Source organism: Lampetra fluviatilis, chromosome 45, assembly GCF_964198595.1.
Source record: "Lampetra fluviatilis chromosome 45, kcLamFluv1.1, whole genome shotgun sequence".
NCBI classification, from domain to species: domain Eukaryota; kingdom Metazoa; phylum Chordata; class Hyperoartia; order Petromyzontiformes; family Petromyzontidae; genus Lampetra; species Lampetra fluviatilis.
The window spans coordinates 6,669,798-6,732,183 of record NC_136319.1 but is presented as its reverse complement, the minus strand read 5'-3'; the positions used below and the strand labels follow the sequence as shown (position 1 = coordinate 6,732,183).

At 47.4% G+C, this 62,386-nt stretch overlaps 2 protein-coding genes across 2 annotated transcripts in view; both read left to right on the top strand.

Moving 5' to 3' along the window:
* Window positions 1-17,715: 17,715 nt before the first annotated feature.
* On the top strand, window positions 17,716-41,390 carry LOC144947495 (E3 ubiquitin-protein ligase TRIM11-like). Its single transcript, XM_078876720.1, has 6 exons — window positions 17,716-18,365; window positions 22,155-22,250; window positions 27,524-27,757; window positions 28,640-28,662; window positions 29,410-29,510; window positions 40,812-41,390. The coding sequence occupies exons 1-6, from the start codon at window positions 17,790-17,792 to the stop codon at window positions 41,360-41,362; spliced, it is 1,581 nt and encodes a 526-aa protein (XP_078732846.1). The 5' UTR covers window positions 17,716-17,789; the 3' UTR covers window positions 41,363-41,390.
* Window positions 41,391-53,385: 11,995 nt separating this feature from the next.
* Window positions 53,386-62,386, top strand: part of LOC144947494 (zinc-binding protein A33-like) — an 11,994-nt gene continuing 2,993 nt past the window's right edge. The window contains exons 1-5 of the mRNA XM_078876719.1: window positions 53,386-54,174; window positions 54,462-54,557; window positions 58,270-58,503; window positions 59,272-59,294; window positions 61,335-61,438. Coding sequence (XP_078732845.1) covers window positions 53,617-54,174; window positions 54,462-54,557; window positions 58,270-58,503; window positions 59,272-59,294; window positions 61,335-61,438 — 1,015 coding nt within the window. The 5' untranslated portion in view covers window positions 53,386-53,616. The remainder of the gene's footprint in view (window positions 54,175-54,461; window positions 54,558-58,269; window positions 58,504-59,271; window positions 59,295-61,334; window positions 61,439-62,386) is intronic.

Here is a 62,386-nt window from a genome sequence, read left to right as displayed (position 1 = left end):
CCCGCGCACAGCGAATGGACCCATTCAAGGTCCTCCCTCGGTTCAATGTTCTTCGTGGGGCTCGGATCAACGTGCGCAACCAGCCGCTCATCCGCAGGGACCCGCGCCGCGTGAGCCAGCACGGTGCCCTGCTGAATGACGGCTGGCCGCGACCCAGCGTTTAAAACCATCACAAACGGATCCTTGTCAGCCCGAACCAAAGTGTGAGCCACCGACAAATCGACCCCCCCGACAGCCCTGTTAGAAGGACCCAAAAGCATGCCTTGTTCCGAAGTCCCCCCCACCCATGGTTTCCGCAACCGGAGGGGAATTAACATCTGTGAACCCGGGGGCACGTGCACGGTCTGTGTCGCCAACGCTTGTATCGTAGCGCACGCCGTCCGAATCTCAGTAGGGTTCGTCAAAAATGAAATACGACGACCCGATGGTAGTTCAATGCAACGCTGATCGATGAGAATTTTAATGGGCATCTTAGCCAAAAAATCAGTGCCCAATAGACAAGGAACCGCCAAAGAAGACGAAACGAAAACGGGTCCCGACAATTTGATATCTCCAATGCAAATGGACGCCCTAATCTGACCGATAATGCCCAACGATCCCCCATTAGCAGCGTAAAATGGCACATCCACTGGGAGCAGCGGACGGCATTGGACGGGGAGAATGTTGTAAATGAGGTCCGATATAATAGTCGCCGACGCCCCCGTGTCCACCAATACCCTGACCTCGACCCCATCAATAGATCCCGTAACGACGGATGAACCCGCTGAAGCAGCCACAATTCTGTGCCCCAACTCCGACCATTCAATGTCTCCCCAGTCCCGGCCGAACCCCCCTCGCTGAACCGAATCCCCGAACCCTAACCGGCCCTCCTCCGTCGCCCCGCGACGGCCCATGCGTGTCGAGTGTGTGGGCCGAGCATGTGAGGTGCCGCGACTTGTCGGGGTTTGTAGGGATGACTTGGGGCCTTGGTCGTCGTCCAGCCGAGATCCCATGGCGCGCTGACGTGGAGCGCGGCAACCGGACGCCACGTGGCCCCGGAGGCCGCAGTTATAACACGTGATGAGGGTCGTCGGTGATCTCGGTTGCTCCAGCTTGCGGGCCGATCGTAGAGGCGACCGACCCCCCGACCTCCAGTCCCCTGGTCGTCCCGCGGTGAACGCCTCCTCTCGTGGACTGACGACTTGGGGTTCGGTGATCACCGGACCCGGAGCTGAGGCCACGGCAGCGTTGCAGACGACCCCCTGTTTGCGTTGAAGGACCTCGTGCGCTTGTATACTCGTAGCGACCCGCAAGGAAGAAATATCGATCTCGTCGGCAGTGTTGATGGGGACCCCCAGGTCCTGCGCCAACTTAAGCAGCTGCTCCAAAACCATCGCATCCTGGCCCTCCTCGTCCATACGAGGGAATGCAGCATTGGGGAGAGCCAGCAACGCCGTGCGATAGGCGAGCGCGGTCTCCGTGTCCGCCTTCCGCCTTGCATAAAAATGATGGCGACACGCCGAGGGAGGTCCGTAGACCTTGGCCATGAGACCCAGCGCTGCCTTAAGCGTGGAGCGGTCCGACCTCCGTGCTGACATGAAGGCCGCGAGCGCGTTGTCGTCCAACATGGCAGGCAGTGCCCGCAGCGCCGTAGCATCGGACCAGGCGGACATCTCCTGATGCGCCAAAAACCTGCGCTGAAATTGGCCCCAGTCCCCGCCTTCCGCCTTGAAGGCTGACAATGCGGGAAGGCGCTGTTGAAAAATGAAGTCGTCCTCTGCCTCGTGGTTCCTTCCCGCCGCCCCGTCGGTGTGTAAGATGGCGGCCCCAGTGGCGGGTGTCTGATGGCGGTCCGCAGCGCGCGTTGATGACGTAAGAGCGCGCGCTTGGAGAACCGCCGCCACGTGGCGGTCGCCGTTCCCGCCAAAAGTCGACGCAGATGAAATGGCGGGAATCTGCGGGGCGACCCTGTAGAATGTCCGCCGCCGTCCCCGCTCCAGCCGACGAGCTGATTTCCGCCAGGATGGACGCGGTGGCGAGCAGCAGCTCCGCCAGACGGGAGTGCGCCTCGCGGAGCACGGCCTCGGTCCCCAGTCGCTCATCCGGCGCCGTCGGCGGATCTTGCAGCGTGGGCCATTCTTCGTCCTCGCCCCCCGATGGCAGCTGGCCCGGGTCGTCAAGGTTGTCCTCGCGGTCAATCCCGTGGGTCCGACTGGTCTTCCTTGTATCCATGCTTGGAAGACAGTTTCACTTCTGACACCAGTTGAAGTATTGGAAATGACGGCAGGAAACTCCTTGACGGGTAACACACTTTTTATTAAATCTTGACTTGTCACAATACAACGTGTGGTCTCTATTCTTCCGACTGCACACTTCACTTAGCTCGTGTAGACTCTCTGCCTCTGGCTACACTCTTCACTTAGCTCGTGTAGACTCTCTGCCTCTGGCTACACTCTTCACTTAGCTCGTGTAGACTCTCTGCCTCTGGCTACATTCTTCACTTAGCTCGTGTAGACTCTCTGCCTCTGGCTACACTCTTCACTTAGCTCGTGTAGACTCTCTGCCTCTGGCTACACTCTTCACTCGTCTCGTGTAGACCCTATGCCTCTGGCTACACACACATCACTCGTCTCGTGTAGACCCTATGCCTCTGGCTACACACACATCACTCGTCTCGTGTAGACCCTATGCCTCTGGCTACACACTCTGCATGCTCACACTGCATGCTCACCCTACACTCCGCCTCTGGGTTACACAGAGTCCCGGTCCCCACAGGACAGCGGGACTGGGTACCGCAGGGCCCTATCTCTTCCTCTCCGTCTTCAGTCTTCGCTGGTTACACTCTCCCCGTACGCTTGTGTGCATCACCTTATATAGTCCCTCCTCCCGGGAGACGGAGCGGATGTGGACCTTGACGTGAGCATCGCTCCTTAGTGAACCAATCACGACGCGCTATCTCTACGATCCGTTTTCCCCCAGCGCGTGTTTCCACTCCCCAACCAATCACGCCGCGCTGCCACCCGATCACTCCCTCTCCAGCGCGTCACCGGCACACAGCCAATCAGCACCACACAACCCACGATCCCGCGCTGACCCCTGATCCCTCACCGTCAGCGCGCGTCACCACACACACAGCCAATCACGACGCGCTGGCACCCGATCGCTACCCCAGCGCGTATCACCACTACACATGCAATTAGAGTTTGCTTGTCTCTCTCCCCGTAATCGCGTGCATTTTTCTCCGGATCCTCCGATTATTCCCTTCACACTTAGAAAAGTGCGTTTAGAGTGTTTGGCTGCTAGAAATGTCCACGCAATAAGCCACGTCGTTGAGCTATCAATTGTGGCCAGGTCGCTTCTGAAAAGAGCTATAAACCTCAGTGGGCCTTACCTGGTAAAATATAATTAAATATGTTGATAGAATCGGCCAAACTCGGCGAGTCCAGGATGTAAAATATTAACATTAACAATAGGTGATGAATATACATTTGTTAGGTTATGAAGATATAAATCCTCGATTTTTACGCATAATAGGAAAATGGACGGTGAAATTCATACAGATAATGAGCTTAAATGAACCACGATGTTTGTTTAGCCAGGGGCTGTTCGCTGTGGAAATGCGTGAGGCCACCCACCCAGTGACCCAACCACTCAACCGCACGCCCCTCCCAGCCACCCTTCCTCCAGCCCTCCCTCACCGCCTGCTCGCCCACCCTTACGCCATCCTCCTGCTCGTCTGTCTCCCCTCTCACCAAATAACCCCCCCACTTACTCACTCAAACTCCACCACCCACTCACTCGCACCTTAGATGGCTACGTACGCTGCGAAATATGTTCAACATACATACTCACCCACACACCCACTCACCCAACCATCACCCACACACTAAATCACTCACTGACCTACACACTCACCCACACACCTTCGATTAGCACGGCTGACTACGTACGGTGAAAAAGAAGTTCAACATACATACAACCACCGTCCACTCAGCATAATACGGTGTAGTAAGAATAAAAAAACTAAACAAATATTGACAGATGAACAGAGGATGCATGAAGCCAGTAGTTAAAATATTAGTTGATAAAGGTGCAAGACGATTACAGACTGCGAACTTTAAAAAGGCCTTTCAAGAAAAAAATGGATAAAGACACAGATTGAAAAAAACAAGTTCACCTTTACATCAGAATTTTTGTACAAGGTGCGGTTCCATTGTGTAATGCACACAGCCTGACCCTAGCCGGTCAATCAGCCTGTGGGACAAACCATTATCGCTGTGTCCCGGGTGGCTGCTGCTGGGTTTTGTTTGTACAAATATGATATCACTTGAGACCGGTCAAAGCTATGTGTGTTGAACTTCTTCCACACCGCACGTAGCCAACAGTGCATATTAGAAGTGCAGGGGAAGGACAACAAACTTAACACAAAAGTCAGTTTTAGCTATTACACAGTGCGTGACTGTACCGCCACGTCTACACAGGTGAGCGCGGCCGCCGTGTGGAACATTCCAGGGCGTGTCTCGAGGAATTTATAACTTAACGAAAGCTTAAAATCAAAAGTCACATCGGCGATAAAATCACGCGTAGTGAATTGAAAGAGACATTGACGAGGCGTCAACCATTAATGTTGTACAACAACAACAGCAGCAGGTGCTGCTGTGCGTCAACGAGCTGCACCACCCGCACGCCGTTCGCCACAACGTGCTACAGACGCAGTCCATGGCGACACGGAGCCAAGGCGAAGTCGTCGCTGCACTCCGACAACAAAGAAAGCGGTGGATAAAGCAAAGCACTTTGTGGCAATCGCCCGCATGTCAACAAGACGCAGGGAACTACTAACTTTTATATTTATATATATACACTGTAGATGTCCATAATGCAGGTTGTTTGGGTTAGATGGTTAACCCCCAATAAAACTGTATAATGGTTATTGGTCGTGAACGCTTTACGTGTTAAACTACTGTTAGGTGTTCTAGATTTGAAACTTTCGTGACTGCAAGGATTCATATTCTTAGGTTTTTTCGATAAAGTCACCTAGGTAAAAAATTTAAATTAATAAAAGTAAAATAAAAAATAAAATAAAAATTACGACGTTTCGGAAGCAAGACGGAAGCTTGTGTTGCCTCCGAAACGTCGTGATTTTTATTTTATTTTACTTTTATTATTTTTTTTTTAGAATTTTTACCTACGTGACTTTACCGAAATAACCTAAGAATACTGTTAGGTGTGTTATGGTGATGCGTTAACTTTCCTTGTACTTGCGCAACTATAATGTTTGTGTACTGTTTGTTGTTGTAACGTTCTTACCCCGTGCTCCTACTGGACATCTGTTAACAAGAGCTTTACAGGTCATCGGATTCCTCCTGCAGTATAAATATTCCGATTCTGATGTACGTCGGTCCAAAGATGCCAAATTAACATGTGTGATAATAACAAATCGCTTTACCGTTATCTGCTTTGATCCACATTGCTCACCGTAGCTGTTTGGCTGTTCGGAATGTACCACTCACTCAGCGGGAAGGGGTGGGGGTAGCAACAATTTCGCATTAACTTTTACTTTAAAACATAAATACACGAAGCAAGTCACAGCATGATAAAATAATTGTAACCGATATTATACAATGATTAACAAATCACAATTTGAATCGATTGAATAGGGTAAAGTTGTATTCCTAACATTGTGAAATAATGGGATAGAATCACCCCTGTGGTTGATAATGGTTTCTCTCTCCGGGGGTCATCGCAAGACAAATTATTATATTAAATTGTAATCAAACTTTCAAGTATGTTTTAAACATGTTATTGTATTTAGACTTTTAAATACAGAAACACTTTTTTATCGTGTAAACATCCCCGATTGTAAATGTTGTCTTGGCCAATCAACAGGCGGGAAATAATGAGCGTTAGCGTGACACACGCTGGTACTTGTTAAAGCCAACGGCGCGAATCTACAGGTACATCTAGACAGGTTTGTATGTTTGTGTGATGCGGGCCTTGTTTTTACATTCCTTAAACATCTGAGCACATTCCATGGGGGTATCTCGTGAGGTTTTTAACCCCGTGTAAAGTAATTTTACATCCTTGTTTCTTGTCTGTCTGCGAGCCCTGATACAAATACTCACCACTCACCATCTACACACGACAAACCAGCCGATATCCACAAACATTACTCACCATCTCATATGCACACACACACTACTCACCACTCACCATACACACACATTACTCACCACTCACCATACACACACACTACTCACCATCAACACACACTATTCACCACTCACCATCCACACACACTACTCACCACTGACCCTACACACACACTACTCACCACTCACCATACACACACATTACTCACCACTCAACATACACACACCACTCACCATCCACACACCACTCACCATCCACACACACTACTCACCATCTCATAAGCACACACTACTCACCACTCAACATCCACACACTACTCACCACACACGCTACTCACCAGCCGCCATTAACCAGGAAGCAAATCTCCCCAGGAATAAACCCGTTTCGCAGATATTCTGATGGAGATAATGAGACCAAGAAAGAACTGCAAAGTGTAAAAACATCCTTGCAGAAGGAAGAGGCAATGACACAAACGAGAAAAAGGCAGCTCCAACCAACTCACCTTCGCATTAAATGGACTTGCTCCTTCCTACATTCACGACCTCCTTCAGCCACGAATATTGCATCAAGATCGTCAAGATCTTCAGCTTGTGCATTCCTCACTGGCTCACCGTCTCCAGGCTACACACGTGGAGGTGAATTGGCAATTATGGCACCTACACTCTGGAACTCGTTGCCCTTCGAGGTCAAGGGGACTTCCGAGACACTGCTCATCTTCACATCTCCACTAAAGCCATCTCTGTGTAAATTGACTTTCTCCCTTTAGTGATGTTCAAATGTCCTTCTCTCTTCTTTCCTTGGGTGATGTTCACTATTTTCTGATATACCATGCATAGCACCCCGAGAGCGATTGTTTAAGGGCGCTTTGGTAATGTTAATTATTATATTACCATTACTGAATGATTATGTAATCAGTAGAAATATATTATTTAAATATTAAAATACTATTCTTGCATTATTAGCGTCAAAGTATTATAGCACAACCATTTATTTATTATGTAATTATTGTTTAGGTGTCAGTATTAAACAGTTATTTAATTATAATTAAGTTAACAATACATACAAAATAGCTAAATCATTATTTTATTAGTATCCATTTCCAATTAAGTAATAATTGAATTATTATTATAACATTATACTAATGATAGTATTATTAATTGACGGTCACGCCAGCTGGTTCAGGGCACGGGGTCGACAATTTTCGGCTCCGTAGCGGAGTGCGGCTCTTTGAGGGACGGCTGCTTCGTGAGATGTTTTTATTTATCAAGGACCACCACCACCACGGTCTCTCGTACTCACACCACGTTGCATTGCGGCTCTTGAAATAACGAGTTGTTTGGTTTCTATTTTACTTACCGAATTGTAAAAAATAAGAAAAAATGTATCTCGTTGTTTTGGTTGGTGACCCTCTCGTTTAGGGGAATCTTTTTTTTGTTAAACCTTGAATACGAACTGACAGCTGTGTGGTTTGCTGGGCAAAAGGCACAGCCTCACCCTAGCGGGAATGTTTTTTTTATTATTGTTAGACGGTTTTATTTAACTCACTCTGTTGTTGTCGTATCCTCAAATCTTGTAACTCAATTTTAACCCACTTCCCAATGTGGTATCGACTGCAAACTTTGTATACTTACGTCATACTGATGACAATACTATACTCTATTAAAAAAATGAAACAAGTATTTTTAAACAATCTTTTTTATATGTTATGTTTCGGCTTGAGTCTAATTGTCCACGCTCAACTGACGTTGGCTGTAAATCGCCACGGTCCCTTACGTTGTGGCAAGCTTCGGGGCCACTTCCTGGAGTCGTCGAGTTCTGCCATTACGAGTATGGTACAATTTCGATGTAAAGCTTTCGTGACTGCAGGGATTCATCTTCTTGGTTCTTTCGGTAAAGTCACGTAGAAGAGAAATAATAAAATATTAAAAATAAAACATGACAAAATAATTATCACGACGTTTCGGCCACAACGCAAGCAGCCGAGGCGACAGCGACGTTTCGGCCACAACGCAAGCAGCCGAGGCGACAGCGTCTGACGCTGTCGCCTCGGCGTCTGACGCTGTCGCCTCGGCTGCTTGCGTTGTGGCCGAAACGTCGTGAGAATTATTTTGTTATGTTTAATTTTTATTATTTTATTACTTCCCTTCTACGTGACTTTACCGAAAGAACCAAGAAGAGTATGGTACATTTCATTAAAGCGTGTTAAAAAAAATATTTTTTAACATTACTTATTTTGTTTACGTGACAAACCTTACTCATTGGTTGTGTCGGGTGGTGGCGAGTTTTACAACACTTTTATATTTAAGCGATCTATCCCAAAAAGACGTTTTATGGATAATATTGATCGCGATAGCCTACTTATGATTTTAAATCTTTAATACAAATTTACACGGTGAGGTTTACAGTGGAAAACACAGCCTCACCCAAGCGGGTGTAACCAGCCTATCGGACAAACCATCACTGTTTTCATGGTTACCGTGGGGTTTTTGTAAAAATATATCATTGCGACTCTTTAACCTTGACACTATGTGTGTGTGAATGTGACGCCACGTCTACACAGGTGAGTACGGGCTGACGCGTGCAACATTCCAGGGCGCGTCTCGTGGTGTTTATAATTTAGCTGCAGGTGAAGTCAGGTCGTTTCTTTGTTCGTTGTCGCTGCTCTGTGATTTGTTTTACATCTCGCCGTGGTGGCTATGAGATGTTAACTACCTCGCCTGGTATACAGGAGGTCGTGGGATCGATCCCGGCTCTGACGCCTGTACATGTGAAGTATTGGAAATGATGGCAGGAAACTCCTTGACGGGTAACACACTTTATATTAAATCTTGACTTGTCACAATACAACGTGTGGTCTCTATTCTTCCGACTGCACACTTCACTTAGCTCGTGTAGACTCTCTGCCTCTGGCTACACTCTTCACTTAGCTCGTGTAGACTCTCTGCCTCTGGCTACACTCTTCACTTAGCTCGTGTAGACTCTCTGCCTCTGGCTACACTCTTCACTCGTCTCGTGTAGACCCTATGCCTCTGGCTACACACACATCACTCGTCTCGTGTAGACCCTATGCCTCTGGCTACACACACATCACTCGTCTCGTGTAGACCCTATGCCTCTGGCTACACACACATCACTCGTCTCGTGTAGACCCTATGCCTCTGGCTACACACTCTGCATGCTCACACTGCATGCTCACCCTACACTCCGCCTCTGGGTTACACAGAGTCCCGGTCCCCACAGGACAGCGGGACTGGGTACCGCAGGGCCCTATCTCTTCCTCTCCGTCTTCAGTCTTCGCTGGTTACACTCTCCCCGTACGCTTGTGTGCATCACCTTATATAGTCCCTCCTCCCGGGAGACGGAGCGGATGTGGACCTTGACGTGAGCATCGCTCCTTAGTGAACCAATCACGACGCGCTATCTCTACGATCCGTTTTCCCCCAGCGCGTGTTTCCACTCCCCAACCAATCACGCCGCGCTGCCACCCGATCACTCCCTCTCCAGCGCGTCACCGGCACACAGCCAATCAGCACCACACAACCCACGATCCCGCGCTGACCCCTGATCCCTCACCGTCAGCGCGCGTCACCACACACACAGCCAATCACGACGCGCTGGCACCCGATCGCTACCCCAGCGCGTATCACCACTACATCACCCCCTCCCACATAGCTCGCAGCCGGCCCGGCTGCTAACCAACAACATCACACAACGTTAACACAACAAAACCCCCACCCCCCAGTGTGCCCCGTAACACAACAACAACAACACAACAGCAACCTATGTACAATTTGACAACTAACACAAGAAAAGTCAACAATAACACACACAACACCTTATAAGAAGCTATATACAGCCCGACGAACAACATAATAAAAGCGATTTCCAGAAAATGAACGCGCCCAGCGTCTCCGTGACTAACGCAGTGACGAGGCGCTCCAGCTTCCTCGACTCCTCACATGGTAGGTCATGAAAAGTAGCGCGACCTGGCGCGAGTCCGACTGGCCGGTCCGTCATATGGGACGGGACGCTGATGACCGTCCGGTGGTTCCGGCTGCTCTAGACGGCGCGGATCGGGCCTGAAAGGACCGGCCCCGCCGCGAAGATCCGGCCGCCGGTGGTCGGCAGCTGTCAGTTCCGAGACACCTGGGAGGAGATCAGGCGGAAACATGTGAGGATCAGGCAGAGACATTTTCCCCTTTGGGTCGTCGGTCACGTCACATGCTCGGCCCTCACGACACAAGGGGAGGCCATATGGAGGCGAGAACGGTTTCAGTCGGGAGGGGTGGACGTACCACCGTCGCTTTCCCCATTTTATCTGAACGCACTGGGGGCGTGCAACACGCACGACCTCCACGGGTCCCCGTCATGGCTTCAACAATTTAGGCGACGTAGCCAAAGGTGCCTGAGGGCAATGCAGCCAGGCCCTGTCACCTGGTTTCCAGTCGTGCACGGACACCTTTCGTGCACGCAACCGCTCGTTAGCAATTTGGCGAGCCCGCGAAATAAGCCGTGCGGCCTCCCTTGCCTCTGTCAGCTTATGAATATTAAATTTAATATGTTCTGCCAATTTAGAATTAGTTCGTGGTGCGGACAGGCCAAGCTGCGTTTCCATGGGCGGGTCGGCTTCCCGACCGTACATCAGATAGAATGGGGAAAACCCCGTCGCTGCATGGGGGGCCATTCTATATGCGGCGAGGACCCCCGGGACCTGCAGGTCCCAATCAACATGTGCCTCACACACCCGCTGGCACAGCATAGAATTCAAGGTCTTGTGGAGTCTCTCCACCATCCCGTCCGTCTGCGGGTGGTACGGGGAGGTACGCACCTTCTTAGTACCCAACAGATCGCACACCTCTTGCAGCAATTTACTTGCAAAATTTTTCCCTTGGTCGGTCAGCAAGCGTTCGGGAGCCCCCTTGTCCAGGACGTAGCCCTGGACAAAGGCGTCCGTCACAGCCGCCGCCGACTGGTTGGCGAGTGGCCACGCCATAGGCCACCGGGTAAAATATTCGACCCCCACCAACAGGTACTTATTACCCCTAGGCGTGACTGGAAAGGGCCCCAGAATATCGAGCGCAACGAACTCGTTAGTGCGCGAGACTTGAATAGATTGCAGCGGTGGATTAGCTGCCACGGGCGGTGGTTTTCGCCTGGCGCACTCAACGCATCCCTTCAGAATATTTACCACGTCGCTCCCCATTCCCGGCCAATAATAGTCACGCTGAAGCAGGGCAAGCGTTTTGTTTACTCCCAAATGCAAGAGGCGTTCGTGTGCGGCCAAAACAACTTTCCCCCTCACAGCAGAAGGCACCACCAGTGCATGCCGCCGGGACAAACTGTCCCATCTCATTAACATGCCTTGTTTAAGTACGTAGGAGCCAGTTCGCTCCTGGTCCTCTTTAGGACCCCCCACCCTGCGGCGCAATGCTAGCAGGGAGCTGTCCGCCATTTGGAGGCGGCCCCACTCACTCAGCGACAGTGAGAGCAGCGAGTCCTGATCCTGAGAGGTAGCGGGGACATCCCCGATTGGTGCGCCCGCGGTCGCAGCCAATGCCCCCATATCTTCCACAACCGGCGGTTTACAGCGCGCCGATCCCGATAGACACGCACATTTCTGACAAGGCAACAATCGCGACAGGGCATCGGCATTTGTGTGTCGCAACCCCTTACGGTATGTGGTCGTGAACTGATAGTCTTGGAGGACTTCCAACCACCGTGACAATTGGCCCGAGGGTTGGGCGACCCTCAATGAATACTGTAGCGCCGCGTGGTCCGTCCGGACCGTAAAGTGACGACCATAGAGATACGGTCTGAACTGTTGTACAAAAAAAACAATGGCAAGCAGTTCGCGACGGGTGACGCAGTAGCGCTGCTCCGCCGGAGACAACACCCTGCTACCATAAGCGACCACCCTTTCGACTCCCCCAACGACCTGGGATAGTACCCCCCCAATGCCCGTGTTGCTAGCATCCGTATCTAGCAAGAAGGGACTCGCAAAATCCGGATAGCGCAAGGGTGGGGCACCCACCAAGGCGTCCCGGAGGGAGCAGAACGCGGCCTCCTCCTCCGGTCCCCATCGGAACTTCACTCCTTTCGCCGTTAGAGCGTGCAAGGGTTTTGCAATAGTGGCGAAGTGCTCAACAAATCGGCGGTAATATGAAGCAAAACCGATGAAACTGCGCACGTCTGAAACTGACGTGGGTGTCGGCCATGAACTGACACAGTCCGTCTTCGCGGGATCGGTAGAGATCCCCGAAGAGTCGACAATGTGACCCAAGTATCTAACGGACTTACGAAAAAGGTGGCATTTGGCCGGTTTAAATTTCAATTTAGCCGATCGCATTCGTAAGAACACCCCTCTCAATCGCTGGAGGTGTTCCTCAAATGTTTTACTGAAAACAATGACATCGTCAAGGTAAATCAAGCACGTATCCCATTGCAAGCCCGACAAAACCAACTCCATAAGGCGCTGAAACGTCGCTGGAGAGGAGTGAAGTCCCATGGGTAACCGGTTAAACTGGAACAGGCCCCCTGGAGTCCGAAATGCTGTCTTAGGTTGAGACTCTTCGTCGAGTGGCAACTGCCAGAATCCCGATAATAAATCAAGAGTCGAAAAATATCGCGCACCAGACAATGCATCGAGGGACTCGTCCATCCTGGGGAGCGGATACGCGTCAGCCACAGAGATCTTATTCAGGCGACGGAAATCTACGCAAAATCGCAAGGACCCGTCCTGCTTCTTAACCAGGACAATAGGTGCTCCCCAAGGACTGGAGGAAGGCGAAATAATGTCAGCTTCAAGCATATCGTTAACGGCCGACTGAACATGTTCCTTCTCAGCAGGACTCAGTCGGAAGGGATTTAGCCTGACCGGTGCCGCATCGCCCGTGTCAATGTGGTGGCGTAACAAATCCGTACACCCAATGTCATATTTATGTTTACTGAACACATCAGAAAATTCCATTAGTAACTCGCGCAGCGCACCCAACTGCACCGCTGACAAATCGTCCGAGCCCGCGCACAGCGAATGGACCCATTCAAGGTCCTCCCTCGGTTCAATGTTCTTCGTGGGGCTCGGATCAACGTGCGCAACCAGCCGCTCATCCGCAGGGACCCGCGCCGCGTGAGCCAGCACGGTGCCCTGCTGAATGACGGCTGGCCGCGACCCAGCGTTTAAAACCATCACAAACGGATCCTTGTCAGCCCGAACCAAAGTGTGAGCCACCGACAAATCGACCCCCCCGACAGCCCTGTTAGAAGGACCCAAAAGCATGCCTTGTTCCGAAGTCCCCCCCACCCATGGTTTCCGCAACCGGAGGGGAATTAACATCTGTGAACCCGGGGGCACGTGCACGGTCTGTGTCGCCAACGCTTGTATCGTAGCGCACGCCGTCCGAATCTCAGTAGGGTTCGTCAAAAATGAAATACGGCGACCCGATGGTAGTTCAATGCAACGCTGATCGATGAGAATTTTAATGGGCATCTTAGCCAAAAAATCAGTGCCCAATAGACAAGGAACCGCCAAAGAAGACGAAACGAAAACGGGTCCCGACAATTTGATATCTCCAATGCAAATGGACGCCCTAATCTGACCGATAATGCCCAACGATCCCCCATTAGCAGCGTAAAATGGCACATCCACTGGGAGCAGCGGACGGCATTGGACGGGGAGAATGTTGTAAATGAGGTCCGATATAATAGTCGCCGACGCCCCCGTGTCCACCAATACCCTGACCTCGACCCCATCAATAGATCCCGTAACGACGGATGAACCCGCTGAAGCAGCCACAATTCTGTGCCCCAACTCCGACCATTCAATGTCTCCCCAGTCCCGGCCGAACCCCCCTCGCTGAACCGAATCCCCGAACCCTAACCGGCCCTCCTCCGTCGCCCCGCGACGGCCCATGCGTGTCGAGTGTGTGGGCCGAGCATGTGAGGTGCCGCGACTTGTCGGGGTTTGTAGGGATGACTTGGGGCCTTGGTCGTCGTCCAGCCGAGATCCCATGGCGCGCTGACGTGGAGCGCGGCAACCGGACGCCACGTGGCCCCGGAGGCCGCAGTTATAACACGTGATGAGGGTCGTCGGTGATCTCGGTTGCTCCAGCTTGCGGGCCGATCGTAGAGGCGACCGACCCCCCGACCTCCAGTCCCCTGGTCGTCCCGCGGTGAACGCCTCCTCTCGTGGACTGACGACTTGGGGTTCGGTGATCACCGGACCCGGAGCTGAGGCCACGGCAGCGTTGCAGACGACCCCCTGTTTGCGTTGAAGGACCTCGTGCGCTTGTATACTCGTAGCGACCCGCAAGGAAGAAATATCGATCTCGTCGGCAGTGTTGATGGGGACCCCCAGGTCCTGCGCCAACTTAAGCAGCTGCTCCAAAACCATCGCATCCTGGCCCTCCTCGTCCATACGAGGGAATGCAGCATTGGGGAGAGCCAGCAACGCCGTGCGATAGGCGAGCGCGGTCTCCGTGTCCGCCTTCCGCCTTGCATAAAAATGATGGCGACACGCCGAGGGAGGTCCGTAGACCTTGGCCATGAGACCCAGCGCTGCCTTAAGCGTGGAGCGGTCCGACCTCCGTGCTGACATGAAGGCCGCGAGCGCGTTGTCGTCCAACATGGCAGGCAGTGCCCGCAGCGCCGTAGCATCGGACCAGGCGGACATCTCCTGATGCGCCAAAAACCTGCGCTGAAATTGGCCCCAGTCCCCGCCTTCCGCCTTGAAGGCTGACAATGCGGGAAGGCGCTGTTGAAAAATGAAGTCGTCCTCTGCCTCGTGGTTCCTTCCCGCCGCCCCGTCGGTGTGTAAGATGGCGGCCCCAGTGGCGGGTGTCTGATGGCGGTCCGCAGCGCGCGTTGATGACGTAAGAGCGCGCGCTTGGAGAACCGCCGCCACGTGGCGGTCGCCGTTCCCGCCAAAAGTCGACGCAGATGAAATGGCGGGAATCTGCGGGGCGACCCTGTAGAATGTCCGCCGCCGTCCCCGCTCCAGCCGACGAGCTGATTTCCGCCAGGATGGACGCGGTGGCGAGCAGCAGCTCCGCCAGACGGGAGTGCGCCTCGCGGAGCACGGCCTCGGTCCCCAGTCGCTCATCCGGCGCCGTCGGCGGATCTTGCAGCGTGGGCCATTCTTCGTCCTCGCCCCCCGATGGCAGCTGGCCCGGGTCGTCAAGGTTGTCCTCGCGGTCAATCCCGTGGGTCCGACTGGTCTTCCTTGTATCCATGCTTGGAAGACAGTTTCACTTCTGACACCAGTTGAAGTATTGGAAATGACGGCAGGAAACTCCTTGACGGGTAACACACTTTTTATTAAATCTTGACTTGTCACAATACAACGTGTGGTCTCTATTCTTCCGACTGCACACTTCACTTAGCTCGTGTAGACTCTCTGCCTCTGGCTACACTCTTCACTTAGCTCGTGTAGACTCTCTGCCTCTGGCTACACTCTTCACTTAGCTCGTGTAGACTCTCTGCCTCTGGCTACACTCTTCACTTAGCTCGTGTAGACTCTCTGCCTCTGGCTACACTCTTCACTTAGCTCGTGTAGACTCTCTGCCTCTGGCTACACTCTTCACTCGTCTCGTGTAGACCCTATGCCTCTGGCTACACACACATCACTCGTCTCGTGTAGACCCTATGCCTCTGGCTACACACACATCACTCGTCTCGTGTAGACCCTATGCCTCTGGCTACACACTCTGCATGCTCACACTGCATGCTCACCCTACACTCCGCCTCTGGGTTACACAGAGTCCCGGTCCCCACAGGACAGCGGGACTGGGTACCGCAGGGCCCTATCTCTTCCTCTCCGTCTTCAGTCTTCGCTGGTTACACTCTCCCCGTACGCTTGTGTGCATCACCTTATATAGTCCCTCCTCCCGGGAGACGGAGCGGATGTGGACCTTGACGTGAGCATCGCTCCTTAGTGAACCAATCACGACGCGCTATCTCTACGATCCGTTTTCCCCCAGCGCGTGTTTCCACTCCCCAACCAATCACGCCGCGCTGCCACCCGATCACTCCCTCTCCAGCGCGTCACCGGCACACAGCCAATCAGCACCACACAACCCACGATCCCGCGCTGACCCCTGATCCCTCACCGTCAGCGCGCGTCACCACACACACAGCCAATCACGACGCGCTGGCACCCGATCGCTACCCCAGCGCGTATCACCACTACACATGCAATTAGAGTTTGCTTGTCTCTCTCCCCGTAATCGCGTGCATTTTTCTCCGGATCCTCCGATTATTCCCTTCACACTTAGAAAAGTGCGTTTAGAGTGTTTGGCTGCTAGAAATGTCCACGCAATAAGCCACGTCGTTGAGCTATCAATTGTGGCCAGGTCGCTTCTGAAAAGAGCTATAAACCTCAGTGGGCCTTACCTGGTAAAATATAATTAAATATGTTGATAGAATCGGCCAAACTCGGCGAGTCCAGGATGTAAAATATTAACATTAACAATAGGTGATGAATATACATTTGTTAGGTTATGAAGATATAAATCCTCGATTTTTACGCATAATAGGAAAATGGACGGTGAAATTCATACAGATAATGAGCTTAAATGAACCACGATGTTTGTTTAGCCAGGGGCTGTTCGCTGTGGAAATGCGTGAGGCCACCCACCCAGTGACCCAACCACTCAACCGCACGCCCCTCCCAGCCACCCTTCCTCCAGCCCTCCCTCACCGCCTGCTCGCCCACCCTTACGCCATCCTCCTGCTCGTCTGTCTCCCCTCTCACCAAATAACCCCCCCACTTACTCACTCAAACTCCACCACCCACTCACTCGCACCTTAGATTAGTACGAGTGGCTACGTACGCTGCGAAATATGTTCAACATACATACTCACCCACACACCCACTCACCCAACCATCACCCACACACTAAATCACTCACTGACCTACACACTCACCCACACACCTTCGATTAGCACGGCTGACTACGTACGGTGAAAAAGAAGTTCAACATACATACAACCACCGTCCACTCAGCATAATACGGTGTAGTAAGAATAAAAAAACTAAACAAATATTGACAGATGAACAGAGGATGCATGAAGCCAGTAGTTAAAATATTAGTTGATAAAGGTGCAAGACGATTACAGACTGCGAACTTTAAAAAGGCCTTTCAAGAAAAAAATGGATAAAGACACAGATTGAAAAAAACAAGTTCACCTTTACATCAGAATTTTTGTACAAGGTGCGGTTCCATTGTGTAATGCACACAGCCTGACCCTAGCCGGTCAATCAGCCTGTGGGACAAACCATTATCGCTGTGTCCCGGGTGGCTGCTGCTGGGTTTTGTTTGTACAAATATGATATCACTTGAGACCGGTCAAAGCTATGTGTGTTGAACTTCTTCCACACCGCACGTAGCCAACAGTGCATATTAGAAGTGCAGGGGAAGGACAACAAACTTAACACAAAAGTCAGTTTTAGCTATTACACAGTGCGTGACTGTACCGCCACGTCTACACAGGTGAGCGCGGCCGCCGTGTGGAACATTCCAGGGCGTGTCTCGAGGAATTTATAACTTAACTGCAGGTGAAGTCAGTTCATTTCCTTGTTCGTCTCCGCTGTGTGAGCAGCTGCTGCTGTGATAGCTCCTCCGTGAGCCGCGGCGAGCGACTGAGTCCGAGTGAAGCCATGGGCCATGGCGAGCGCGTCTCCCAGTGATTGTGTCGACAGTGAGCTGAGCTGCCCCATCTGCCTGCGCACGTTTGACTGCCCCTACACGCTGAGCTGCGGACACTCGTTCTGCCTCCGGTGTCTGGACGGTGCCTGGGAGAGAGCGAGCAGCTTCAGCTGCCCGCAGTGCCGAGCGGCCTTCCCTGAGCGACCCCAGCTGAAGAGGAATGTGGCGCTCGCCAACCTGGTGGAACAGCTCAGAGTTGCAGAGAAGATGGCCTCCTCTGTTCTGTGTGACGTCTGTAATGACAGGAAGACTCCCGCAGTGAAGACCTGCCTGAAATGTGAGATGTCCTACTGTGTGATACACGTAAAGCCTCACGTGGAGAATCTCGGGTTGAAGGGCCACGACCTTGTGGCTCCCATTGTGAATCTGGAGGAACGAAGATGCAAGCAGCATGGGGACCCTTACAGGTTCTTCTGCAAGCAGGAAGTTGCAGACACTGCACACGAGAGGCTCGTGTGCAGGGACTGCACCATCGCAGGAGACCACATAGGACATCGGGTCATCACACTCAAGGTTGAACACGAGACACGGAAGGTGAGGCCCTCATGGAGTGAGAGCCACTCGGGTGCAGACAAACGATACCACAACAAGAGCCGATTAAAGCTGTCACTGGGCATAATAACATGGGATGTAAAGCATCAGTGTTACTGGGGATAATGTAAAAATCTCATGAAACAAATATCACCGTGGGTTGATTCTCTCTCCATGGTCCTTTGCCTTTTTCAATGGTTTTATTTAACTTCACTTGTGTTTGTCGTGGTCAAATCTTGTGATCACAAGTTAGTCTACTTCCTGTTGTCCAATAAATTCAAAATTTTTCACACGTACTCAGATCCGGAGACAATGCATGCCTGTATGAAAATCGGCACCAATTAATGAAATAATTGGCTCCGTTTAAGCCATTACAATTTTTGTTTGGACGGCTTATTATTTATATATTTATGTAAGATTAAAAAACGCCGCGGTCTCTAAACTGTCGAATCGCCTTGCACAAAAAGCAGGCGCCGCGTGTCTCAGGCGCACCTGCTCTGTGTGAACGGGTTATGGCCACCATCACGCCACACAAAAAAAAGTAGTACTGTACTTTGAAGATTCCTCTATGAAATAACCAATTATTTCAAGTAAGCGTTGATGTGGGAGCAGGCGTCGCATCATTGACGTACTTATCGACGGTGAGTTAAACAAAGTTGTGAAAAAAAAACTCCTTACATTTTTCTTTTTTAAACAACGTTTGTATTTAAAAGTGCACTAAAAAGTAAAAAAGGTGATTACACTTAATTCCTCTATTTGTATGTCCTGGTCAAATATTGTAATCAAAATGTTGTCCAGTTCCCGTTCTGAAATCGATCCCAAATTTTGCACACATATTCAATTCCAGAGACTATGCATTCCTCAATAAAAATCGGCATCAATTAATAAATTATTTGCCTCGTTTAAAGCAATTAATATTTTGTATGCAAGCCTTATTTGACGAGTGCTTTGCGAACAGGTTTTGTGAAAAATATATATTAATACCAACGTACGAGTCCAGAGTTGCTTGTATGTCGTGGTCAAATCTCATAAAAATGTCGTCCAGTTCCCATTGTCCAATCGATCCTAAATTTTGCACACACACTCAGATCCAAACACAATGCATGCCTGAATAAAATTCTCCATCAATTAATGAATTACTTGGTTCGTTTAAAGCTATACATTTTTGTATGAAAGCCTTTTCAACGAGTCGAGGATCCGTTGCATATTGGCAAACAGCGCTTAATGGATTGTTTGGACAAATACGTTCAATAGGACCACCGACATACTTCGGGACATTCAGTTGCAATGATTTGAATTGGCTTGATATGCGCAAGGCACTCGTAATAGCTGATGAAAGACCTGCCACACAACGATTGATTGAACAGTATCCTGTCATAGTCACTCGACACTTCATGATTCGATTAAACGCACTTATGAGATTCTTGACAAATAATCATGAAGTGTTTGGACAGTTTGCCATAAAGCTCTGCGAATCTATCCAACGAATAATCAAGTGAATGCTCATAATGAAGCAGTGCTTCAATACTTCAGAGCTCTTAACACCTATGTACACAATAACAGCACAAGATCAATTACTGGATGCCACGAGAAATATTGAAAATATCCAAATGACCACAATAATTCCACAGGACATAAATAAGACTGGAGGCTTGCCACGTGTATGTATAATATTTATAGGAGACAAAGTCATGTTAAGATCCAACATTGATGCTCTAAAGGACTTGTAACTGGTGCAATTGGATATATCACAAAAATAACTTGGCCTATTCCTAGTCGTGCACAATTGCACAAGTTGAAATAGACTTTGGCAAGGACGGCACACACGACATTAAGCCCAAATCAGTTCAGTTCCCTGCTAATCGTGGCTATGGTACAGCTGAACGAAGAATGCTGCCACTAATTCTATCATGGACATCGACAGTGCACAAAATGCAAGGATGTACAGTGCATCATGCAGTCGTGTACTTGGGATCAAAGCTCTTCGAAGCAGGTCAGGCATATGTGGCCTTAAGTCGTGTTTGCTCGCCGGATGGACTTTAAATTTAAGATTTGGACAACTGAAAACTGACCGGAAACACTTCATGCAATAATGAAGCGTTAGCAGAAATTAATAGAATGAAATTGTCTCTGTGTTTCAACCGAGAAGATGGATTCTGGCTTAGCAATCATTGGAAAGATGTGATAAACCATTTCGGGTCTTAATTGATTGTGTTCACGCTTACAGTGGCTTTCAGACCGCATTCAATTCTTCCTCTCTCTCCCCCTCCTCCTTTCCGAGCATAGATGGACTCGTCCGTCTGAACAACCGCTAGTTGCTGTCCGTGGTGCTACCGTTAGGAAAAAAACGCCACTTTTGTTCAAAATTTATTGCTGTGGTTTTCACACTTGATGATTGCTTGTGTTGCAATCGAAAAGTTGTGAGAATTTTATTGTTTTATTTTTATTATTTTATTATTTCCCTTCTATGTGACTTTACCGAAAGAACCAAGAATATGAATCCCTGCAGTCACGAAAGCTTTAAATCGAAATTTCTAATAATATAGCGCGGATATCTCTATCTACTATCAACAATGTCATGATGCTACATAGTTGCTTGAGATGGCTTTATGTGTTAGTAGTACGTTTGGAATCATATAACCAATTCCATGCTAAAATTCTAGTATTTAGGTTGTGAAGAGTTGGAAACAAGTATAATATGAACTAGCTTCTAGCATTCCTTTGTCAACTGAAGTCTCACAATATGAAGGGAGTGGTATCTGCTTTGACAATAACAAGGTGAGCTGTAAGGTCCGAGGCAATGTAGAATATGCATGATATGGAATATCACGTATCAATAATAAAAAGGCTAGTATGAAATTATAATAGAAAGTTCACCATTCATCTGCAAATCTTGACGAGCAATTTTTACTTATCAAAAGTTAGAACTTAACAACATAAGTAATTGAAGCAATTGAAACACACATGTCCACTTGATTATCATAGGGAAATAAAAAAATGCATAAATAATAGATACAATATTTACAATTTCAAACACTTGACAAATATCTTCGAAATATATTTTTTACAAATCTACTATGCTTTTATTATATTAGGGGATACCCAAAGATATATTTTATTATCTATATCCAGATATTAAATGTACATGTCATTTATGCACTTCTCTTCCCTTCCACTAATATACTGTCACCAAGAACAGAAGTTGCCATTGGAAGGTGAGAAAAAAACAATGGGTTTTGGTATGCTTTTAATCACTTTTCAGTCAACTACACTTGAAAAAACAGTTCAACACGGATACGAGCAGAAAGAGCTAGTAATACAGATTTAGTTATTATACTCAAAACACTTGCAAGTGTTCTACACTTCATGGCAAACTTAAATGACATTTTGCCTTCTACTACTAATGATTGACTATAATTTTGGCATACATTGTATCACACAAATAAACTTTGATCAAAATCCTAAATTTTAAAGCAGCTCATTATGCATAAAAAATATTCAAGGAGTGCCCCACGGTTTTATGTTTTAGTTACAAATGTCCAAAAATATTCCGATCAGCTGGTGATGGCTGAAAGAAAATAATTTGTTACTTTTTAGTGCACTTTAAAATAAAACCGTTGTCTTAAAAAAAAATTAAGGAGTTTATCTTATTTTCAGTCAGTCTGGGCTGACTGCCTGACCGCTTCTGGTGGGCATAATAGAGCGATCACTGTGGAGGGCTCCATGCCGAGTGAGGCTGAGAGGGGGCCGCTCAGGGATAGGAGTCTCCTCTGGTGCCTTCGTCTTTTGCAGAGTGGAGTCGTTGAGGAGACCCGAGCGGTGGAGGAGAAGAGGAGGGAGGCGGAGGCATTCGTGGGACGGATGAAGGCCACTCGCAAGGACGTGCAGGTGCCACGCATGGGCTCTGTGACCCTGTGACCTCCACCCTGCGTGGAGTCTGTGACTCCCTGTGAGGACAACTCCATAGATTCAAGTTAACTTTGCTAGTCTTGAGTCAATGTGTAGTAACTATGCAGGATATCTAATTAGTATGGCTATAGTTGCTTGAAATGCAACTAAAAATGCTAATTTATATAAAAACATTCATATATTGTGTGACTGCAAAGCATTTCACAGGATAACTCGAATGACTTGCAATGGGTGAGATAAAAAACTAAACTTTTTATTTTACCAGCTAAGGCCCACTGAGCTATTAGCTCTTTTTCAGAAGCGACCTGGCTACAAATGATAGCTCAATGAAGCGGTTTATCATCCATCATGTGAAAATGTATAGCAGCCAAATACTCTAAATGCATGTTGATTCTAAATGTGGAGGAAAACCGGAAGACCTGGAGGGGATCAAGAGACATGCAAACTCCAAAAATACAGGCATCAGGGTTTGGATCGGGATCGAACCCACGACCTCCTGTTTACCAGGCAAGGTAGTTAACATCTTGCCACTATAGCGCCCTATAAAATAAAACGATATGGAGCAACACTTGTATTAAATAAAAAAAACAAGGAATTAACGAAACAAATAAAGATTTGGATAAAAATATGAAATCAGCAGTTAAATTTGACAAACACCAGATGCGACCTGAAGAGATATGCCTGATCAACTTGTTGGATGAAATTGTGCAAGTCGCAGATTAGAGAAAGCGTCACCAACCTTTTTGCAGCTTCTTCACTCGTCAAGATGGGCTCTGATTCTGCCACAATGTGACCAGTCTGTTCAAGCTTATCAGAATCGCCTGTAACCAGAATGAGTGGCGACTCTTCATTAACAGCTCATCCAGGAGCCTCAAAGCCGTGCTGCTCCAAGTACCCATCTCTTCCCCTGGCTCACTCGGTGCACATCAAAGCGGATTACAACAGCATCAAGACCTTGCTGGACGCCTTGAAGTATGATGAGTAGGGCTGGGAGGTCATCGGAGACTTCAAAATGGTGGCATTCCTGATGCGTCTCCAAGGCGGTTTTACCAAGTTTCCCTGCTATCTTTGCCTTTGGGACAGCAAGGACACCAAGGCGCACTACCACAGGCGGGACTGGCCACAGTGGACCGAGTTCTCTGTGGGGAGGAACAACGTCAAGTGGGAGCCACTGGTGGACCCTTCAGAAGGTGCTGATGCCACCACTGCACATCAAATTGGGCCTTATGAAACAATTTGTCAGAGCTGTTGATAAGGAGTCGGCAGCCTTCAAGTACCTTCAAGACTTCTTCCCTAAGCTGTCTGAGACAAAGGTCAAAGCCGGTGACTTCGTCAGACCACAGATAAAGAAGATCCCGGAGTGCAATGAATTCCCCAAGAAGCTCACTAGTAAGGATAATGCAGCTTGGAACAAATTAATCGCAGTGGTTCGGGGCTTCCTGGACAATCACAAGGCTGAAAACTTTGTTGAGCTGGTTGAGACTCTGGTAAAAAAACTACAGCACCATGGGCTGTAGGATGTCCCTCAAAGTCCATATCCTTGATGCTCATCTTGATAAATTCAAGGAGAACATGGGAGCGTACTCGGAGGAGCAAGGCGAGTGCTTTCACCATGATATACTGGACTTTGAACGCCGCTACCATGGACAGTATAATGAGAACGTGATGGGAGACTACATTTGGGGGCTGATTCGTGAAAGCGATTTACAGTATAATCGTAAATCTCGAAAAACTTCTCACTTCTAAATCTTTAGTAGTATTTTTTGTATTACTTTAGTATAAATACATGTTAATTTTTATTCATATGTTGTTGTTGTTGTTTTCTTACTTTGTGAACAAAAAGACACAAATTCACCCGTTTTCTCATTGAAAATAGGTAATTTTCTAAATATCACTGTCCTGGTCACAAAAGCATAGTTTATGGGGAATAATAGCCATTTTCTATACTTTTTAGGCATAAGTAATTACTAAATAATACTTACTACCCAGGAACAAAAATTGTGTTACATAGTGTTATAAAAGCCCATCGTTCCGTTTGTCTGTCCATTTGTTTGTCAACAAAATTATAAGAGCCTTACAGAAGGCCTAAATAAAAATATAGTTGATCTAAAAGGTTTCAAAAAATTGTCCACCCCCCCTCCAAAAATAAGTTTACCCCCCCGCCACACAATTTTTATTTGTAGGCATATATACCTACACACCCTACATAAATAGTCAGTAGTATCTAGTGACTCTGCAGTGGTATCTATTGACTCTATTGTAGTATCTGATTCTATAGCAGTATCTAACTATAGAAGTATATTTTGACTCTCTACAGTAGTATCTACTGACTCCATAGTAGTATCTACTGACTCTATAGTGATATCTGACTCTATAGTATTGTCTACTGACTATAGAGGTATCTACTGACTTTATTGTAGTATCTGACTCTATAGTAGTGTCTACTGAATCTATAATAATATCTACTGACTATACAGTGGTAACTACAGACTCTATAGTAATAACTGTACACATGGAGGGAGGGGAGGTGCAAAGAGCCGAAAAGCCCTCTGCAGGAACTAAAACAGTGTTTTCTTAGCCCGTCCTGCAGCAGTAATTGTGTGCTCTCTAGCTGGTCTCCATGCACGCTGTTCAGGATTTTCCTCAGCCAACTGGGACCACTGACCCGGTCCCAGTGCCCGATCGTTACTCCCCTTTATCAGCTCCCCCCGTCCGTCGCACGCCCAACCCACGGAAGGTGATGGATTGCATGTGTGTCGTATGGGGGCCGAGAGTATGAGGTGCCGCGACTTGCCTGAGCCTGTCGCGGGGTCGAGGGTGGTCGCCGGTCCTGAGCCCGAGGTCCTGCGTTGCCGCGACGGGGAGCCCGGCAGTCGGAGGAGACCTGGCCCTGCAGGCCACAGTTGTAACAGACCACCGATGAGCTGTCCGAGGGCGGGGTCCCCCGTTCGGGGCGGCGCATGTCCTCGCGTGGTCGACTGCTGCTTGATCGCCAGCCACCCGTCGAGGCAGACGCAAAGGCCCGCGCAGGATGCTGGTCCTCCTCTGAGTCGCCAGTGTCGATGGCACCGGCACAGGCGGCGATGGTTGCATCCCGCTGCAGCAGGAGGTGCACGTGAATACTTCGCGCAGCTCGCAGGGAGGAGAAGTCGTCATCGTCAGGCGCTGGGAGGATGACACGGAGCTCACGAGCTAGGCACAGCAGCTTCTGCAGGACGAGGGAGTCGATGCCTTCCTGGTCCATGCGCGGGTATTCGGCCCGCGCCAGGGCCAGCAGCGCGCTGCGGTAGGCCAGGGCGAGCTCCGCGGTGGTATGGGTCCGAATGTCCAAATGGTGACGGGTGTCGGACGGTGGACCATAAATGGCCTGTGTGTGACAAAAGGCACCTTGTAAAGTGGAGCATTCCCGCAGCGGCAGCGTGATGAATGACGCCAAGGCGTCAGTGTCCAGCAAGGCCGGGAGGGCACGGAGCGCCTCTGCCTCCGACCACCCGGTCATCTCCCTGTGGGAGTCGAACCGACGCTGGACCGCAGCCCAGTCGCCACTGGCAGCTGAAAATACTTGTAGCGGCAGCAAGCGTTGCTGTACGGGCTGCAGCTGGCCGGCTAAGAGCTCCGCGGCCCCCGCTGCTGATGATGTCGCAGCAAGATGGAGGCCACGGGCAGCGGTCGCACTGGTGATGACGAGGCGGCCACAGATTGGTCGCCGCCCAACCCAGATGTGACGTCAGGTCCGGCTTTTATACACCTCTCCGGTGTGTCATCCTCTGTTTACGCCCCCTTGAGTTCCAGGAGGGTGGGGGTCCCGGGGGATCCTGGAACACCCCGTAGCCCCCTCCCTCCCGGGCTGTGGATCGTAACAGCTTTTCCCGCCAGTTCGCGGTACCCCCCTGATGGGCATTGTCCGCCATTGCGGATTAGTGCAGCCCATCCACAGCGCTACACACGCGCGTACACGATCCGACGCTACATATGGAGTGCCTGGCTCTGCACGTCTAAGCACCTCCCCCTGATCTATGTACTCTCTAACCGTAAGCTGATCTCTCTCACACTCATTAACTCTCTCCCAGAAAACAATAAAACACAATTATTAATGTCCACTGTCAATTTGTACACAACGTTCGTCACAACAGTGAATGCAGGAACCACTATGAAGCAAAAACAATGTATAAGTCATGCAGATTTAAAACCTGTTTTATTGCATTTAAGTTCGTATGAATGTATCATGTATTCGTGATTGAGTATCGGTGTCGTACATGTTAATGGTAAGGATAATTACCTAATTGCGTCTACATTTTACGTCTTCAACTCTATTGCTATACGCTTGTTATTTTTGTTGTCACCTGCATAGATTTCCAATGTAACGCAAATGCTGCTTTGAAAGAGGGCACCAAGTCACCTGATGGTATTAATAATTGACACAAAATAACCATGTTATGGAGAATATTAATACAACCGGATAAGCAGACATTACATCTTCATATATCTGTCTCTACGTAAAAATGATGCATGTAAGAAACTTAAAAAATCCCATCAGCCCCACTAACTGAGAGTACATGCATTAAGAAGTATTGATTCAGTACTGGAAACTAGAGAGGTTCATGCATCATATAATTTTGCATCTGATTAGGATCCATATGAAAATATGGTCATTGCATATCATTTTTGGCAGGTCAGCAGCATTGATTCATGCGAGCCTGACTCTGCTAATGAGACACTCCATGTCAAAACAGGTCCAGAGTTTGCTTCTACTGAAGCAATTCTGCTAAAATTATGCATTACCAAATAGCCATGGGGCTGACAGATTGTGCACAACATACTTGTATTGTTTAGGTGGAAAGACAGATCTATGAAGTAGGCGACTTGTGTGCTTATCGATTATATTAATAGTTTGCAGATAATGATCAAAACACCTGGATGAAGGCTTCCCAACATCGTGTTAATCATTGAGGCTAGTGTGGCCATACTTAGTTGCGCTGGTCAACTCCCTCCTCATTATGGTTGACAACTTCCCAGGTTTGACTTGCACAGCTTGGGAGTTGGCTTCGGTGTTCGGGTGGTAGGAATTGATTTGTAACAGAATGTGGCCGTATTGGGTTGCTCTTCATTACGCCATACTGCACGGTTTAGATAAACCTGGGCCGACTATTAAATATGCCTTGGTTTAGTTTGTGGACCTACCTCCACTATCCCACCTGGTAATAGGGCTCTGAAAAAGTAAATTGATAGAATTCATCACACACCCTTTGCAGAATTCCATGGCCCAGACCAAGGTTCGCATCGCAGGTGAGTTCACCCGCATGAGGGCGACGCTGAATGAGGACGAGAGGGCAGCTCTGGACCGTGTGGACGTGAAGGGGCGCGAGCTGCTGTCCCGGATCGAGGAGAACATCACTCATTACGAGCGCGAGATCAACGAGCTCCAGGCAGCAGCCACGCGCCTGCGCGCTCTGCAGGAGGAGAGGGACTCGCTCACGTTTCTGCAGGTAGAGCGCTTGTGGAGCCTGGGCGAGTGTCCCAGTTTGACAGAGCCCTCAGCAGTAGAGAAACTCCTGGCTAAAGGGTTAATGTATATGAACACATCTATGTGAGTTCAACAATGGTTGCCGAGCACAGGCCCCAAGACTTGGAACAAACAGTGACTGGCTACTGACAGCTTCGATAGTAGAGCAAATAAAAACGAACACACGGTTATAGGAACCTGGGAATAGAGACCAAGCAAGTATATTTCATGGACGTTTAGTGTGAGTAAATAAGAGAAATGTGGTGTCCTACAATACGGTGGTTAACCCTTTCCAATTCTCAGACATCTGCAAGTTGCAGCGTGGCTCCCATTCACCGTTGAATATTGGAACACGCTAGAATTTAGCGTAATATTTATTCAGAGAGGCATAGCGCATTGGTTTTTAAAACATTGTAGCCACCGCAGAGAACAGTAGCGACACGACCTCACTCTGCAATAGTGGGAGCCAAACTGTGCCAAATGCCCTCCTGCATAGCATTGTCGGAGCCTTGGTGCTGATAAAATGATATTATTTTAGGTCTAATGACAAACGAACACGTATCATTACACTTACAATACACGTACTGATAACAAAGGAAGTGACTAATCTACAAAGAGAGTCTGTGTGCATCTTCATCCCATAAACACATTTTGATTTTCATCAAATTGTTTCTTTTCCAAGATCTCTTTCACTACCCTCGCCATTTCCTTATTTTGGTCATCATCCCATGAATGCTCTTGCTCTGGTTCCTATTTTCATCGTGTTGTACATTAATACAATAATACACTCTGATCACTCCTGTCCATCTATGGTTAAATTTATCTTATATTATTGATCAATCTCTGTCCATTTTTTCTTTCACAGGGTCATATGAAGAAGACAGAGAGGTACCTTAGTTCACGAACACAGGCTGAGGCTGGGTTTGCTCACCATATGAATGCGTTAGTAGGAGAGGGATTTGAAGAATTCAGTAAAGAATCGGCGAGTGTTGCTGTGTCTATCTCCATGTCTGTCTCTCTCTCTCGAGGTCTTTGTGTGTCTCCTGTGTCCATGTCTTTGTTCCACCTCCTTTGTTGGTCTCTACTACTATTGGTTTCTGCTACTGTATATCTAACTTGTACCCTATGGTGGCACAGTCCGTTGTGTAGGATCTTTACTTTAAAATGTTTTTAGCACCTAAAGTCAAGGGGGTATTATTGCAGAGTTTAGCAACACAGTGGCTGAGCACAAGGGTTTCCGTGTCTTTTCTCTGTCTCCCCGTGTCTGTGAAAAATTATATTGTATGCTTCAATGCATCCATCTTCCTCTGTCCATAGTTGAGCAATATTTCTTAAGGACCCTGTACTCGTTCTCTGCAACATTGACGCTTTTGTTTCATTGTTGCTGTGCTCACGCACCACGGATCTCCTTCATAAGATAGCCGGGCAACTGGCTAAGCGGGACAACCTTGGTACAAATCAAAATAAGCTTAATATTGAACATTACCCTGCCCACCTCCTGCAGGATTCTACCCTAAAGTGATTTTATTCTACTCATCTACCCTGTGCTGTATCAGTGCTGTGTCTGCACTGTTTGTTGTCTACGTGTTGACACGTGATAGTGTCAAGTCCTCTCTCCCTCCCCCGTGTGCTTAGGACTGAGCACCCCTCACCACCTGCTCTTCCGAGTGACTTGACTGTGGGTGACGTGAGCTGGCTGAGTGGAGTCATTGAGAAGCTCAAGCTGTCTGCACCACGTGAGTTCACATTTACACGGCCAAGACACGTATGTATGTTCAACTTATTTTCCACCGTACATAGCCAACCGTGCTAATCAGAGGTCATAAACGGACATATAGAAGGAGACAACAACAATCGCCATTCACCACTAAGTGGCGGGTACGTCACCACGGCGCTAGTGCCAGGCTATGTGCACGTTAAGGCCACGTGAAGTGTCGAACGACCGCTGGCTGACAGGAGGTCACGGGACAAACCCAGGTGCCATGGGTCAACTGACTGAAATGACTGGCCGATGCACCCCTAGTCACAAGGAGACAGACCAAAGGATAGACACACACATACAAATAAATCCAGGAAGATTTAAATTAAATATATTTGTTTTTGTAGTGACAGATGATATCATATTCATCATCATCATTTCCCCAATGAGTTAATCAAACCTGTCTCAGTGCAAGGGGGAGGACTGTGCTTTTGAAACAGCCAAGTCCAAATAGCAGGTCCCTGGGTTCAATCTCCAATTCTAACTCCTATCTAGGATAGCCAATATCCTCAAGTGCAATGAGTCTAGCCTTAGCTTAGTCTCCAATTACTGAGCAACAAACCCAACATTCACCACTCATGACACTCAATTCACTCTCAAACAGGGGTGAGGGCATCGATATCAGTGGCGGAGGTAGAGTGTAGCTCAATAACGTAGAAAGCTCAGCTTCTGTCGCACGGGAGTAATGCCATCAACATTTTCATAATCATCCATGATCTCTCCACTGCTGGATGAATGCCTCCACAAGTGATGATGTAGTTACTCCTTATCTCATTTTACATTTCTAGAGTGCCCTAGCTTAATGCTCTCACATCGTCACTCCATCTCTCTGGCAAACCCTCACCATGGGCTGCTGCTCCCTCATTAGTGTCGACCACCAGACCTCGTCCCTTCTGGCGATGTGTCCCGCCTGAGCGCTCCTCACTATCGTCACCATGGGCACATAGTCCGTAGTAGGTGTCCAATGCAAATTTCGTAATTTGTATCCATTTTCCTCTGTCTTGTGCCACATTTTTCTGGCACCTATCTCTTTTTTCATTCTGTGTTAGATCTTGCTTTATGAGTCTGTATGAATCGCTATTGGTCTCTACGAGTCTCAAAGAGTATCTACGAGTCTCAATGAGTATCAACAGCTCTGCATATATTTCTGGATCTGTGAGTCTCTATGGATCACTAAGTCTTTGGGTCTCTACGAGTCAATCATCACTATCTATTGGCAGATAGCCCGAAGTAGGTATCCACTGCATATTCCGTAATCTGTTTCCACTTTCCTCTCTACTTTGTAGTGCCAATATGCTCAAGCAGTGACCACATCTTTCTGGCACCAATCTCTTGTGATGTCGGCATCAAGCCATTCTATAGCGCCCCTACTTTTTTTAACTTACCAAATGCTTTTATGATGCTGCCGCCGCATCGGCAACGGTGGACAATCACAAATAACAAAACAAGTCAACACATTATTCAGAGCACACGTATATTTATACACGTGAAGTGAAAAAGGGCCATTGCCCGAAACGTCCACTATTATATTTTTTATTTTAAGGCAGTCTTCTTAGTAGCTTATATTATGTTATATGATTTGCATGTGTTCCCTTATGCACGGGCTCCTCTTTCTGTCTTGTCAGTTTAATTACAAGTGTGTACTTCTCCATCCTTATCTGTGCACTTTTAAGCTTTTGTTAAATGTAATTTGTATGTATGTTGAACTTATGTTGCAACATACTGAGCCAACTGTGCTTATCGGAACATTTGTCAGAATGTGTCAGTGTTCATGCATCTGAGCAATTTATCACAATAGGTGCCACTGCACTGATTGAAAACTTTCCCTAATTAGACACACGCTCTGCTGCTTTTCATTGTCAAGTTCAAATGTCCAATAGCACCCCCACCTGCTCTCCCCCACACTCGCTCATATATAGTCAAGTTTGGCTGTTATATCACCCGTTATTACACGAGAAATGGATAAGGCATGAGGAGAGACTCTCAGTAAAATCGTGAAAATTCTGATTCATTTAACATTGATGAATAAGGAATGGGCGATGTGTCCATTCCATTGTAACAGATGAGTCCATTCGTAGCTTATCTGAGGCACAATTAGCATGCATAGTGTTCAGTAATCAACCTGAGTCTCATGACCACACTTCATGAGGATTATTGCGATTTGAGGTTGTTAGATCCAGACTGATGCACCTTTGATAATTCTTAGGGTTCAGCGTTCATACGCGAAGCTCACAGAGCCAGACTCAGATAAAACTGATTTTTAATAGACTGTATATGCATGACAGTAAATTACCACTGCCCATGTACACTACTGTATTGCTAAGACGTTAATAAATTAACCTTAAACGAGTTTAATTAACTATTAAATGAGCTCTATGAACACTACACGCGTATATTATTGAGTGACGTGCTGTTGCTATTTTGCGTGTATATGTTTAACACACAGATGCTATAGTTGTATTTCGATTTAAAGCTTTCGTGACTGCAGGGATTCATCTTCTTGGTTCTTTCGGTAAAGTCACGTAGAAGGGAAATAATAAAATAAAAATAATAAAACATAATAAAATTAAAATGCTCACGACGTTTCGACCACAACACAAGCAGCCGTCCTCAGGTGAAGAAACAGAGCTGTCGGAAAGACAGCGTCCCAATGAACACCGCCAAGCTTGGCAGCGTATATTTAAGCTGGGTCGGGGGGAGGAGAGCGCCTTGACAAAGGAGTTTACATATCAACACCGGAATTAAGCATATTGATGGAAAATGCAGATATGGGATTAGTCACTCCTTGTGGAATGTGTAGGTGGTGGGGAGTCTCAAAGTCATATTATGCTAGTGTATTATGTAGGATTAGCAGTGATAAAGGGAGGAAGTAGGATTACCAGTAATAAAGGGAGGGAAATTTTAATCAAGGACTGAATACTGAGGTACCCCCCGTGGTGAGACACTGCTTAAGCAATACATACTTCAGCTGGAATGGAACTTTCTACAAACAAACTGAGGGCACCCCAATGGGCTCCCCCCTATCTCCGGTTGTAACCAACGTTTTCATGGAGAAATTTGAGACTGACGCCATCCAGACTGCCACTCTACGCGCGACCTTATGGAAGAGGTACGTGGATGACACTTTTGTCATCTGGCCACATGGCCGGCTTGTTCTAAGTCTAAACCAATTCCTCGACCACATCAATTCCATACACCCAGCCATCAGATTCACCATGGAAGTCGAAAAAGATGGCAAGCTACCCTTTTTGGATGTCCTAATTAAAAGCAGACCTGATGGTTCAATGAGCCACTCTGTCTACAGGAAATCTACCCATATGGATGCTTACCTAAAACCGGATTCCCACCACTGTGCAAATCACTACGCAGGCAAAACGTTAATTACAATAAAATATGTAACATTATACCTATACATTAATATATAGCGCACACACAAATGAGTGTACATCACTCTTACATGGGCTCTATTAACAGCACACGTGTGCAGTGCCGGAATAAACTAGTGCAGGGCCTGTAGCATATGTTATTAAGGGGCCCTACATATAAAAAAAAAAACACGCATTTTTAACTTGCACAGTAAAGTCATTGCATTTTTCATTTGCTATACTACCAGATAATACGACAAATCGATAACCTTAAACACCCAGTCGTTCATAAAGTTGAAGGCAGTATAGTACTATAGCAATAGAGCAATTGCAGAATCACTGAAGCGGAATTGACAGCTTGAAAGCATTTAGGCCCTCGAAAGTGCACGGGCCCGTAGCATTTGTAGCTACTTTTGCTACTAGGATAATATGACACTGCACACACACGAGTGTACATCACTCTTACATGGGCTCTATTAACACCACACGTGTGTGTACGATCAAGTGAGGAAGCTGTTGCTATCCTGCTTGTGAGAGTGTTTTACACACATGCACGCGATTATGCCGAAGATTATTAGGATTTAATTATTAGTACTTGAGGCTGAGAGATCCAGACTCAGACACGTTTAAAATTCTTAGGGTTCAGTGTTACAGCCTGAAGCTTTCAGAATCGAATGAAACTTTAGTGTTTATTCGACAACCAGACCAAGGCATAATCTAAATTACTACACGGGCAACAACAAGTTAATTACAAAAGAACACGAATCAATACATACCGATACGTTGATATAGACAGAGATCCAGCGTGTAGCCTTAACAGACTGTTGGGGCAACTGCTGTAAGCGAGCTCCTATGAATGCCGGCACGGCACACGAGGGGTGGGTGGCCAGCACCACGCCCGACCGCCTGTGTCTCCCCAGTGGCGATGTTTACACACAGCAGTCATCACTACACTATCACACACACGAGTGTACATCACTACACTATCACACACACGAGTGTACATCACTACACAATCACACACACACGAGTGTACATCACTACACTATCACACACACACACGAGTGTACATCACTACACTATCACACACACACACAAGTGTACAACACTACACTATCACACACACACACACACACGAGTGTACATCACTACACTATCACACACACACACACGAGTGTACATCACTACACTATCACACACACACGAGTGTACATCACTACACTATCACACACACACACGAGTGTACATCACTACACTATCACACACACACACGAGTGTACATCACTACACTATCACACACACGAGTGTACATCACTACATTATCACACACGAGTGTACATCACTACACTATCACACACACGAGTGTACATCACTACACTATCACACACACACACACACACGAGTGTACATCACTACACTATCACACACACACAAGTGTACATCACAACACTATCACACACACACGAGTGTACATCACTACACTATCACACACACACACGAGTGTACATCACTACACTATCACACACACGCACACACCAGTGTACATCACTACACTATCACACACACACACGTGTGTACATCACTACATTATCCCACACACACGAGTGTACATCACTACACTATCACACACACACAAGTGTACATCACTACACTATCACACACACACGAGTGTACATCTCTACACTATCACACACACACACACGAGTGTACATCACTACACTATCACACACACACACGAGTGTACATCACAACACTATCACACACACACGAGTGTACATCACTACACTATCACACACACACGAGTGTACATCACTACACTATCTCACACACAAACGAGTGTACATCACTACACTAACACACACAGTGTACATCATTACACTATCACACACAGTGTACATCACTACACTATCACACACACGAGTGTACATCACTACACTATCACACACACACACACACGAGTGTACATCACTACACTATCACACACACACACGAGTGTACATGACTACACCATCACACACACACGAGTGTACATCACTACACTATCACACACACACGAATGTACATCACTACACTATCACACACAAAGTGTACATCACTACACTATCACACACACACACAGTGTACATCACTACACTATCACACACACACACGAGTGTACATCACTACACTATCACACACACACGAGTGTACATCACTACACTATCACACACACACACGAGTGTACATCACTACACTCTCACACACACACTCACGAGTGTACATCACTACACTATCACACACACACGCACGTGTGCATCACTACACTATCACACACACACACGAGTGTACATCAATACACTATCACACACACACGAGTGTACATCGCTACACTATCACACACACACACGAGTTTACATCACTACACTATCACACACACACACGAGTGTACATCACTACACTATCACACACACACACGAGTGTACATCACTACACTATCACACACACACACGAGTGTACATCACTACACTATCACACACACACGAGTGTACATCACTACACTATCACACACACACACATGAGTGTACATCACTACACTATCACACACACACATGAGTGTACATCACTACACTATCACACACACACACGAGTGTACATCACTACACTATCACACACACACACACGAGTGTACATCACTACACTATCACACACACACGAGTGTACATCACTACACTATCACACACGAGTGTACATCACTACACTATCACACATATACGAGTGTCCATCACTACACTATCACACACACACACGAGTGTACATCACTACACTATCACACACACACACACACGAGTGTACATCACTACACTATCACACACACACGAGTGTACATCTCTACACTATCACACACACACACACGAGTGTACATCACTACACTATCACACACGAGTGTACATCACTACACTATCACACATATACGATTGTACATCACTACACTATCACACACACACACGAGTGTACATCACTACACTATCACACACACACACACACGAGTGTACATCACTACACTATCACACACACACGAGTGTACATCACTACACTATCACACACACAGTGTACATCACTACACTATCACACACACACACACACGAGTGTACATCACTACACTATCACACACACACGAGTGTACATCACTACACTAACACACACACATGAGTGTACATCACTACACTATCACACACACACACGAGTGTACATCACTACACTATCACACACACACATGAGTGTACATTACTACACTATCACACACACACACACGAGTGTCCATCACTACACTATCACACACACACACGAGTGTACATCACTACACTATCACACACACACACGAGTGTCCATCACTACACTATCACACACACACACACACGAGTGTCCATCACAACACTATCACACACACACGAGTGTACATCACAACACTATCACACACACACAAACGAGTGTACATCACTACAACAACCGCCACCGCCATTCGCCACTAAGTGGCGGTGACGTTACCACGACGCTTGTGCCAGGCCAAGTGCACCTTGAGGCCACGTGAAGTGTCGAACGCCTGCTGGCAGGAGGTCACGGGGCAGACCCAGGTGCCACGGGTCGACTGACCGAGATGACCGAGATGACTGGCTGATGCACCATCTGTGCCCCCTACTGTACCAACTTGCTGTGCTTTAGCCACCCGGCGCTCCGCTCGTTGTTGTGAGCGTCGCTCCTCCGCCCTCCGTTGTTGTTGGAGGGCGACTGCCTCCAACTGCCCAGTAGCGTCCTTCACGAGCCTCCTGCACTGAGGCCGATCTTGACACCGCTGGTACCAGTCATCGGCAAGTCCACTCAGCTCCACGTCCTCCTTTACCACATCACTCCATCTCTTCTCTAGCCCGTGCCGCGCCCATTTAGCCCCCTCGATCCGGCCGAACAAAAGCTGTTTAGGCATGCGGTGGCTGGGCATGCGGGCTACATGACCCAGCCAACGCAGCCTTGCCTGCCGGAGGAGCTCACTGATGGGACTTTGCCCAGATCTTTCAAGGACTTGTGAGCTCCTCACACAATCCAGCCTGGTTAAACCCAGGATGGATCGTAGGCAGGCCAGCCTAAATGTTTCCAACCGGCGAAGATGCTCCATTAGGGGGGTCCACGTTTTGCAAGCGTAGAGAAGGGAGGAAATGACCGTAGCCGAGAAGACCTGAAGCTTCGTGCGGAGCGACAGACCAGGTAGCTTCCACACAGCGTTACGCAACCGATGAAAAGATATTGCCGCCCGACTGATTCGGAGTGAGACCTCTGCTGATAAACTGGAGCCGGTCATAAGCACACTGCCCAGATATGGGAAACTCTCCACTCTCTCCACAACTGCCCCATCACCGATTGGGAGTTGTGGGGGTGGAGTGTCCGATGGTACAAAATACCCAGGCAGGTGCTTAGTTTTGGTGGGGCTGATGGTAAGGCCCCACCTCTTAGTGGCACGGTCTAGTCTCAGCAGCAGCGTCTCCAACTCCTCTTCTGAATGAGCAGCTATTACCAAATCATCGGCATACATAACGTGGTTGACCAATAGGGAGCCATCCCTTGATCGCACCCGGGCGTCGATCAGCCTCCCATTATATCTGTACCAAATGGAAATTCCCCCGGTACAGCTATTGAAGGCTTCACGAACTACGCAGTCGAAATATATGTTACATAATGTGGGAGCCAGAGGACATCCCTGTCGCACCCCAAGGTGTACAGGGAAAGGCTCCGACTCCCGGCCACGTAGTTTTACCCGGGCCCGTTCACCATCATGAAGGTCCTTAATGATCGTGAGCAGAGGGTCAGGGACTCCGAAAGCACGAAGAACAACCCAGAGCCCAGTCCTACTGATGGTATCATAGGCCTTGACCAGGTCAATAAAGCAGAGATGTAGGTCTTTTTGGAATTCCCTACACCTCTGCTGTAGCAGACGGACAGAAAATATGGCATTTGTGCAGGACCGCCCTTTCCTGAAACCGCATTGGGGCTCCGCAAGCCTCTTCTCAGCGTGCCTAGCAAGGCGATGTTGAATAATCCTTGCCAGGACCTTACCCGGCACACTGAGGAGTGAGATGCCCCTGTAGTTGTCACAGTCGGTACGGTCCCCCTTCTTAAAGAGGGGGACCACCAGGGCATCCTTCCAGTCCTGCGGAACCCATCCAGTGGTCCAGACTGTTGTTATGATGTCATATAGGGCAGTCTGTGCACAAACGCCACCCTCCCTCAGCATTTCGCTTGGGAGATCATCTCTGCCCGGTGCCTTTCCTGGTCTCAGACTCCGGATCGCCCTCAGTACTTCCTCAACAGCTGGCACCTCAGCCAGCCACTCACAGGGGGTGACCTCTTCCAATATTTGAGGCACCGCAGCCTCAGCAGGGATATCCCCACTTTGTGCCATGATGTTTTCCTGGCTGAGAGATTTTCCCTCCCCCAGGACCTCACAGAAATGCTCAGCAAATCTGCAAACCTGTTCCTGGGGGTCGGAGATTGGATCACCGTTTTTTCCTCTAATGATGGTAATAGGTGTGGCGCTGCAGGTTACTTTTTTGATGGCGTTAAATAGTGATTTGTGATCGCGGGCCACTGAGGCAGACTCCATCTCCTCAGCAACCCGCGACCACCACCCATGCTTACAGCGCCTTACGGCTCTCAGAACCTCCGAGCGAAGGCTGCGGTAAACCTCCTCATTCTCTGACGTGGGATGCTGTATGCGATGAGAGTGGGCCTGTCGCTTTTTCTCAATTAACCTGAACACCTCCTCTGTCAGCCAGGGTTTCTGGGGAGGTCTGGACCGCGTACCCAAAGCAGCCATTGCAGCTGCATGAGTCACAGTCTTAAACCTCGCCCATTTACCCTCGACATCAGGTGGAGTGGGGGACGATGCCAACCATAGCTGCAAGCGATGATGAAATTCTCGCTTGCAACTTTCATCAGCTAACTGAGACAGTGTGCATCACTACACTATCACACACACACATGAGTGTACTTCACTACACTATCACACACACACGAGTGTACATCACTACACTATCACACACACACAAGTGTACATCACTACACTATCACACACACATGAGTGTACATCACTACACTATCACACACACATGAGTGTACATCACTACACTGTCACACACACACACGAGTGTACATCACTGCACTATCACACACACGAGTGTATATCACTACACTATCACACACACACGAGTGTACATCACTACACTATCACACACACATGAGTGTACATCACTACACTGTCACACACACACACGAGTGTACATCACTGCACTATCACACACACGAGTGTATATCACTACACTATCACACACACGAGTGTACATCACTACCCTATCACACACGAGTGTACATCACTACACTATCACACGAGTGAGCAGCTGGTGCGGTGTGTAAACGTCACCACAGGGGAGACAAAGGCGGCCGGGCGTTGGCCAACCCCAGCCACCTCGTGTGCCGTGTCGGCCTTCACAGCCACTCACCAAAAGCACTTGCTGCTACTTTTGTGAAAGGTTATACGGGAGATCGTTGTGTTTGTTGTACACACACGGACGCTACGGCGTGTTGATATCCACGCTGCTGATGCTGCTGCTGCGATCCACTGCACCACCTCCTGGCACCTCGCAAAGCCCCGCAGGGGCTGGGCCTGGGCAGGGCTCGCACGGGCAGCCACCACCACCACTCTGCCTAGCAGGTGCTACAGGCTGCGGGGCCACGTGGTGGGGCAGTTACCACCCTGCCTAGCAGGTGCTACAGGCTGCGGGGCCACGTGGCGGGGCAGCCACCACCCTGCCTAGCAGGTGCTACAGGCTGTGGGGCCACGTGGCGGGGCAGCCACCACCCTGCCTAGCAGGTGCTACAGGCTGCGGGGCCACGTGGTGGGGCAGTCAACACCCTGCCTAGCAGGTGCTACAGGCTGCGGGGCTACATGGCGGGGCAGCAGATGGCGGGGCAGCAGATGGCGGGGCAGCAGATGGCGGGGCAGCAGATGGCGGGGCAGCAGATGGCGGGGCAGCAGATGGCGGGGCAGCAGATGGCGGGGCAGCAGATGGCGGGGCAGCAGATGGCGGGGCAGCAGATGGCGGGGCAGCAGATGGCGGGGCAGCAGATGGCGGGGCAGCAGATGGCGGGGCAGCAGATGGCGGGGCAGCAGATGGCGGGGCAGCAGATGGCGGGGCAGCAGATGGCGGGGCAGCAGATGGCGGGGCAGCAGATGGCGGGGCAGCAGATGGCGGGGCAGCAGATGGCGGGGCAGCAGATGGCGGGGCAGCAGATGGCGGGGCAGCAGATGGCGGGGCAGCAGATGGCGGGGCAGCAGATGGCGGGGCAGCAGATGGCGGGGCAGCAGATGGCGGGGCAGCAGATGGCGGGGCAGCAGATGGCGGGGCAGCAGATGGCGGGGCAGCAGATGGCGGGGCAGCAGATGGCGGGGCAGCAGATGGCGGGGCAGCAGATGGCGGGGCAGCAGATGGCGGGGCAGCAGATGGCGGGGCAGCAGATGGCGGGGCAGCAGATGGCGGGGCAGCAGATGGCGGGGCAGCAGATGGCGGGGCAGACAAACGCACCGCTGTACTGTACTTCTGTGCTCTCGCCAGCTGCGCCGCCTGACTTCGCCAACGCGCGGTGACCGGCGTGGTGAAGTATGGTCAAATATCCCCCTCGACCCGCACGGTGTAGGGAGGCCCTCATCCAGCAGCGGATTGACAAAGTGCCCGTTACATATCATCACACCGAAAGCTACGCATTACAACGTTGCATAACAATGCTCATTATGAATTGCTCTACTGTAGTGTACGTGCGTGTTAGTGCACGAGTGCTATTGTTATAGTGGTGCTGTTGTTACACGGCTACTGTGATTATCGTTACTGCAGACGGACGCTCACCGACTGTGGACCCAAACTCGGCCTACAACAACCTCCAGATTTCCTCGGACCTCAGGACGGTGACGTGGACCGCTGTCTCCCAGGGTCGCCCCGATCACCCACACCGCTTTGATGGCTGTCTACAAGCCCTGTGCTCCGAGAGCTTCTCGTCGGGTCAGCACTACTGGGAGGTGGACGTGGGGGGTGCGGCGGGGAGCTGTGAGGTTGGAGTCGCGTACGGGACGATCGCACGGAAAGGGAGTGGTGACGAGTGCAGCCTGGGACTGAACGACTCATCCTGGGTTTTATATAAATATAACAACAGCTGCTACGTGCGTCATGGTGGTGTATCGACCTCGGTGCCGGTGAGGGATCCTCCCCGGAGAGTCGGGTGTCACCTGCACTGGGAGGCGGGGCTGCTGTCGTTTTACAGCGCCGACTCCATGGAGCTGCTGCACTCCGTCTACCACTCGTTTAGTCAACCGCTCTACCCCGCACTGAGTGTGTGGGGTGATGATGGTGACTCAGTGAGGATTCTGGATCTGAGTCGTGCGTCCTGAGAGCACGGAGTGTGAACAGCGCAGAGAAACGGGCACAACGCACAAAATCGCGCACACAAAGACACAGATCCCCCGTGTAGCCTTCACAGGCTGTTGGGGCAAGTGCTGCTAGCGAGCACCTTTGGGGCCGTCCATAAATGACGTCACGCACCTAGGGGGGAGGGTTACACATTTGTGACGGGGGGGTTGAGAAATGTGACGTCACGTCAAAATGCGCAACTTAAATAAATATAGACAACATGTTCTACTTAGTTAAATAGACTTTTTAATAAATGTTTTCTCCTACAACATCAGAGTGCAGCGCCACATTAAATATGCACTACAATGACAATAGTTTAAAGATATTTGAGGCATGTTTTATTTTCTTGGGGGGGGAGGGCATAGCTTTGTGACGTCATATTTGAAGGGGGGTCTGACTTTTTGTGACGCCGTGTGACGAAGGGGGGGGGATCAAAAATCGTGTGACGTCATTTATGGACGGCCCCTATGAAGGCCGGCACAGCACACTAGGTGGTGGGTGGCCAACACCACGCCCGGCCGCCTTTGTCTCCCCAGTGGTGATGTTTACACACCGTACCAAAAGCTCTTCAGGCTGAGTCGACCTAGGGGAGGACCATGCGCGGTTCACCAACACCAGTGACGATAATCGGTATCGGTCCAGGCTCTCCCCTAGGTCGACTCAGCCTCAAATGAGTACCTGCCGCGATGTGCAAACATCGCCACTGGGGAGACAAAGGCGGGTCGGGCGTGGTGCTGGTCACCGACCCTCTCGTGTGCTACAGTGCCGGACTTCATAGGTGCTACTAGCAAACAGCACTTGCCCCAACAGTCTGTTAAGACTACACAGATACACACACAGATAGACAAACACACACACATACAAACACACAGACACACAAACAGGTAGACACATGTACATACACACACAAATACACTCACAAACAGAAACATACACACACAGATACACACACATACAAAGAGAACTATCCCCCATATAGCCTTAACAGACTGTACGGGCAAGTGCTGTTAGTGAGCACCTATAAAGGCCGGCACTTCAACGAGGGTGCGGGTGGCCACCATCACGCCTGGCCGCCTTTGTTTCCTAAGTGGCGATATCTACACATTGTACCAGGTACTTATTTGAGGCTGAGACGACCTAGGGGAGGCCCATGACCGGTTTACCAACACCATTGATAACTATTATTTGAATCGGTCTTGGGTCTCCCCTAGGTCGACTCAGCCTAAAATGAGTACCTGGTGCGATGATAAAATATCGCCCCTGGGGATACAAAGGCGGGTCTCTCCCAGGCTGGCCTTCATAGGTGAAACTCACTAACAGCACTTAACTCAACAGTATTTTAAAGCTATACGGGGGATCTTTGTCTTCGAGTAAGTGGGTTGGTGTGTATGCCTTTGTTTGTCTTTGTTATTGTGTATGTGTCTTTGTTACTGTGTCTGTGCGTGCCTTTGTGTGTCTTTGTCTTTGTGTGTCTTTGTTATTGTGTTTGTGTCTTTGTTACTGTGTCTGTGCGTGTCTTTTTTATTGTGTTTGTGTCTTTGTTACTGTCTGTGCATGTCTTTGTGTGTTTTTGTTATCGTGGTTGTGTCTTTGTTACTGTGTCTGTGCGTGTCTTTGTGTGTCTTTGTTATTGTGTTTGTGTCTTTGTTACTGTGTCTGTGCGTGTATTTGTCTTTGTGTGTCTTTGTTATTGTGTTTGTGTCTTTGTTACTGTGTCTGTGCGTGTCTCCGTGTATTTCTGGGCGTGGTGCTGCCTACCCACTCCCTTTTGTGTCACAGTACCGGCCTTCATCGGTGCTACTCGCTACGAACAGCACTTGCCCCAACAGTCTGTTAAGGCTACACGGGGGATCTTTCTCTTTAGTGCATAGAGAGCCATGTGCGTAGTGTGGGGTGGAGCGGTGGTGCAGTGGTTAGCGCACTGGTGGGGGTGGGCGGGGGGAGCCAAGCTTCTCTCTGACGTCATCGTCCCTCGCGCCGCGTGGGGCTCAACGCCGAGAGGGCGGAGCTCCCTCGCGGGCGTGCTGGGAACACGCGTCACGTGACGCTACGGGGTGACGCGCGCCGTCCCCTCGTGGTCACTCGCTCGTTGGGCGATAAACCCGGGGTGGGAATGGGATGGCATCACTAGGGGGGGACTACCCGTGGTGTGTGTGCTGAGCGTCGCTGGGCTAAAACATTTTTGTTATAACCTCGGGTCGAGTGACTCCTCCACCCATCCAACGCAGTTTTATTTTACAGAGCATAGACAGAGAGAAGCCACACCTAGTAGGATGTTTTTCGCGACCAATATTATTCATATAAAGGTTTGTTTTTATTAATATTTTCATTATCTGCTTAGACTTTGAAGTGGGTTAAAGTATTTAAGTGCCTGATATATCTCTCGCATTACAACACGACTAATTTTGTCTCAACACGCATTAATACCACAGAGACACTGTGTGTTATTACAGGGAGAGAGACACCGCAAACCCCAAAAAATAGCAGCCGTCAGGGTCAGAATCCAACACACGACCTCCTGCATAGTAGGCGAGGGAGTTAACATCTAGCCACAACGGCGCCCCTCCTTAAAGTGAGACACCAATATGGTGTGAATCCAACCTCGAGTCTCAGGCTGTTTAGCAACGCGTAGATGATTTGAGACACATTGATTATATCGTACCAGTTGTGTACTTGTGTGAACGCTAATCGCATTGTGCTCTGGGCTGTGGGTGAGATTTATATTTGCTTCATTGCTGGCATGGGTTTGACTTGTTTTGCTTTTTTCATTTTTGTGACCCAGGTCACTCTTGTCAATGAGACTCATCCTGATCTCCTGAGTTCTCACCTCGTTAAATTTAAATTCAACTCGACTCGATCATCAGCATCAGCAGAAATATCATCAGCAGAAGAATTAGTAACAGGAGCAACAGCATCAACAGCAGTAGCTCCATCATTATCTTAATCAGCATCAGGAGTAGAACGAGCATCAATAATGATAGAATCATTATCAGCAGTAACAGAATCATCAACAGCAGCAGAAGCAGCATCATTATCATCACTCCGTGCAACCGAGACTCGTCCTGGTTTCTTGAGTTCTCACCTGGTTAAACAAATCGACTTTAACACGTAGGCTTTTGCGACCAATATTATCCATGATAAAGGTTTTTCGGGTTAGATCGCGTAAATTTACATAGACCTGATTGTGTGCTGGATTACCTCTAGATTGTAATCACATTGTATTGTGGGTCAAGGGTCAATGTGTTCTTGGTGAATAAAAAATAAAATCTGAAAATCTATTGTCAAGATTGTCATCCAGGCTGTGAATGTGACTCTCTCATAGCTGAGACTGATGTGTGTAAACATGTATTTTTGAGGGATTGTTGCTGTTGTTTTGTTTGTTTAGATGTCATATTAACGGACATTAAACCCTGGCACAGTTAGTAAATCTATAGCTTACGCCTTCACAGGTAAGTGCTGTCTGTAGCCTTGGGCCACATTCCATGGCGCATCTCGTGTTATTTTTTGCTTCACTCTGTCAGTTTGCTTGTTCCTCGTCATCATGAGCTATGATGATGAATGGATCCTGACTGATGGATGATGATGAAAAGCACGATGATGATAATGACTACACTTGGTAATGATGACCACCACCCACTCACCTGCACCCAACACTCTCCTCGCCGACACCTGCCACTCCCTAACCTACTACCCCCCCAGCCGTCTACAGAGACCCTCCCTCCCACCTGCCCTCACACCTGCTCGGCCATACACCTGCCCATCCTGCCACCCTCCCAGCTGCCCACCTCATGCATATTCAAGCAACCATTCCCGGCTGATCTCCTTCCCACCTGATCACCTGCAAACCCGCTCACTCACCCACCCGCACAAAGACAAAGATCCCCCGTATAGCCTGAACATACTGTTGGGCAAGTCCTGTTAGCGAGCATCTATGAAGGCCTTCATGGCACATGAGTTGGTGGGCGGCCAGCACAAAGCCCGGCCGCCTTTGTCTCTCGAGTGGTGATATTTATACTCTACACCAGGTACTCATTTTAGGCTGAGTCGAGCTAAGGGAGGCCCATGACCGGTTCAGACAATGGTCATTGGTGTTGGTGGCCATGAGTGGGAATTGAACTTGGATCGGCAGGTTCGTAGCACAGCACACAACCACTGCAACACCAATCTCCACCTACACACACACCTGCTCAACCACCCACACGATCACCCTCCTACCCTCCCACCTGATCCCCCACTATTTTACACGTGAAGTTGGGAGATAATTTGTCAAACAATATAAAGTTTAATATTTTTAAAGACAATTTTAACTATCATGCTCAAATAAATCATGAACAAATAAATGGCAATCTTGATTTGAAATAAATGGCAATGATAGAGACGACATACTTTTAAAAAATAACCTTTAATAGGAATGTGTTACAAGATACAGTTTGGTGCAGAAACCCACAGCCTCACCATAGCCGACGACATCAGTCCAAGGGACAAACCACCGTTTGCCTGGCTACTCTGGGTTTTGTAAAAATCGCGACCCGTTAACAGTTAACGGGTTGGAGTTAACGGTTAACTCCAACCCGTTATTCGTGTCTTGGTTGGTCGCCGCCGTGTGCGCTCCTGGGACAGCGTCTCTCAGCCACAGCGAGCGGCTATCGATGAGAAGCCACTGAGAGTCGTGGCGAGCGCTGGCAGCTCCCACTGAGAGCGTAGCTAGTGGACCTGGCTCCCGTCTGGAAGTGGTCAAAGCCGACCGTGTAACGTGTCTCACGTTGCGTCTAAACCGCTACGTGCCATACGAAGCTCGTGTCTGTGACCTTGACCACCTGAGCACATTTCCACGGAGTGTCTCGTGAGGTTTGTAACCTCGTGCTAAGTAATTTCGGCTTCCTTGTTCATTTCCGATGTTGTGAGCCCCCAGGATGTTGATGGTTAAAATATTTTAATGGGAACGTCCCTCGATTGAACTTCTCATTCGCATGGGTATCCTCGGTATCAAGTGACACATGCCTTTAAACTTCCATAAAACGATTTACTACGTGTGAATTTGCACGTAACAATATTTGTGTGCATTTTGGTTTCTTCGTGTGTCTATGAGAGTGTAACTCATACCACTAAGTAGCTATGTGATTTTGTGTTTATATTAATATTTTTGAATGAGTTGTAAATGCGCCAGTATTGTATCTAAATGAAAGAGAGTGACTCACACTAATGAGTAGCTATGTCAGGGTGTGTTTATATTTACTATCTGGGGGGCCGTTACCCGGACCCAAGCAATGAGGTTGTCTATAACATGACACATCACACTATCTACTGTGTACAGCTCAGATATAGTACACGTGTGTGTAATGTTGCTACAAACCCTCACCATGTACTATAGCTGAGTTATAGACAGTGCATAGTGTGATGTGTAATGTTGTTACATACCCAAACCTGTTAACCCATACGGGTTTACCCGTATTCTTCTACAGGGAAATTGAGTAAAAACATTTTGTTTGTCTATTTTTTTGTGTTTCTCCCTTGTGATGGGACTTTGTAGGATGAACGCTGAGATTTATAAGGGACGCGGGGTGACCGATCTCGTCTGGATCGGTCCGTAATAAAGTAGGGCACTGATAAGGGGTTGACAGCTCTGCATACCCACACCATGTGCTAGATCTGAGCTGTAAACAGTCAACGGCGAGGTTATTCTTCTTGGTTCTTTCGGTAAAGTCACGTAGAATGGAAATAATAAAATAATAATAAAAAACATTATAAACTAATTCTCACGACGTTTCGGCCACAACGCAAGCAGCCGTCCTCAGGTGGAGAACAGGTTTGTCGAGGAGACAGACCTGACCAAGAAGATGAATCCCTGCAGTCACGAAAGCTTTAAGGCGAGGTCATTGTGAGAATATGATGCGAAGTAAACTCTTTGGTTCTTTCGGTAAAGTCACGTAGAATGGAAATAATAAAAATAAAACAGAATAAATAATTCTCACGACGTTTCGGCCACAACGCAAGCAGCCGTCTTCAGGTGGAGAACAGGTCTGTCGAGGAGACAGACCTGACCAAGAAGATGAATCCCTGCAGTCACGAAAGCTTCAAGGCGAGGTTATTGTGAGAAAATTATGAGAAGTAAACTCCTTGCTTCTTTCAATAAAGTCACGTAGATATTTTTACCGAAACAACCAAAGAGTATGGAGTGCTGCAGTCACGAAAGCTTCAAATCAAGAATTACGTCGTCAAAGTAAAAAAATCACATCTGCGATAAAATCACGCGTAGTGAATTGAAAGAGACATTGATGAGGCGTCAACCATTAATGTTGTACAACAACAACAGCAGCAGCTGCTGTGCGTCAACGAGCTGCACCACCCGCACGCCGTTCGCCACAACGCGCTACAGACGCAGTCCATGGCGACACGGAGCCAAGGCGAAGTCGCCGCTGCACTCCGACAACAAAGAAAGCGGTGGATAAAGCAAAGCACTTTGTGGCAATCACCCGAATGTCAACAAGACGCAGGGAACTACTAACTTTTATATTTATATATACTGTAGATGTCCATAATGCAGGTTGTTTGGGTTAGATGGTTAACCGCCATTAAAACTGTATAATGGGTATTGGTCGCGAAAGCTTTACGTGTTAAACTACTGTTAGGTGTTCTAGATTTGAAGCTTTCGTGACTGCAAGGATTCATATTCTTAGGTTTTTTTGGTAAAGTCACGTAGGTAAAAAATGTAAATTAATAAAAGTAAAATAAAAAATAAAATAAAAATCACGACGTTTCGGAGGCAAGACGGAAGCTTGTGTTGCCTCCGAAACGTCGTGATTTTTATTTTATTTTTATTTTACTTTTATTAATTTTTATTTAGAATTTTTACCTACGTGACTTTACCGAAAAAACCTAAGAATACTGTTAGGTGTGTTATGGTGATGTGTTAACTTTCCTTGTACTTGCGCTACTATCATGTTTGTGTACTGTTTGATGTTGTAACGTTCTTACCCCGTGCTCCTACTGGACATCCGTTAAAAAGAGCTTTACAGGTCATCGGATTCCTCCTGCAGTATAAATATTTCGATTCTGATGTACTTCAGTTCAAAGATGCCAAATTAACATCTGTGATAATAACAAATCGCGTTACCGGTGTCTGCTTTGATCCACATTGCTCACCGTAGGTTTTGGGCTGTTCGGAATGTACCACTCACTCAGCGGAGGTGGGGGGGGTAGCAACAATTTCGCATTAACTTTTACTTTGAAACATAAATACACAAAGCAAGTCACAGCATGATAAAATCACTGTAACCGTTAATATACAATGATTAACAAATTACAATTTGAATCGACGGAATTTGGTAAAGTTTTAGTCGTAAAATTGTGAAATAATGGAATAGAATCACCCCTGTGGTTGGTAATGGTTTCTCTCTCCGTGGGTCATCGCAAGACAAATTATTGTATTCAATTGTAACTCAACTTTAAAACATGTTTTGAGATGTTATTGTATTTAAACTTTTAAATATAGAAACACTTTCTTTCGTGTAAACATCCCCGATTGTAAATGTTGTTTGGGCCAATTAACAGGCAGGAAATAATGAGCGCTCGCGTGACACACGCTGGTACTTGTTAAAGCCAAGGGCGCGAATCTACAGGTAGATCTAGACAGGTTTGTATGTTTGTGTGATGCGGGGCTTGTTTTTACATTACTTAAACATCTGAGCACATTCCATGGGGTGCCTCGTGAGGTTTGTAACCCCGTGTAAAGTAATTTTACATCCTTGTTTCTTGTCTGTGCGAGCCCTGATACAAATACTTACCACTCACCATCTACACACGACAAACCAGCCGATACTCACAAACATTACTCACCATCTCATATGCACGCACACACTACTCACCACTCACCATACACACACATTACTCACCACTCAACATCCACACACACTACTCGACGGAATTTGGTAAAGTTTTAGTCGTAAAATTGTGAAATAATGGAATAGAATCACCCCTGTGGTTGGTAATGGTTTCTCTCTCCGTGGGTCATCGCAAGACAAATTATTGTATTCAATTTTAATTCAACTTTAAAACATGTTTTGAGATGTTATTGTATTTAAACTTTTAAATATAGAAACACTTTCTTTCGTGTAAACATCCCCGATTGTAAATGTTGTTTGGGCCACTCACCATCCACACACCACTCACCATCCACACACCACTCACCATCTACACACACTACTCACCATCTCATAAGCACACACACTACTCACCACTCACCATCCACACACACTATTCACCACTCACCATCCACACACATTACTCACCACTCACCATCTACACACACTACTCACCATCTCATAAGCACACACACTACTCACCACTCAACATCCACACACTACTCACCATCCACACACACTACTCACCATCCACACACATTACTCACCACTCACCATATACATACACATTACTCACCACTCACCATCCACACACACTACTCACCACTCACCATCCACACACTACTCACCATCCACACACACTACTCACCATCCACACACACTACTCACCAGCCGCCATTAAGGGGGAACATCTCACCCAGGAATAAACCCGTTTCGCAGATATTCTGATGGAGATAATGAGACCAAGTAAGAACTGAAAAGTGTAAAAACAAATCCTTGCAGAAGGAAGAGGCAATGACACGAACGAGATAAAGGCAGCTCCAACCAACTCGCCTTCGACTTAAATGGACTTGCTCCTCGCTACATTCATGATCTCCACTAAAGCCGTCTCTGTTTAAAATGGCTTTCTCCCTTTAGTGATGTTCAAATATCCTTCTCACTTCTTTCATTGGGTGATGTTCACTATTTTTTGCATTACCATGCATAGCACTCCGAGAGCAAGTGTTTAAGGGCACTTAGTAAATGTACATTTTAACTATTAAATTACCAATACTAAATTATTAATCAGTATGACTTTATTTGATTATTAAAATATTCTTATTTAATTATTATCAAAGTATTACAATATAATTACATAATCATTATTTTATTGTTATTTAAGTGTCAGTAGGAAACGTATTGAATTATTAAGTTAATAATAGATACAAATGTAAAAGAAAAATCGCTAAATCATTTTTCATTATAAATTCACACTTTAAATATAATTATTAAATAATAATGAAAAATGTGTACACATGTTAATTATTATATTACCATTACTGAATGATTATGTAATCAGTAGGAAGTATTATTTAATTATTAAATACTATTCTTTAATTATTAGCGTCAAAGTGTTATAGCACAGCCATTTATTTATTATTTAATTATTGTTTAGGTGCCAGTATTTCACAGTTATTTAATTATAATTAAGTTAATACATACAAAATTGCTAAATCATTATTTTATTATTATCCATTTCCAATTACATAATAATTAAATTATTATAATAACATAATAAAACTATACTACTCAAATTATTATTATTTGACGGTCACGCCAGTTGGTTCAGGGCACGGGGTCGGCAACCTGCAGCTCCGTAGCAGCGTGCGGCTCTTTGAGGGACGGCTGCTTCGTGAGACGTTTTTATTTATCACGCACCACCACCACCACCGTCTCTCGTACTCACACCACGTTCTTATTTATCAAGGACCACCACCAGCACCGTCTCTCGTACTCACACCACGTTCTTATTTATCAAGGACCACCACCACCACCGTCTCTCGTACTCAAACCACGTTCTTATTTATCAAGGACCACCACCACCATCTCTCGTACTCACACCACGTTGCATTGCGGCTCTTGAAATATTAACTTACCGAATTGTAAAAAATAAGAAAAAATGTCTCTCCTTGTTGTTTTGGTTTCTGAACCCCCTGGTTTAGGGGAATCTTTTTTTGTTAAACCTTGAATACGAACTGACAGCTGTGTGGTTTGCTGGGCAAAACGCACAGCCTCACCCTAGCGGGAATGTTTTTATTATTATTACACGCTTTTATTTAACTCACTCTGTTGTTGTCGTATCCTCAAATCTTGTAACTCAATTTTAACCCACTTCCCAATGTGGTATCGTCTACAAACTTTGTATACTTATGTCATTCTGATGACAATACTATATTCTATATGAAAAGTATTTTTAAACATTTTTTATATGTTTTGTTTTGGCTTGGGTCTAATTGTCCACGCTCAACTAACGTTGGCTGTAAATCACCACGGTCCCTTACGTTATGGCAAGCTTCGGGGCCACTTCCTGGAGTCGTTGAGTTCTGCCATTCAGAGTATGGTACATTTCATTAAAGCGTGTTTAAAAAAGTATTTTTAAATATTACTTATTTTGTTTACGTGACAAACCTTACTCATTGGTTGTGTCAAGTGGTGGCGGGTTTAACGACACTTTTATATTTACGCGATCTACCCCAAAAACACGTTTTATGGATAATATTGATCGCGATAGCCTACTTATAATTTTAAATCTTTAATAAAAATTTACACGGTGAGGTTTACAGTGGAAAAACACAGCCTCACCCAAGCGGGTGTAACCAGTCTATAGGACAAACCATCACTGTTTTCATGGTTACCGTGGGGTTTTTGTAAAAAATATATCAATTGCGACTCTTTAACCTTGACACTGTGTGTGTGAATGTGACGCCACGTCTACGCAGGTGAGTACGGGCTGCCGCGTGCAACATTCCAGGGCGCGTCTCGTGGTGTTTATAATTTAGCTGCAGGTGAAGTCAGCTCGTTTCCTTGTTCGTTGTCGCTGCTCTGTGATTTTTTTACATCTCGCTGCGGTGGCTGAAAGATGTTAACTACCTCGCCCGGTGTACAGGAGGTCGTGGGATCAATCCCGGCCCTGACGCCTGTATATGCACTTGGAGTTTGCTTGTCTCTCTCACCGTGGTGGCTTGAATTTGTCTCCGGTCCTCCAATTTTTCCCTCCACACTTAGAAACATTCGTTTAGAGTGTTTGTCTGCTATAAATGTCCGCATAATAAGCCACGTCGTTGAGCTATCATTTGTGGCCAGGTCGCTTCTGAAAATAGCTATAAACCTCAGTGGGCCTTACCTGGTAAAATAAAAATAGTTTTTTTATAGAATCGTCTAAACTCAGCGATTCCAGGATGTAAAATCTTAACATTAACAATAGGTGATGAATATATATTTGTTAGGTTATTAAGATTTAAATCCTCGATTTTTTACGCATAATAGGAAAATGGACGGTGAAAGTCATATAATGAGCTTAAATGAACTACGATGTTTGTTTAGCCAGGGGCTGTTCGCTGTGGTAATGCGTGAGGCCACCCACCCAGTGACCCAACCACTCAACCGCACGCCCCTCCCAGCCACCCTTCCTCCAGCCCTCCCTCATCACCTGCTCGCCCACCCTTCACGCCATCCTCCTGCCCATCTGTCTCCCCTCTCACCAAATAAACCCCCCCCCCACTTACTCACTCAACCACCACCACCCACTCGCACCTTCGATTAGCACGAGTGGCTATGTATGCTGCGAAATAAGTTCAAGATACACTCACCCACCCACTCACATACCTCCGATTAGCACGGTTGACTACGTATGGTGTGAAAGAAGTTCAACATACATACAACCACCGTCCACCCAGAATAAAACGGTGTCGTAGGAATAAAAAACAAAAACATATTTGACACATGAACAGAGGACGCACAAAGCCAGTTGTTAAAATATTAGCTGATAAAGATGTTAGACGATTACAGACTGTGAAGCTTAAACAAACAGGCCTTGCAAGAAAAAAATGGATAAAGACACGGAAAAAAACACGTTAACCTTTACATCAGAATGTTTGCACAAGGTGCGGTTCCATTGTAAAATACACACAGCCTGACCCGAGCCGGTCAATCAGCTTGTGGGACAAACCATTATTGCTGTGTCCCGGGTTGCTGCTGCTGGGTTTTGTTTGTACAAATAGTATATCACTTGAGACCGGTCAAAGCTATGTATGTTTAACTTCTTCCACACTGCACATAGCCAACAGTGCTAATTCGAAGTGCAGGGGAAGGACAACAAACTAAACACAAAAATCAGTTTTAGCTATTACACAGTGCGTGACTGTAACGCCACGTCTACACAGGTGAGCCCAGCCGCCGTGTGGAACATTCCAGGGCGTGTCTCGAGGTATTTATAACTTAACTGCAGGTGAAGTCAGTTCATTTCCTTGTTCGTCTCCACTGTGTGAGCTGCTGCTGCTGCGATAGCTCCTCTGTGAGCCGCGGCGAGCGACTGAGTCCGAGTGAAGCCATGGGCCATGGCGAGCGCGTCTCCCAGTGATTGTGTCGACAGTGAGCTGAGCTGCCCCATCTGCCTGGGCACGTTTGACTGTCCCTCCACGCTGAGCTGCGGACACTCGTTCTGCCTCCGGTGTCTGGACGGTGCCTGGGAGAGAGCGAGCAGCTTCAGCTGCCCGCAGTGCCGAGCGGCCTTCCGTGAGCGACCCCAGCTGAAGAGGAACGTGGCACTCGCCAACCTGGTGGAGCAGCTCAGAGTTGGAGAGAGGATGGCTGGAGTTGTCTTCTGTGACGGCTGTGATGATGGGGAGACTCCTGCAGTGAAGACCTGCCTCAGGTGTGAGACTTCCTTCTGTGAATCCCACCTGAAGCCTCACCTTAAAAACCCCAAGTTTAAAGACCATGTCCTAGTGGCTCCCATTGTTAATGTGGAGGAACGGAGATGCAAGAAGCATGTAGATCCCTACCAGTTCTACTGCAAGCAGGACGGCGGCCTGGTCTGCACGGTCTGCTCCATCACTTGTGCACACAAACGACATGATGTCATCGCACTGGAAGATGAGCACAAGACACGGAAGGTGAAGTGCTTTATGGCGCGCATGGAAGCCACTCAAACGATACCAGAACACACATTGATAAAAGCTGTCACTGGGCAAACAACATTTGATGTTACTCATCACCCTGGGCTTATTTTTTATCCGCTGTGTCTTGCCTTTCAGACTGTCCAGTCAGTAGAGGTTGACTTGCTTGCCTATTTTCTATTGGGCTTTTCATGGCCATCACTGTGGAGGGCTCTGTGTGGAGTGGGCGAGAGAGGGGGTCGCTCAGGGAGTGGAGTCTCCTCTGGTGACTTCGTCTCTTACAGAGTGGAGTCGGAGCGGAGACGCGATCGGTGGAGGAGAAGAGGAAGAAGGCGGAGGCATCCGTGGGACGGATGAAGGCCGCTCGCAAGGCCGTGCAGGTACCACGCATGGGCTTTGTTATCTTGTGACCTTTACCATGCGTGGAGTCTGTGACTCTCTCCCTGTGAGGACAACTCTGTAGATTAAAGTGAACTTTGTTAGTATTGAGTCAGTGTGTAATAACTGTGCAGGATATGCATTATTATCGCTAGGGGTGCTTGAAATATAAATTAGAAAAAACATTCAACGTTTTCCCTTCAAGCGGGCCATACAGACTCAGGGCTATGCTCTCTCGGGTCCTCCGCTACGGGACCTAGGGGAGGCTAAGCTGACCCGACCTAGCCAAGGTACGGGTCTCACCACTGGTCCACTACAACCCGGCTCTTACAAGAGCCTCGGTTGAGGGTCCCAGGGTGCTGGCCTAGTCTTCAAGTCTTCAGACGTCTTCGGGTCTTGAGTGGACGAACACTGCCGGTCCCGTTGAGAGGACCGGCTTTTATACACCAGTTGGGGATACCTCGCCCCGAGCCTCTCCTTCCCTCGAACCTTCCAGAGGGTCCTGGAGTGGGCCTGTAGGCTCCACGGACACTACGGGGCTGGAGGGGCTGTGAGCGTGCAGCGTGAGTGTGTAGTGTGAGCCGTAGTAACCACATGTGTCAAGTGGAGTGTGTAGTGTGAGAAGTAGTGACCACACGTGTCAAGTGGAGTGTGTAGTGTGAGAAATAGTGACTACACGTGTTATCGTGAGACGACAATGTTTAATAAAAAGTGTGCTACCCGTCAAGTGGTTTCCTGCCGTCATTCCGAATACTTCATATGTAAAAAAAAAAGTTCATATCTCGTGAGACTGACAGCACTTCGCAGGTTAACTCGAATGACTTGAAATGAGTGAGATAAATTAACGCAGTATAGAGCAACGACTACATTGAATTAGAAACTATTAATTAAACGAGTGAAGATGAAATTACAGGAAATCGGCTGTTAAATGCTAGAATGAACACAAGAGACACTACTTCAAGAGAGTACAGGGAATGCTGGAAAACAAGTTTGCTCTATTTCGATTTAAAGCTTTCGTGACTGCAGGGATTCATCTTCTTGGGTCTTTCGGTAAAGTCACGTAGAAGGGAAGTAATAAAATAATAAAAATAAATATAAAATATTATTAATTCTAGATTTGAAGCTTTCGTGACTGCAAGGATTCATATTCTTAGGTTTTTTTCGGTAAAGTCACGTAGGTAAAACATTAAAATTAAAAAAAGTAAAATAAAATAAAAATAAAAATCACGACGTTTCGGAGGCAACACAAGCTTCCGTCTTCAGGTGGAACCGTCACAGCCACGACAGCTGTATCAAGTAAATGAGAGATTACAAGAGATACCACTCCGTATACGGAGTGGTATCTCTTGTAATCTCTCATTTACCTACGTGACTTTACCGAAAAAAACCTAAGAATATGAATATATTATTATATTATTTTATTATATTATTTTATTATTTTATTATGTTTTATTTTTATTATTTTATTACTTCCCTTCTACATGACTTTACCAAAAGAACCAAGAAGAAGTTTGCTCTAATTACACACACCCAACGCTCAATCAGATGTAATACGAGGATTCACCGACGGTCGCCGATCGGTGGGATAGGCTCCGCCGCTTCAGCCATCAGCCAATTAGATGGATGCGCCAAGTTCAAGGGTGGAGCTCAAGGGTTCTTGTGGGTAACCATCCAGAAGGTTCGTAAGGGGGCGTGGCTATAGGCGAGGCTTGTTGACGTAGGTGAAGGGTTATGAGGGGAAGCAGGAAGGAGAGTCAGTGTGTGGAGTCGAGAGGCGAGACCATGTCTCACACCTCCAGCACGCCAGCGGCCACGTGGCGAGCCAGAGGCTGTCTCCTTGCGCGCCATTTGCCAGTGGCACGCGGGAGGAAGGGGGAGCGTGAGCGAGCTGTACGCGGAGCGACAACATCTAACGCGAGGAACGAGAGTGGAGCGGTGTCAGTGTGAAGAGAATGTGGAGCTGTCCGGCCGACGAGAAATAAATAATAAAGAAGACATGAACTACAGATCGTCGTCGAAGTAGCATTAGCTTGCTTGAGCTATAGCTAATGTACTGCCCTTAGTTTATAGGAAAGGATCCTTTCGTAGTGGTCCTAGTTAGATGCGAAATTTTATAATACACAACGCAAACAATCATTAGACTCGTTGTGGAGAATATAACTATAAAAATAAAATAAACAGACATAATTTCCTTACACATCTGTCTCTCCAACGAATACATGAATTCATAAACCTTACATCAGCTCCACAGTCTTCTGGGAGTGCATCATTTTAGTAGTATTGATTCTATCGAGGAAACACTGGACTGGTTTAAACATCAAATAATTATTTGTCTAAGATCCATATCATAGAGGGTCCTTGTCTATAACACCTAGCAGTTCACCTGCGTTAATTCAAGCGAGCCTGACTGCTCATGATACACTGCATGCCAAAACCGGTCCAGAGTTTGCTGCACTGAATGAATACAGTTATGCTAGAATTATACAATCCCAAAAGGCCACCAGGCCAATATATTACGTTCAAAATACTTTTATTGTTGATGTGGAGAGACAGATCTATGTGGATGGTGACTTGTGCTTATCTATTTTGTAAGTAATCTACAGATCCTCACCAATACACTTCTGGACGAAGACTTCCCCACATTGTGTTGATCATTGAGGCTAGTTGGCCATACTTAGTTATGCGGGTCAGTGCGCGTTGCTGAAGGTAAAATCCAGAACTGGTTCACATCACACTCATCACGCAGCTCTCTAATAAATTTGGAGGGTGGGGAGGACGCCCAGCCGAGGCTGAGAGGCAAGGGCATTCCAGTAACGTGAGTAGGAGCAGCCTGGAAGGACGTGTCACCAATCCTCGTTTTAATAATTGATTTCATTTTTAAGAATAGAGATATACTTTTTAATCTGCGACTAGGAATTTGCGGAATTAGGAGGTGCTTACATATGTAACGACTCCAGTGATCTTGTGATTATCTTTATCGAAGACACGTTCACTTGACAGGCGAAGACCCCGACTCCAACAGCAGCCTCGAGCCTCTCCTTTCGACCCCTTTTATGCCCAGCATGGCCATCCCTTGACCCTTGGCCACGACCCTTCTCTAGAACCTTCTGAATGGCTCTCGGCCCCTGATCCGCACCTGCTCCCTTCTATCACTTGGCCACAGCCCCTATTCTCGATCCTTGTCGTAGAACCAGATCCTTCCCCCGTCCGTCACTTAACCTGTCATTATCCCCTGTGGTCCCTAGTCTCTTCCCATACTAATTCCCCTGTCATTACCCCATTGTGACCGCTAGTCCTCTGTACTGTCTTTACACCTATTTGTCAGTTTTGTTCAAAAGAACGTTAACGATGAAGGTATCCAGGGGGACAAATTAAAGGTGACACAAAGGATGTAATCATGCATTGATATGGAGGCATCAAGGTCAAAGTGGGCGGCCAGGTGGTAAAATGGAACGAGAGGCTAGGCGGTCGATGATTACACTGGCATCAAAGATGGAAGGATGGTGGCTTGGACTATATAATTACTGGCCAAATTATCAATGTGAAGGACGAGATAACACCTAGATACTTAAAGTTATTGACCTGTTAAGTGGGAGCTCAACGACAATGTCGAGGCAGGGAAATCTAGGTTTGAAATATACAAAAAACAATGTGACTTTGGTCTTCACAGCATGGTATATGAATTGATAGAATCTATCACATGCCCCTTTGCAGGATTCCATGGTCCAGACCAAGGCTCGCATCTCATGCGAGTTCACCCATATGAGGGCGATGCTGGATGAAGACGAGAGGGCAGCTCTGGACCGCGTGGACGTGAAGGGGCGTGAGCTCCTGTCCCAGATCAAGGAGAACATCGCTCATTACGAGCGCGAGATTAGTGACCTCCAGGCAGCAGCCACGCGCCTGCGCGCTCTGCAGGAGGAGAGGGACTCGCTCACGTTCCTGCAGGTAGAGCGCTCACGGAGCCAGGGCAAGTGCCCCAGTTCGCTTATATTCGTTGCATTCTGAAATTAAATGAGGAATCAAGTCCACTGACGTGGATTTGCATATTCTGATAAAAATATAAATTACTGTTAAAATTCCAATTCATAAATAAACGATTAACACGCAAATCCCTCGAGTTAATCGGTTGGTAATGTCTGCAGATGTTGGTATTTAAAATTGTAACCGCATGGTCCTGTAATGTACAACAGATTGAGACTTCTTCACACTACATTTTAATTATTGATGTAACCAAATGTAGACCAACCATCAGTCATGCTGACAATAGAAGTGCTTTTAACTCTAAGAAATACAGGGGGCTTTGTTTTTCAGCACTGACTGTTGATGAGACCAATGTGGAGATTGCCTGCTTCAAAAAATGTTCACCATGTTAAACTATCGACTCTGCTAACGCGATTCTCTGGGTGTAATTCACCCTCACAGTGCGTACTTATTTTGAATGTTGGTTCACAATCACTGCGAATCGACATCGAATGCTACGGACGCCTCTTCCTGTGACATTGGGTACCGAGTGGCAACGATTTGAGAGGCCACACCTTGCTGATGAGAACCATCGAGTCCGAACGACTCCACGGCTTTGTCTTCTTTACAACCTACAACACTGGAATATGCGAATGGCTGAGCGCAGCCCAGCTCATTGCGTCTATGAATCACCATGTGGTTAACGTGGCTGGAGGTGAACTGACTCACACCCTCTGTGTCTGACTCCTGCAGGTTCACCTAAAGGAGACAAACCGGTATGGACTCATAAAGTCACACAAATTAACACATGGGGTGGCGCCATGTGTGGGACATGGGCTGCGTGATGATGATGTGTGTAATGATGATGTGTGGTAGGATCCTGTGAGTGATGGTGTATGTTGATGCTGTGTGATGATGTTGTGCGTGATGATGATGTGTGGTATGATCCTGTGTGAAATTATACTGTATTATGGGACCTTTTTACCTGTATCATAGTGTAGTGGCTGACTCAGAGACACTAAGAGTAGGAGGCACTCTATTTATTAAACGGCCTTAACAGTTCACACTTGGTAACTACGATTATGCCTCGGCAAGGTAAGGTAAAAGTTAAAAGGTAAAAACAACGAGCCTATTTTTACCCTACCTTTTACCTTACCACAATACAATTACTCTACCCTACCTTTAACCCTTAGCAGGTAAGGTAAAAGGTAAAAAGCAACGAGCCTACCTTTTACCCTTACCCCATATAAATTACCCGATTACAGGGTAATTACTAGGGTACTACACATGAACAAGGTTCATAACGGTAAATGCTAGGTAGAGCGCTTTATTCATATAGAATACTCTCGATGATTCCAATTTTACACGTTTTCTTTTAACTCACTGTCTGTTGTCGTTGTTGTCATTGTTGTCGTTGTCGTCGTTGTATCCTCAAATCTTGTAACTAAATTTTTACCCACTTCCTAATGTGGTATCGACTGCAAACTTGGTATACTTATGTCATACTGATGACAACACTATATTCTATCATAAAATCATTTTTTATATGTTATGTTTCGGCTTGGCTCTAATTGTCCACGCTCAACTGACGTCTGTAAATCACCATGGCCCCTTACGTTATGGCAAACTTCGGGGCCACTTCCTGGAGTCGTGGAGTTCTGCCATTACGAGTACATTTCATAAAAGCGTGGTTTTAATAAAGTTTGTTTTAATATTACTTATTAAATGGAGGCCACGGACTGCGCCACGGAGCTTTTAGCGGTAAACAAGGTACCGTATTTACCGGGTAATACTTTGCGCTACCTTTACCCTACTGGGTACTTCTTCCAAGCTACCTTTACCCTACCCTTTACCTTACCCCTTGGCATGTCGACACCTTTATCCTTTTACCCGGTAAAAAGGGTAAAGTACCTTACCTTGCTGAGGCCTAACTACGATTCCCAGTCAGGACAGCTGGTAGACTGCCTGACTGGCGACGCTGAGATGGTGAAGACGGAGACGAAGATGAAGACTCCAGCAGCAGCACGACAGAATCCCACTCTACACGACAGCCCCGAGGTCCCCTCCTGGGGCCCCTCTTATACTGCCAGCGTGGCCTGGCTCCGCCGTGGCCACGCCCCCCTTCGGGAACCTACTAGCAGGTTCTCAATGTGTCCCTTTCGTGACCCTTCCCCTACATCCATCTCTGATCTATCACGTGACCTGCGGTCAGTCAGGAATTCTGTAAGCTGCAGATCTCCTTCTCTGCCAGCAGCCAGCTCTAAGCTATGTGACCGATTCTATGTCACTACAATAGTATGAAAAGTAAGAATAGGTTTACCCTTTCTGGAAATAAAACAGGTGTTAGGATGTTCAAACAGCAATAGATACCTTTGGCAAGGAATCAAGGCTACATTAAACCACATGTACTTGTGATGAACCTGCAAACAAACATGCTCACTGTTCGCCTTTCGCGTTCTCTGGTCTGACACTGGTGAGACTAGGCCATAAAGAAGGCTGTCTCTGTTCTAGGCCAATCAGTTTCAAAGACATTGCATCATATATAATTATCAGAGAATGTTTGCATGTTCACGATAAGTGTGTGTGGTTAATGCAGATTGTATTCCTTACAAAATATATCAATTTGGTGTTTGAACATCAGAGCACCTAGTTTATTGCCAGAAAGGGCAAAACCTATTCTTATTTTTCAAAAGATGATGCTGGGTAAGACACGGGCTGTCTGATGTTGCTGTGAGTGATGATGCTATGATGATGCTGTGTGATAGTGCAGTGTAAGACACGGGCTGTGTGAGTCATTGCTGGTTCTGGTCTCACAGGAGAGACGCTCAGAAGGGATCTCCACCCTCATCTCCCAGTGAAGAAGACATCGCCTCGATCAGCACCGTGCAGGGAGCTGTGGTCAACTTGCTGGCATTCATGTGTGAGTTCCACGGACTCTTGCCACGTGTGCGTCTGTTATTGTGCGTGTAATTGCGCTTGTACATGTATGTTGCAGAGCTGTAGTGTCGTGGTTAGTGCGCTGCACTTCGAACCTGGCGTCCTGAGTGTGAATCCTGCTCTCGGCCACCAACACCAGTGATGGGTTATCTGAACCGGTCCTGGACCTCCCGTAGGTCGACTCTGCCTCAAATGAGTACCTGGTGCGGTGTGTAAACATTACCACTGGGGAGATAAAGTCGGCCTGATGTGGTGCTGGCCACTCACCCCCTTATGTGCCGTGCGGGCCTTTATAGGTGCTTACTAATAGCACTTGCCTCAAAAGTCTGTTGAGGATATACGGGGGTATCGTGTTTTTGTAATAGTGTATAGATCTATGTTGAACTTTGTTCAACATAGATCTCGTTCACACCAACCGTGCTAATCGGAGGTGTATGGATGAGGTGGAGTGAGTACGGATGTCCAGTGAAGATAGGATGGTTTGTGCACTGAGATACAAACATGGCTACCAACAGGCTATTCACGGTCTTGGCTAACATCAGTGGTGAGTGGATTCAGAACCAATTTTGGAGCTCTCCTAGGTCCACTCAGCCTTAATGAGTACCTAGAACGTCTTGTAAAGATAACCACTGCAGACACAAAGGCTGCCTGTAGGATTTGTACGGTTCAATGATAAAGACTATGGCTTTTAGAACGAGATCAAGGTACGTTTAGGAATCGTTTGGTTGATTGTTAATACCCAAGGACCATACGTCCAGACTAAGAAACATTTAGGAGTCTTAGGCTTCATGTTAACAGTTTGATGCACAGAGTCAAACTAATGCACTTTTAGAATTCTTAGGTTTCCCAGTTAATGGCTGATGCTCCCAAAGCCAGACTAAGGCATAACCATGGTCAACCTTTTCTATCAATCACTGTACGTGCACACATA

Excerpts from the sequence above, each read along its gene's own strand:
- LOC144947495 (XM_078876720.1), top strand. The coding sequence starts at position 17,790 with ATGGCGAGCGCGTCTCCCAGTGATTGTGTCGACAGTGAGCTGAGCTGC. Across the intron at positions 27,758-28,639 it reads ACTCGCTCACGTTTCTGCAG|GGTCATATGAAGAAGACAGA; the intron begins GTAGAGCGCTTG and ends TTTCTTTCACAG. Across the intron at positions 28,663-29,409 it reads CATATGAAGAAGACAGAGAG|GACTGAGCACCCCTCACCAC; the intron begins GTACCTTAGTTC and ends CCGTGTGCTTAG.